General features: G+C 42.5%; 1 protein-coding gene across 1 annotated transcript; it reads left to right on the forward strand.

Annotated features, from left to right (window-relative positions):
• The first annotated feature begins 33,018 nt into the window (after window positions 1-33,018).
• LOC118933318 (putative nuclear envelope pore membrane protein POM 121B) lies at window positions 33,019-54,346 on the forward strand. The gene is given in 14 exon segments (XM_057488015.1): window positions 33,019-33,324; window positions 34,478-34,572; window positions 34,735-34,944; window positions 35,267-35,407; window positions 36,704-36,875; window positions 38,729-38,826; window positions 39,431-39,501; window positions 39,724-39,912; window positions 41,496-41,881; window positions 41,884-42,715; window positions 44,045-44,263; window positions 44,266-44,370; window positions 45,910-46,032; window positions 54,291-54,346. Coding segments are annotated over 14 exon segments (3,003 nt in total).
• Window positions 54,347-72,089: the final 17,743 nt, after the last annotated feature.

Genomic DNA, 72,089 nt, shown 5'->3' on the forward strand with positions numbered 1-72,089 from the left:
ACTATAAAAATTTCTGAACACATAAGCTCAATTTCCATGTTATTTCTTTGCAGATCAGTAATAAATAATTCAAAGACCAGCAGTGGTCTACCAACTGTACTTTGAGTAGCATTGCTCTAAACCACTGTGACATTCAGGAAACCAGAATTCTTTATTTTTATTTTCAACTCCTTTATTTTACAAAAGCTACCATATTATATTCACCCTTCTGCATTTTCTCTTCCCTTAACAGTATATACTGGAATCTCTATGAAGCTGTGGGTTTTCAGTTCTATGGGAGATGCAGGAACCCAAGGTCCCTCAAATATGCAGCCTCTGGGGCAGCAAGACCTCAGTGGGCAGGGACTGTGTGCACATCTTAGCGGCCTGAGCAGTGGGCCAATCTTGTCACAGTGAGAGATGAGCTGCCTGTTTTCAAATGGAGCAATGATGATGGTGGCCCTCATGGACCAGGGACTTTCCACATTTCCCTGGACTGTTGAGTCTGAGAAATATTGTCCACAGCAGACAAAAGGACATGGGACAATAGCAAGCAAAGAAACCAGAATTTTTAAATGTATTTGTTAATGCAATAGAAATGAGAATAGTATTTTTAAAAATTAAACAGTATACCATTAATTGCATTTGATACATGGATCTGGAAAAGAGAAGAGAAAATACCAATTAGAAAAACTTAAAATAAAATAGTCCTGCTTCTTGGGAATTTTTAAATGAAATCATAGAGAAGGGTCTTAGGATATAAGAAGACTTTTGCTTTAATAAGTAAAATAAATCAAACTTTTTGTCTTGTCCCTAATTTAGAGAAAAGTATGTTTTTTTTTTCTATATGGATTTCTATTTCTTAGTTGAATTGAATTTTTATACCTTTTAGTTCCTCCGTTAGTGTGTAGTGGCATTAGACACTTCATCCTTGGCGTAAAATCAGGCAGAGGTCACATCAATATTTTTATATATAATTTCATAAGGAAAATAACATTTTGTGTTATTTACTGATTTTACGCATTCCCCCATTCTTTAGTAATCAGAAGAAAATACAAGATGAAGCAGCACAACTTGTAAACATATTATCCTTTTCATAGTCTAACAGAGAATGTCTGGTCTATCCCCCTTTAACTCATTAATTTCAAGTGTTTGCATATTTTTTAGTAGAGAATCTGCCATAGTTTCAGAATTGTCTTACTCCAGAATCATATAACTGATATATTTGTCTGTATCTGCCTAGCTGTCATCTATCAATCCATTGATTTTTTGACTATTTTCCTATCAGTAGTGAGGAGATAATGTATACTCATTAAAAACCAAATGTGCAAAGAGAATATATTTTTGCTTCTGTAACAGACCTAATTATCCTCTCTCACCTCCAACTCCATGGAGTGTTAAGTCGGAAGCAGATCTCTAAATAAGACAATTAACGGTGTCACTGTTTTTTCTGGTTGAAACAGTATCCTATGAATGACTTACCTCCTTTTGTCAAATGCTTGGCTATTCATATTTTCTCCCCCAACAATCTGCTTCTATGCAAGATATATGGTTTAGGGTGGTAGGGGAAAAGATGGTATTCCCTGAATCCTGTCTCCACTGTGGGGGCTGGTGGTATACTCTGGCTTTTTGAGGGTTGGGTGGCCCTATAACCCAAACTTCTATTTCAGTCCATATTTCCCACATATACCAGAAGCTGTGACCCCTCCGGGAGCCTTCATGGTCCCTTACTGGGTACATGGTAACCACTAATAGTTAATATGTCCTGTGTAGGACATGAAGAATCAGGGTACTGCATAGGCTCTTTTTCCAGATAATCTTTTCTGCCGAGGTTGTACTAATATACCATAACTGACATAACAGTGAGCTTGTTGCTAAGCTTCTAGAAGCCTTCAGCCTCCCCAGATATGCTGACAGTGAGCAAACTGTTTTGTGGCTCTCCCCATACATAGTTGGATAGAAATACCATCCATGTGCAGCTTAGTCATGAGGAGTGGGAAAAAACGAGAACTCTGAAACCTACCCTTTTATCCTACTTTATTTCTCCTATCCTCCCCTATTCTCACTGAGGAAGAGGGAGGAAAATACCAGCTCTCTTTTCCCTTTTCCTTTTTAACTCAACACCCTTATGTTATATCCTACTTCCTTCCGTGAATTCAAAGGTGAAGGGGTATGACTATAGAAATCTGAAAATATTAAAAATTATTTGAAAAATATTGGAATGGATGGATGGATGGATGGTAGATAAATAGATACCCATAAGTCCATCACTATCCTTTGAAAGGGAAAAATTATAATTGAAACTGAAAGTATTTATTCAGTCCTCCTTATGTCACTACAGAACATTTAATGATCTAGGTATTGGTTATAGGTAATACCTCACAGCAAGGGAGTTTACCTGTAGGTATAACTTTAATCCTTTGGCAAAACAGTATGATCTACAGCGCTTCTCAGGTGATAAGTAGCCTTCTCATTGTGACTTCGCCAGTACTGCAGTGCAACCCTCAAATGCCTGAAGCAATTGTATTCTTTCAGCCTAAAAAATTAGATCAATGCTATTGATGTATTTTTTTCACAGATTTCTTGAACTGAGATGTTTAATAACTGAAGCAGAGTCATGCATTATTACAGTGATGAGACTAAGTTCAAACTGCTATTTCATTTATGGAATACTTGGGAATAGCCATACTGTGTGTACATCTTTTAGTTTATTTTTCCATCATCATGCATATTAAGTACGCATACATATTTTTTCCCAAGACATGAAAATAGATTGTTATAATTATTTATTTTATTTATTCAATAGACCTGTTGAATATTACTAAGGACAAAATAATCAGTTTGTTCTGTGGATACATAGATTGATAAGAAATTCCCCTGTACTTAACTTGGAACATAAGACCAAGCAAGATAATTATGCAAAGAAATAATTTAACAGGATTTTCTTTTGGTAATAGCCCTTTAATATACTTACCAGTTTTTTAAAGTCCCTGTCCAATAACTCCAGCAACTGATTTATCTCTGGTTCATTTTCTACTGACAATTTCTTCTCTTGAAAATAGGTACCATTTTCTTATGTCTTGGAATTTTTTTGTATGCTTGACATTGTGTGGTAAAAGAATAGTAGACCATGAAGTAAATAATATTTACCCCCAGAAAAAAGGAATTTTGTTTGGTTGTTAGTTTGGGGAGAGGATGAATCAATATAATATGTAGTTAAACTGTATTTAGGTTTTGTTGCAACTTTCAGTTAAATTTATTCCACTATTAGCTTCAAATATTTTTGGGGCAGAAGTGAGATTTTCTTTTAAGCAGGACTTAGAATCTGATCACCTGAATCAAGAAATCTCTTTATGCTTTATTATTAACTAGGAAGGTTTCTGCACCTTGAGGGTTCCTTCTTTGTCTTGTTGACTGACTCTAAGCCTTTTGGGATCCTCTAAAAGTTCAGAGTGCATAGCAGGTATTTCTCTCAGATCTTCTGCACAGCCCTTAGCCTTTAGATGTCTTCAGTAGTGCACTCTGCAGTGAAGGCTAAGTGCTTTGCATTGGATTTCTGTGAAGTCTCCTGCATTGCTGTCAGATTTTGGTGAGCTGTAATAAACATAAAGTGTTAAAAGAGTTACTACGACAGAGGGCTGATGGGTCAGAAAGAACTTGATGTGTCACACTTGAGCTGGATGTGGAAAGATAAAGAGGATTCAGCCTGATAGAAGTGGTAGTAGAAGGATCTCAATCCATATGCTTTAACATTTAGATTTATAAGAGTAGATCTACTTTATAACATTCCCAGGAAAACTGATCTTTATCTTCTGCTTTTACATTATGTATATTTTATACTTAAAATTTTATAATCAGGTATAGACTATTAATATATTGTTTCCTGATAAATATTTGACTGACAGCCACACACAAAATACATATTTTAATCAGTACATTCTTTTTCCTAACTACATTTTATTTTAAACTCATGGCGATTATTATTGTACCATTTAATTAATTAATTAATTGGTATCAATGTACAATTACATGAGCAACATTATGGTTACTAGGCTCCCTCCATTATCAAGTCCCCCCACATACCCCATTACAGTCACTGTCCATCAGCATAGTAAGATGCTGTAAAATCACTACTTGTCTTCTCTGTGTTATACTGCATTCCCCATGCCCTCTCCCTAAATTATGTGTGCCAATTACAATACCCCTTTGTGGGGCAGCCCTTGGGATGGCCCAGGGCACTGGCAGTGGTTGCAGGTGATCAGCGCGTGTTCACCGCCAGAACAGAGCCACTACATGCTTTCCAGACTCCACACCAGCCTCCTCTGCCTGTGTTGATCGGCTGCACGCAGTGGGCAGCTTCTGGGTTAATCCCCTGAGCTGTCGTGGTTGGGGTGGCCCTCGGGATGGCCTAGGGCACTGGCGGGGGTTGCAGGTGATCAGCATGTGTTCATCACAAGAATAAAGCTCCTTTGTGCCTTCTGGACTCTGCTGTCTGTGGTGGTCAACTGCGGGCAAGGGGCAGCCCCTGGGTCTGGCCCGGTTAGCTGCGTGCTGTGAGCAGCCTCTTTGTGGTTGCTGTGGGTGGGGCTGCTCCCGGGTTGCTCCACAGAAATGGCAGGTCAGCCGGTTCGCTGGCAGTGCTGGTTGGGGGGAATGAATGTCAGGCTGCTTATCACCGTGAGGGGCTTTGGTGCTGTGTTGCCACCCAGGGGGTTTGGGCACCTGAAGTTCCTTAAGGTTCCCAGCCTACTGGGCTGAGTGGGTCAGGACGACTTCTTCCACATGTTAAACCCTTGTCCCTTTAAGACTTTTTAAGCACCCACCATTCTTTTGTCCCAGCGCAGCCGGCTGTGGGAACCTGTTCACAGTCTTAGTCTCGGATTTTACTTTTCCATTTCTCTAATATCTAGTACACCATGCAATGTGTGTCTGCGCTCCCAGTGCAGATTAGTAGGGCTGGTTATTTAGCAGTCCTGTGCTTCCACTCCCTCCCCACTCTGATTCTTTTCCTCCCCCGGGTGAGCTGGGGTGTAGGGAGTGCTCAGTCCCGCCGGGTCACGGCTTTGTATCTTACCCTTTCCGTGAGATGTTGAGTTCGCAGATGTAGATGTAGCCTGGCTGGTGATCTGGTCACTCTTTTAGGAATAGTTGTATTCACTGTATTTTCAAAGTATATATGGTTTAGGGAGGAGATTTCTGCCACCCTTCTCAGGCTGCCATCTTGAGAATCCCCCTATTATTGTATCTTGATAGCAACAGCACAACATGGCCCAGAAATAATAATCATAGGTAACGTTTAAAAGGTTATTATTGTATTTCAAACTGTGGTCTATATACTTTTTAGGAGTAATCTTTTGATGTAGGATTTGATATTATGGCCATTTTATAGGTAAAAGAATTAAGACTTCAAGCAGTTACATACATGACTTACTGAAAGTGACATGATTAGCAATTGGTGGAGCCAGTCCTGCAATCAGAGATGTTAAACATTCGGTTCTACTCTTTTTTGCCATTAAAAAAAGATAAAACCAACAAGTCATAACCCCTGCGGAATATCTCTCCTGTGATCTAATAAGGAAAAACACTACTTCTGATAGTAGATCTGAATTGAAGTACTAGACTTCTGCTACAAAGCCTTGAATAGTATTTCATATTATTATCTCTTGCTGGTATTTACATGGTGTTTGGTAAAAACGATATTTAACTTCCCTCATTTTCTACTGTTTTTCATATATGTGTTTTGCACTTGCTAATTCATTTTATTGTCTATTTTGTACCTTTGCTTTTCCTTTAAGTATGAAAGAGCATTCAGAGTCCCATATCTGAAACTTCATTTTCAAAATTCTCAACATATTTAATTAAAAGATGTAGTTAGGAAAAATGAAAATGTTTTCTCACAATAGGATTGATAAAATATTTTTCTGTAATTTATACACATTAATTTTACTTGCTGGATATTCAGGGTAAGTTGAAGACAAGTAAAATAATAATCAATACATATTTTTATGTATTCATATATATATATGCATATAGTTTATGCTTTTTGTAGTCAACTGAGACAGTGAATTTTAGAAAAATACTAGAGGAAAATAGCCTGTTTTTTGTTTATCTTTGTTATAACAGTTAGAAACCTGTTGATTTTTATAGGATGTTGTCTGTGCCTATCTGAATGTTGCCTTTATTTGTAACATTTTGAACCCCATACATATATTTAAATCAGAGTTGTTTTTAAAAATGTAAATCAGATCTTCTCACTTTCTCATTTTCAACATTTTAATAGTTTCTTATCATGCTTAATAGGGAATCCAGTCTTTACCATCACCTACAAGGCCTTATGGTAGCTGCATTCTATGACCTTATTGCTGATTCCTTTCACCCTGATTCTGCTATAGGCAATTAGTTCATTTGTATCTCCTTAAAACATTGAAGAACTATTCAATATCAGGAAATTATATATATACATATATATATTTTCTACTTCTTTGGAATGCTTGTCTCCCAGATAAAATCACATGGTTTGGATCCTGACTTCCTTTTCATCCCCCCTCAACTACTATCTCTTCTGTGGGGCCTTTATGGTTACTCTCTGTGAAGTAGCACCCCTCTTTATTCGCTTTTCATACTGCCCCTGCAGCACTGGGACCCACCCTGTTGCTAGAGCTCTTTCTCTCTAGAACTTCCACTGGCAAGGATACTTCTTCTGCTTTGAAATCAAACTTCCCTATGTGAAAGAAGAGCCTGGTCTCTAATGGGGGAGAGTTCTCAGATTCACCTCCAGTAATTGCTCAAAGATCAGTGCTTACTAATCTGTGGAAACCCTGCTCCCTGATGACATGGGTGCTGAAGGGAGTAATACAGTATGTTGGAAACAGAGGAATTTTTCCCCTAAGGCGAATAATGATTGCATATGAATAGGGCTGAAGAGAATGTAGGAACTGAGTTCAAGAAGCCCAATCAAAGCTGAGAGACAATGGCAGCAGTTATAAAGCAGATACCAAACGAGAGAACAGCACATGAAACACATGTAAAAACTAGGTGGACAAGGGTGAGAAAAGAACATTGAAAGTTAATGGGGTGGAGTTTGGGACAAATGCCTAGAGATTCATACTGTTTTTCTCATGTAGGTAGGTGTCAGTTATGGTGTGGTGGAATCTAGAAAAAAAGTGAGAGGAATATATATTATCAGGTGCAGTACTTGAAGGGCCCGCCACCCATAAGATGGCGAACTTCCTGCTTCTCTTCCGGGTCCTCGGTTCCCACCGGCACCACCTGAAGCCCAATCACCCCTCGCCCCCCTAATCCCATCACCTAGCCAATAGCCACCAGCCCCGTAGAAGTGACACCACAATCACCCCATGCCCCTTCCTATATAACCCAGCACCTTTCCCTAATAAAGCGGAATTCTCCAGTGAATTGCTGCTGTGTGTCGTTCCTTTCCTTTCATTGGTGCTGAAACCCAGGAGACGGGACACCCCAACTGGGCCCCATCTTCCCCCCAACACCAGCAGCAGCTTGCCCTCGTCCTCTTTTTCCGGCGCTGGCTCCTCACACTCACCACTCCTCTTTGGCTTTTGGGTAAGTTTTCCCCCGGGGCGGGCCACTCTTCCCCGACAAGGAGGGAGCTCTCCCCGCCTTAGGCCTTCACGGCTGTGGTGGACCCTCAGGCCCCTCCTCCAATAGCCATAAACGAGGTGACTCCTTTGCAGATGAGAACGCTCCCTTCCCCCCCCTTCCGTTCCTTCCACCGAAAATTCCTAGTACTAGGTTCCTTGTGACTCCAGCACTCTGCCTTCTTACAGAAGTCTGGGTGACGACCCACACTTCCTAAGAAACTGACTCGTATACAAGTTTCTGCAGACCCCCAAGGATCACCGGGGACGCCCTTTGTCTCCTTGCCGTCTGCTCCCAGTCCGAGGGTCTCCGTTTGTCTTCCCCTGTTTGTCTCCTTCTCTGTCCTTTAGCCATGGGAGCCTCCTCATCCCTCCCTGGAAGCTCACCTCTTGAATGCCTGCTCAGGCATCTAGCCACCCTCTCCCTGACACCTGATATAAAACCAAAACTTCTCCGCAAATACTGCTCCCAAGATTGGCCGACATGCCCCCTAGACAATCACAACCAATGGCCCGCAGGGGGACCTCTTGATCCTAACATCACTCGCGATCTCTTTAACTACTGCCAGCGCCTGAAAAAATGGAAGGAGATTCCCTATACTGAAGCTTTCCGCCTCCTCCCCCCTGCCTCCCCCCAAGTTCCCCTAGCCTGCAAGCCGTCTCCCCCTCAGAAGCCTCCCGCCCACTCCCTTCCCCCTCCTCTCCTACAACAGCCCTTCCCCCTTCCTCCACCACCATCTCCTCCCCCACCTCACCCCCCTGCAGATCAAGCCTGAGCCTTTCAGCCCCCCTCCAACTAATTCCCAGGAGCCTCCTCTGTCTTTGCCCCCATCACCTGTTTCTCCCCCACAGACTGAGCCAGAACCCTTCAGTCCCCCGCCGCCGTGGGTCTCCACTCTCGAGATTTCTTTGCCTGCTGCTTAATAGCAGGTCTGAAAAACGCAGCTCGTAAAGTAGTCAATTTTCAAAAGCTCCAAGACATAATTCAAAGGAAAGAGGAGACACCCTCTGAGTTCTTAGACAGACTCACTCAAGCCCTATTACAGTTACCAGCCTGGACCCAGAAACGCCTGACGGGAGACATGTCCTTATGACATACTTCCTAGCTCAAAGCTACCCCGACATTAAAGCTAAACTCAAAAAGTTAGAACAGGGCCCCGCTACCCCGCAGACTGAGGTCCTAACAGTGGCCTTTAAAGTCTTCCATAACCGGGAGGAGGAGAAAGAATGCCAATTTCCAACTGATCAGGCCAATTTCCAAATGTTGGCCCAGCTGATAAAACCACAACCTGGGCTCCCTTCTACAAACAAGCCCCACCCAGGAGCTTATTTCAAGTGCGGAAAAGAAGGACATTGGTCAAGGGCGTGCCCCTCCCCCAGACCTCCTACCACCCCATGCCCCAGATGCCACAAAAAGGGCCACTGGGGGTCTGATTGCCCAGCCACCCAAAGGGGAGGCTGGACGAACAACCCCCATCCTAAGCCCACCATAGTGGGGCTGGCAGAAGAAGATTGACGGGGCCCAGGGGCTTCTCGCCCGACCATTTCCATCACCAAACAGGAGCCCAGGGTTACCTTAATAGTAGACGGTCGCCCCATCTCCTTCCTCCTAGACACAGGAGCCACCTTCTCAGTCTTGCGGGAATACCGGGGCCCTACCACACCTGCCATTACTCCTATAGTTGGGGTAGGAGGTAAACAGATTTTCCCATTAAACCCCCCCCTTTTATGCACAATCCAGGACAATCCCATACCTTTCTCCCACTCCTTCCTGGTTATGCCCCAGTGTCCCATCCCCTTACTAGGACGGGACATCCTTTCTCTCCTCCATGTGTCCATAACTATATCCACTCCCACAGCCCCCAGTACTCCCTTTCTGATGGCCCTCATAGCCGACGACCCCCCTCTACCCAATGAAAGCTGCAGTCCCGCCCTCATACACCCTGTAAATCCCAAAGTTTGGGACATTTCAAACCCCTCCATGGCTCTATGTCCTCCTGCCTCTATCAAATTACGTGACCCCTCTCAGTATGTCTGTCAGGCCCAATACCCCCCAACCACTTCAGCCCTCATAGGCCTCCAACCCATCATTCAAGATCTTTTAAACAAAAATTACCTCAGACCCACTCACTCCCCGTTTAATACCCCCATATTAGCTGTTAAAAAAACCAACGGATCTTTCCGCCTTGTCCAAGACCTTCACCTCATTAACATGGCCATCGTCCCTATCCATCTCTTAGTCCCAAATCCATACACCCTTTTATCGCAGATCCCTGCCTCGGTCTCCCACTTCTCAGCCCTAGATCTCAAGGATGCATTTTTTTCTATCCCTCTGGACACCTCCTCCCAAGATTTTTTCACCTTCACCTGGATGGATTCATACACAAGACATTCTGAACAACTCACTTGGACAGTTTTGCCACAAGGCTTCCGAGATAGTCCCCATATTTTTGGACAGGTCCTAGCTCAGGACCTCAAACGTTTCATCATGATCACTCTGAGTCCACCTTATTACAATACGTGGATGATCTTCTACTCTGCAGTCCCTCGTGGGAACAGTCTCAACTTGACACTGCCTCCCTACTTAACCTTCTAGCTTCCAGAGGTTACCGGGTATCCCCGTCAAAGCTCAAATCTCTTCCCCTTCTGTCACTAACCTCGGATTCCTTCTATCTCAACAAAGAAAGTCTATTACCTTAGACAGAAAATGGCTCCTCTCTGACCTGCCCATTCCCAAAACCAAGACAGAAATCCTTTCCTTTCTAGGCCTGGCTGGGTATTTTAGAGCATAGATCCCTAACTTCTCCCTGTTGGCAAGACCCCTATACGACCTCAGCAAGGGCCCCCCTGAAGAACCATTATCCTCCTCACCCCAACACTCCTTCATTAAGCTCCGTGGAGCCCTTGTGGAAGCCCCAGCTCTCCATCTTCCTGATTTGTCGAATTCCTTCTCATTATATATTCTTGAGAGGTCCAGCCAAGCTCTGGGAGTCCTAGGCCAATATTATGACCCATCCTTTGCCCCAGTAGCTTATCTTTTCAAGCAATTAGACCCCACAGTTTGGGGATGGGCCCCCTGCCTACGGGCATTAGCCGCTGGACAGCTCTTGCAGAAGGAAGCTCATAAACTGACATTCGGGGCGCCCCTTACCATTCTGTCCCCACATCACCTAAAGGATCTCTTAACCTACAAAAGTTTAAAGACTCTCCCTCCCTCCAGACTCCTGACCTTACTGTCCTCTTTCCTCCAAAATCCCGTTCACCCCCTTTGCCATCCATACCCAAATCATGACTTTTTCCTCCTTTACTGTTCCCTCGCTCTCTCTCGCTTTTTTTCCTCATTCCTATTGTCTTCCCCGCCACCCCAGCCTCCTTTGTATGGTGATTCAAAGTCAGACAGACTTACACACAGCATCAAACAAAAACCACTGCCCTCATTGCCACATCAGATTGCCCTCTAAAAGGCTGCTCTGAGCCTTCGTACCTTTACTTTCTTCCCTCCACCGAAGTGTTCACTAGCAGCCCCTTGTTCACTCCCTACCTCTGCTTCCTCTACGACCAAAAACAAGCCTCATGCAGGCAGTGGCCAGACACCTATGGGGGATGTCCCTACTGGTCTTGCGCCATTCACTACATGGGTAACTCATGGTACCCACAGTATTACTCCTCCAACCGTTTCATAAAATATCCCAACAGCTCATTCTCCTTATCAATCCCAGATCCCTGGAACTCTCGATGGGCCACCGGAGTCACAGCCTCAGTTTACTATGGGGGGTCCTCAACCCCCCACGGTACCCTTCATATCTCTCGAGAGTATGTTCCCTCTCACTCCCAGATCTCTCAAGTTGCATCAGATATCGGACATTCCGAAAAAGTCATTGTCCAAACTCTTGACAGCGCCTCTTCATCTTCTTACCCCCACTCCTACTCTTGGTTACAGCTCATTCAAGACACCACCATCTTTCTCAACCACACCCTCAACACCGCCAATTGTTTCTTGTGCGCATCACTACAGTGCCCACTGCTGGCAGCCGTGCCCCTTAATATTTCCAACTACTCCTTCCATGCAGAAGGACAACCCCTCCGCCCCCTGGCAGACATACCCATATGGGAACCAGAATACACAAACAATCTCACCATCCACCACTGTGTAGGCCCAACTCCACCCCCCTCCAGCGCACTTCACTGCCTCTCTATCTACACCCCTACAAGCCTTTTACGCAACCGGGACACTTTTGGTGCAATGGCAGTCTTTTCAACTCACTGCCTCCCAACTTCAGCACACCCTGCATTCTCGTCACCCTAATCCCACAGCTTACACTTTACAGCATGGCAGAATTTCTTGAGCTCCAACCTCCCTTGCCCTTGCGCACAAGAAGGGCCCCTTTCCTTCCCATCATGGTCGGTATCTCTTTGACCACCTCAGCCATTGGGGCAGGATTTTTAGGGGGAGCCTTGGGTCACTCTCTATAGGCAATTAGAGATCTCAACGCCAAACTTGAGGGAGCCCTGAAATCCACTGCCGATTCCCTGGCCTCTCTCCAAAGACAGGTCACTTTGCTAGCTAAGGTCATGCTTTAAAACCGGCGGGCCTTAGATCTGCTTACAGCCAAAAAGGGTGGCACCTGCGTCTTCCTTCGAGAAGAGTGCTGCTATTACATCAACGAACCCGGCATTGTAGAAACTGACATTACCAAACTCACCGACCTTGCCTCCAGCCTCCACTCTGCTTCCAATTCCAACCCATTGTCTTCAATACTAACAAACCCCTTCCTTACCTGGCTCTGGCCCATTGCAGGCCCTATAATAATCATTCTCCTCGCCTGTCTCTTCTTGCCTTGTATAATAAAGTTTATCAAATCCCAAGTTGGTAAAATCTCTAATCAAACTTTCAACCAGCTTTTACTCAGGAACTACCAGCTTTTAGCCACAGAAGATCCCTCACCCTCACGTAACCTCCTCACCACATACTGAGATGGACCCCTCTCTCCTCTGGAAACTGTTCCTGGAAACAATGGCCGCAGACGCCTGGCTTCTGGCACCCGTATCCTCTTGGCACCATTGGAATCAACAAGTCCTCGACCTATGGTTACAGGGAACCTTCATTGATTTCCAACCTGAAGAAGTCCACATCTACTCGTCCTTACTGTGCGGAGTCCTATCAACCCTTTCCTCCCAGTCCTCAAGCCCTCACTCCCTTCTCCGCCCCCGTTCAGCAGGAAGCAGTCAGAGAGAAAGCAACGTCCACAACCCCATAGAGGAGAAAGGGGGGAATAAAGGGCCCGCCACCCATAAGATGGCGAACTTCCTGCTTCTCTTCCAGGTCCTCGGTTCCCGCCGGCGCCACCTGAAGCCCAATCACCCCTCGCCCCCCTAATCCCAGCACCTAGCCAATAGCCACCAGCCCCGTAGAAGTGACACCACAATCATCCCATGCCCCTTCCTATATAACCCAGCACCTTTCCCTAATAAAGCGGAGTTCTCCGGTGAATTGCTGCTGTGTGTCGCTCCTTTCCTTTCAGTGCTAGTGTTTAAAACATTTTCCTCACAATGATGTACATTCACAGAGCAAGGAAGTACAACTTAGAAAATCACAACCAGTTCTGTGTGATTTCAGTGCTTATGGACAGGATGTTATACTGCATGGGAAGATGTGATTTAAGTTCGGCTTTGTATATTGGATAATTGTTGTGGGCAAAGGTGGGTGGTAAGATGGGAAAAGATGTACACAGGGCCATGAACGAATGTAATCAAAGGCTCAAAGGTAGGAATTTGGAGGACATGTTAGAGAAATCACAAAGGGCATTTCATCCTGTTTTGTATGTCAGATTAAGTTCAACATGTGTGAAATTAACAATCTTAACTATATTTTGGTCTATATCTTAGGTCATATGTAAAGTTTGACACCAGATATAAAATTTGAATATGAACTTATGTTGATCACTGAATCACTAAGAGGAACAGAAATTTTAAGGTTTTCCTGATTCTAATTGCCAATTCAATAAGCACTTGTGTGTGGTTCATTAGGACAAAAATGTATTAAACTCCTATGTGATAGGTAGTATGTTCAATGATGGGGTTATGAAGATAAGTAAGACATAGTCACCCAAGGGGCTTAGGGTAATGAAAGAGACAGACTGGTAGATAATTAAAATACAGCTTTCTACATGTACTAGTATAAATAATTTGCTCACCAATATTGATATATTCCTTATAGTTGAAATTATTCATCAAACCAATAAGGAATTGTTTGATTATTAAAGAAATGTACCTTTGAGTTCTGGATTTTCTGTTTTTGTATTTGTTTTATTTGTGTGACAAAATGTGCGTTTTTTGCTTATATTATGTGTAGCTTTAGACTTTAAAAATAGTTTACAGATATTAAAGAATATTTTACAAATTGGGCATTTAATGTATTTATTTTTTTTAGTCTAAGAGAAAGAAAGGCAATCAGAATATGGTCTCAGATATAAATAAAGATTCGTTCAGCTGAATTCATATCTCTTTTTGTGTGTGTTGTTATATTCCAAGTTTTCCCTCCACATCTCTCAGTTTTGCAGGTTGTCTTTCACATATCTGGAAGCCCAGTGGTTTACTTTTTTGGTTTTGTTCCTAGTAGATGCCAGGGTATTTGCCTGCCATCTCATGTATGTTCAAGTTGGCATAAAGTGAACAGTTGGTTCCAGACATAAGTATCCTATAGGTTGGTGTTTCTAAGTGGCATCAAAAGCAGGAAAACCAACAGTAATTCGAATCTTTGGCAGGTCTTTATAAAACATTTGAGAGAAGCCAATATCTTTAGAAAACTCTCAATTGAATGAATTTATATTTTTATGTATAGGTAGGAATTTGATCCAAGGAACAACAACAATGAAAACCAGACAACAGGATTCTATAGTGATTTTTACTTTGTGCTTGATGAATTGAATATAACAATAATAAGGATGGGAAGCCAAGTCCATTAGCTGCTTGACAAAGGCACATACGTTTTAAAGTCAATGAGGAGTAGGGTATAGGTCTATGCATGGCTAATATTCTATAGGAGAAACCACAAAATAGACTTTACAATTCCTGTCATTAAGGGTTTTATCTTCATATCTTTATAAGCCATTGATGACTATGATGCTCATACTTTTTTCCTAGGGTAAATCATACTTCCTACATTTACTGTTGTATTTTACTAAAGTCCAACTTGATGGACAATAAAAATGAGGGTGATTTGCTCCTAATATATTTGAAATGAAGCAATAATCATTGCAAGCTATGAACATGCACACACTGTTTTCCTCTGGTGAGCACACCAACTCAGCACAAGAGGGAGAAATGAAGCTGAGAGATATAGAGACACAGATGTAATAAATACTGAGTGCCTGTAGTGTTTCCATGCTGTACTGGGTACTGTATCCTGGGGAAGAAGAACTGGGCAGGGGTTTTGAAAAGTGTCAGAGAGGAGATTATAGTGCTGAAAGTTTCAGAAGAGAAGACTGAGGGCAAACCTTACAAATCTTGTCCTAGTTGTTTACAAAGATTGGGAAGACTGTGCCCAAAGGAGGAAGACACACTGCTATGGAACAGAGAAAATACTAGGTTTTAAGTCAGGTCCTAGGAGCTAATCCTGTTCTGGGATCAATTGCTCTTCCAATTTAGGCTATGAGCTGTTAAAAACTTGAACTTCAGTTTTGTCATCTGTAAATGAGCCTAGTTCATCTGTAAGATTTCTTTTAGCTTTAACTAGATGACCCATAAGACTTTCTCCCCTAGTTCCACTGAGGAAACAAGAGAAAAAGAATTTAGGTCATAATATGTAGGGTTTTAGTTAGAAATAAAGACATTTTCTGGCAGTGAAAGACTCACTATTGAGGAGTGTTTTTCCTTAAGACAAGACAGGATGCTATGGTTCAGCAAATCTGTGGTAATACTTGACTTCTGACATTGCCTAAATCACTGCCTCACACCAGAGGGGACATATAATTTTCATGGGCTTCTTTCAGCCTTCGAATCACCTCCTAGATCGTCAGCTTTGAAGTGTGAAAAAAAACAAAGATGGACGTTGATAAAGATGGCAAGACAGATTTTATCCAGACTACTCCAGGAGAGGAGAGAAACTTCAGTTGTAAACTGAGCTCAAATCCATTGAAACAAAAGGTGGGAAGTTTTCTTAAATGGAGAGAGATGCTAAAGGAAAAGCACTGAGGTATGTTAGGGGAGAGGAGGTCGGTCAGTGTGATTGGGCCACCTGTGTCTGCTGAGGGGCGCTGTTAAAGTTAAGTTCCTGCCCTCCTTCAGAGACAGGGAGCCAGGAGCCTACTTTTCTCCATGATTTCATTTCAAAGGGATGACTCCCAGGTCCTTGTGAAAGACATTTCTGCGTTGTAGAAGTGCATCGCTAAGGCACAGAGAGAGGGTTTATAATTGTATGCTTTCTACAGTAAATGCTCTAAGAAAAAGAAGGTCAGGGGTCTAGAAGCAGGTTTTGGCTGGAACAAACAGTGAATTCTTTTGGTATTGTTGAACTTTCTTCAGCAGGCATCTTAAGGGTTTGGGATGGGCCTCCTAGCAACATGGCCTGGATCTGGTAGAAGCCATGGTGCAGTTTGCTCTGGTGTCAGTGTGTGTGGGAGGGAAGGGGATGCTGTCATCTGTGCTGAGAATTTTTGTGCAGAGAGAGTCTGTAGTTCTCTGGACAAATTGCAGAATTACTTTGCTAACTTTCGTGGTGAATATACTTTCCCTCCTCTTTGTCCAGAAGTTCCCTCATCTAAACTGCAACTATCGAAGATTTTAGTCTTTATTCTTGCAACTCACTTAGTTACTAGAAAGGTGGAAAATTAGGGGACTGCCTAGTCAGAACTGCTGAAACACGTGTGGTCTAATGTACTTTCCCACTAGATGACACTCTATTCTTTCAAGAACCATTTTAGAACTAAGATACGATATGAAAAAGAACTTCCAACATCAGCACTCTCGGGAAGACTCATGACAGAAGATGATCAGCAAAAAAAAAAAAAAAAAAACTCCAACAAAGATCCACGCACTGTCACAGGTGTAGATGCACTCATCCCACCAGTTCCTGGACTTGCCATGGGAATGAGGAAGGAGATATCTAAGCTGGCCTGTGCATACAGTAAAACAACAAAATTTGACTGGATCTATACTGTTGGAACTCAACCAAGAATTTGGAGAAGTGCAAATTGTAGCGCTCCAAAGTCTTACAACTACAAACTATTTACTGTTAAAAGAACATATGGCATGTGAACAGTCCCCAGGAAAGGGTTGTTTTAATTTGTCTGATTTCTCTCAGACTGTTTAAGTTCAGTCGGACAATATCCACCATATCATAGATAAGTTTTCACAAATGCCTAAGGTGCCTAACTGGTTTTCTTGGTTTCACTGGAGATGGCTGGTAATTACAGGTATGCTTTGGTTATGTAACTATACTCCTATTATGTTAATGTATGTGCGTAATTTAAGTAGTAGCTTAAAACCTATCCATGCTGAAGTTACTCTACAAGAAGATATGTCAAAGAAATAATCAATCTTCCCAGGTTTTCTTCTGCCTGCTACTTCTATAGCTTTTCTTCTTCCTACCTAATCACAACCTTTAAATAGAACTCGTGCCACATGTCGAATTTACCGAGTATCATAATTCTTCCAAGTGGTAAAGACACCTCAAGACAAATGCTGGGCATAGAAGCCACAGGGCATAAATATGCAAAGAAGTAAAAAGCTAACCTTTTCAAACAATAAGGCTTCTCTCTCACTTACCAACTTAACATTTCCCTGTATGGCCCCGGAAGATGACTGGTTAGCCAGAGACGGGTAAGATTCCTCAAGGGAGGAACAACCTAAGACAGGCACAGTCGCAGGGGGCCATCTGGTGAGAAAATGGGGAGCAGCAGAGGTGAGGCTTAGAACCTCCCCCCTCATGTTCTGAGAGAAATCTTCTGCATACATGGATGTTTATTGCCCTCGTCTAGCTCGGATTAACACATAGTCTACAGGTACACACCTGATCATCTACATTTGCTCTCTTACAACACTAAACTCTGTTTTCTACCTTTAACTCGTATCTCCCTACCACTTCAGCATTTTATTAAAAATAATAATAATAGAGAAATGTGGTATCCACATATAAATCAAGTTTAAAAATCAAATGAATATTCATATTTGAACTGACTGTGTATAGTTCATAATGCATGAACAAAACCGAAAGCTTCTGTGATGACTGCCCTTGCACTGTTCACCATGTAACTTATTCACTATGTAAGAATTTGTTCTCCATGTAAGAATTTGTTCGTTATGCATCAGAAGATTGGAGACTGACGAAAATTAGGCTTGGGGTGGATTAATGATTGTGCATTGAGTATTGACCCCCCTATACAGAAATTTATTGTGGTTAACAACTATTTGACCAATAAATATGAGAGATGCCCTCACAAAATATATATATATATATATATATATATATATATATATACATATATATATATATATATATATAAACACACTTCCAATTGTAAAATAAATAAGTAACCGGGATGTAATGTATAGCATAAGGAATATAGTCAAAATATTGTAACAACTTGGTATGGTGATAGCTGGTACCTAGAATTATCATGTATATAAATGTTGAATCACTGTGTTGTACACCTGAAACTAATGTAATGTAATACTGTTGTCAACTACCCTTCAATAAAAAAAAAAAGAACCGTTTTATAAATCAATATCAACTTTATATATGAAAAATTCCACATAGTTTCTGTCTTAAAATTATTTCCCCCTTACCACTCAAATGAAAAGCCTAGATCGCAGGATACTTGAATTTTTATATGTAGTTTTAGAAAATTGTCAAGTTCAGTTATTTTTGAGGCATTCAATAATTGGTAAGACCTTTTCATATGTCAAATAAGAAGCAGCAAAATTCAGTGAATACATGGGTGGTGAGAAATATTAGTTTCTGTTTAGTTGGCTGTTATAAAGTGAATTGTTTACTTTTTAAACTGCACTGCAATGGGGTGATGTAAAAAGTTTTAAAGTGTTTCAAACACACAAGGGAGGTATGAAGGGAGATGAGGTGCTATTGCTGTGAAATGAGCCTCAAAAATTGACTTCTTTACATCTCCATTTCTACATCTCAGTGTATTTGTAGTAAATGGGTTTGCTTTCTATAAATATCTCTTTTAAAGGTGGTCTCTCGGGTGTTGGTTTTTACTGATGAAAATGTATTCATCCCATGTATGATTCCATCTCACCCACACAAATACACCAGACTTCTGTTGTGACAGGACACTTATATAAAGTTGGATTGTAAAGTTCCATTTCCAGAATGACCACAAAGACTAGAACCCCAAATCTGTGGTTTTGCTTAGTCAAAGTAGGAGTAAAAAATAAGATGAAAAGGTTAAAATGGATGCATTGCAACAGTGATGCCTTATTAAGGAATATAGTAAAAGAGAATAACCAACTAGTAAAGATACCAATACTTAGGGTTAGTTTCCAACAGCAACAACAGTTCAGATTAAGAACAGAATATAATAGGAAATAAAGTAAAACAATGTACATTTTCTTTTATAAAACCAATACCTGAAAAATATGACTTCTTATATATTGACAAATTACATAAGATTTGGAGAAAAATATTATATGAATGCATCCTATGAAACATTTGATTTTAAAATGGAGATTTCAAAGACAGACAATTAGGAAAAATATATGCCTTTGTAAAAGGATAATTTTCACTTTTCTTTTTAGTGAGGTATACCAAGTCATTTGCCATATGATTGTTTATTAAAGTTAAATATATATCATATATAAATGTATAAATATATAACATTTATTGGTGCCTGTACTTTTCCTACCCTCTAGAGTAATTTATTTACTCTTTCCTCTTTGTTAATATTTTAAATTCCTTATTGAAGGTTACAATCTCCCTGGCTAAGTCCACTGTGTGCTCTGGTATATATAGTAGATATCTGATAAGTCTGTGAAGAAACTGATGAATAAATATTGTATGGAGAGACATTAGTTTACACAGCTAAGAAAACTGCCAATTAAAATATATAATGCAGTTGAAAGGATAAAATTTTCTCTTCCAAGTGACCAAAATGTCCTTAATATTCTCCTCAGCTTGACTAAACTTTAGGAAGATTGCTTCCTGACTAAAGGCCCCTAACTTCCTTTATCTTAGAGCATTTACTTAAAAAAAACTTGTAAATTCTTTCCCTGTCTCTTAGACTTAAGCCTTCTCTTGGCCTCTTGCCAGTTTTACCACCCAAGAATGTCTTTCTCTTGGACCTGGAAGCCATTCATTTGAAATGTAATCATCTGAAAAGTGAGCGCCCCTGTCTCCCAGGTCTGTGGCAGGGGAGGCGCCTAAGGTCCGTGAGGGCGGGTCAGCACACTGGTGGCCGGGGGAGCTGACCGCGCTTCCCGCTCAAGTCCTCTCCCTCTAACACCCTAGAGCTTAAAAATCTCCTGCATTTGTTTCAGGGGGGCTGAGTTTGTTCTCTTTACTGTATTACAATAGTCTGGAATTGTCTTCCATGCTGTTTAACTTGTCCAGTGCAATTTTCTTTGACCCTAGTTTCATTTTAAAGAATCAAATAGATACTGGAATATAAAATACACTGTACTAGGCCACACCAGGGGTCATCTGGGCCAGTGTTAAATCTCTAATAGCAGCAATGGGGATCTTTATGTGGTTTTCTTATAGCAACCTCAAATATTTAGGCTATACTGCAGCCGTTTCTATAATTATTAATGTTTTATCTTCTCTTAGACATCACCATAATTATAATATTATGTAACTTCTCCAGTAAAAAAAAAAAATGTTAATAGAAGTGTGTGTGTGTGTGTGTGTGTGTGTGTGTGAGAGAGAGATGGGTCATAGATGGCATTCTGGAAAGTCAAGCAGAACAAATAAGCATTTGTTTAGAATCCCGTGTACCACCCTGAGGATATACACCACTCACAGTCAATATGCTTGAAATTAAGGGGGACTTGTAGACAGTGGGTCTGCAACTGACACATTAAGGACCCAGTTTTAGGAATTCCACATACTTGATAGTCATAGTTTTTATTGTAGTATATTATTGTCTAAAAATATTTCTCTAAAGCTTAAAAGGATAAGTTTAGTTCTGTGTTTCTGGTGTTTGTTAAAGGTTAATACAGGGTGATATGATTTTGATGAAATGCTCTTCAGATTCTCCCTCAATGTAACTCTGCAATTCTAAGGAGATCAGTAACTATGTTCATGGAGCAACTATGGACTTTAATCCTAGAAAGCAAGGAAACTTCTTCTCCATTCCCCAAGAGTGTAATATAGTCTTTTAAATTTTGTTTTGTTTTATTTTTAAGCTGCACTGACCTAATCGTGAAGTCCTGGCTAGAGGCTTATCACTTTTCTCTCTTGATTAGCTGAATAAGTCCACATCACGACCACTCTCTTCTTGGGCTCTTATACTCCAAGCCCACTATCCTCCCACTGTAATTGCCCCAGGGCCAGAAACTGACAATTGAGGAAAGCCCCTTTGCCCCTGAGCAGAGAAATTGAAATTATGCAAACAAGCCAGTCCACAGGAAGCCCCAGAAACCTAGATAACTAGGAACCATACCTAAACCCCCTGTAGCTCCAGGTTGCCTTTACCCTGTCCTGGGATGCAACCCTGTGTAGCCCCGACTGTCAGGCTTCTCTTCTGAAGATCTATAAACAACAAAGTGTTCTGTGTTTCATCTATTCAAATATCAGTATGTTGTGTCTTCCCATTAAAGAATTCCTATTAAAGAATCTTAAAATCTTGTACAACGAAGGTGAAGTCAGTAAATTCCACACTCTCTGCTGTTACTTCCAGACCGTTGATATACCAGCATCATTAACCAGATCCTCTTTCCTGAGGGTCCATGCCATCTGACCAGCCACTTTTCCCTTTTCTTATGACTAGTGTTTATCAACATCTATATTTTAGCCTTACCTTATTTCAATACATTAAACATATCTGATTTCCATATGACTCCAACCTTGTACATTCTTTCAGTAATTAGGAATCCCTAATATTAAGTCCTTAATACCCTGTCCTTAGAGTTCCTCAGACTCCCCAGTCAAACTCAATTTCAAAAATCCGCCATTCACTTTCATCACCATCCTTTCATTTCAATCAGTTTGTGGGGTGTCTACACTTTTAAAGATCTTGAACTGCAGAAATTCCTCTTTACCTTCAGTCTTATTTGTGTTCAGTTAAACTCAGTCAACACTGTCCTATATACATTTTTCAAAACTGAGGAGGATGCAGAGATAAATAAGAAGCTGCCTTTGTTTTTAAATTCCTTACAATTTGAAATAAGAGATAAGTACAGAAATAACATTATTACTCACCAGAATTTATGCAAACCATAATTGAGGTATAAATCAAGAACTCAGGAAATTAAATAGCTATTAGAGAAAGTATCCCATCATGTCCATACTCTTACTTACCTTCCTTATCTTGCCTTTTTTACCTACTATACCACTTACCAGTTTCTATTACTATTTTTCCTAGTCCATTAGCTTTTTACTTGCCTCACAAATAAATTGGAACCCATACATACAATAATACTCTGGCTAAGATATTTGATGCTATATTAATGGGTGGGGTAGGGGAAGTGCCCTGAAATTTCCATTTATAAAGATCTTTAATGTGTCATTGGAATGCCGTGGTACCATTGGAAATCTAAGGAGATAGAGAAAAAGTTATAGTTAATAGAAATTCTCTGAGGGAGCAGAATATATGTGGCTGAAGGAATATTGATAAACCGTTTGAGTTTGTGTGTTTTCACTTAACTGAAATAAATAGTGTTCAGGTGGCCATTCTGAAAAGGAAAATTGGTCCAGGGACTGCAGACATTTTTTCTTTTAGTGGGGATACAAGTTTGGGAGAAAGTTTAACTTAATTTTTTGAAATAATGAACAATAAGTATTTTCTTAATTCTTTCTTTTCCCAAGGTAGCAGACAGCCTTTTTTCTAAACAAAGATTGAAAAAATATTTTAAAAATAATCTGTCCAGAGTATTATAATTCCTCCAAGTGGTAAAGATACCTCAAGACAAATGCTGGGCATAGAAGGCACAGGGCATAAATCTGCAAAGAAGTAAAAACTAACCTTTTCAAACAATATTGCTTCTCTCTCACTTACCAACTTTACATTTCCCTGTATGGCCTCGGAAGATGACTGGTTAGCCAGAGACGGGTAAGATTCCTCAAGGGAGGAACAACCTAAGACAGGCACAGTTGCAGGGGGGGCATCAGGTGAGAAATTGGGGATCAACAGAGGTGAGGCTTAGAACCTCACCCCCACTGTTTTGAGAGAAATCTGTATCCGTGGATGTTTTATTGCCCTTGTCTAGCTTAGATTAACACTTAGTCTACAGGCACACACCTGATCATCTACATTTGCTCTCTTACAACACTAAACTATGTTTTCTACCTTTATCTTGCATCTACCTACCACTTCGGCATTTTATTAAAAATAATAATAATAAAGGGAGAAATGTGTGATTCACATATAAATCAAGTATAAAAATTAAACAAATATTCATATTTGACCTGATTATTTATAGTTCATAATGCGTGATCAAAACCGAAAGTTTCTGTGATGACTGTCCTTGCACTGTTCACCATGTAAGAACTTATTCACTATGTAAGAATTTGTTCACCATGTAAGAACTTGTTCGTTATGCTTCAGAAGTTTGGAGACTGACGAGAATTAGGCTTGGGGTGGATTAATGATTGTGCATTGAGCATTGACTCCCCTATACAGAATTTTGTTGTTGTTAACAACCATTTGATCAATAAATATGAGAGATGCCCTCTCAAAAAAAATAATAATCTGTCCAAAACCTTCCTTAGGTGTTTACATGCTTCATACCAGCCCTAAGCACACAAAAATTCCCCTCTTTAACCTTCAGTTATGCTTGCTATGTTATTCCCCAAAGACTGAGCAGTAGACACTAAATTATTGAATCTGAGATAAAATTAATCATCTTGACTATAATGAACTCTTTGGAAACATATTGACTTTGGGGAAGATTATAAATATGAACAAATCTGATTTTATGGAAAGTAGGTTTTTCACTAATGTGTACACATGGATACACATATCCATCTATATATCGATCTAAACTAGTTTAATTGAATTCAGGTTGTATGTCTGATTAAGCCTCCCAATTCCAAGTTAGTGATTTTTAACTCACAGCTTTCTAATTTACTATGAGCTTTATGAAAGTATTTCTGTATAAATGACATATCCTCCTTGACCAGGATTGTATTGAATTATTCCTAATATACATTTCAGTTCTAATCCTCTCTTGTTTAATATAAGAAATATTTACTTATTTATATTTTCTCTTGTTCCACATAGAATTATATCCATATATTCCTCCTGGCTATTCACATGACCTACAATGGAAATGTAAAAATATATAGGTGTATCCATATAAACAGGTAATAATTTTACAGTAATTTCAGGGATTACATTTCCTGTATCCAACCTGATCAAGAGTTCACAAAAGGATTATTGAGGGATATAATGTATTTTCTTTACTTAAAAATGAAAATAGCAAAATGTTGAAGGAAAAAGGGAAAGATTTACCTGTCAGTATTTATGGAATGTGTTTGGATGTGAGAATTTATATTTTAGGTTGTGTAGTCTTTATTGCAATTAAATTAGAGTAGACGAGCTTGCAAAGTTCCTTTCTCAAAGTTTGATCCAATCCACCTACATTGAAATTAATTTGTTACACAAATAAAAATCAAAAATTTTTGGCTAGAACTCAACAATATACATTTTAATAAGTTCCTTAGATGATTTTATATGTGTTAAAATATGTGTTTTATACGTGTTAAACTTTAAGAGCCAGTGCCCTAGAGGTAGTTAATGTTTGTAACTCAGAAAATGCAATAAGGTTGCAAATATACAAAGCACACCAAGAAATTTAAGACTCTTCAGGGATTCATTGGAGACTTTTATCAAGAGAAATATCTGTATTGAAATAATAGCATGATGTGAGAAAAGAATAAACCAGGAAATAAAATAGGAGCAAGAATAAAAAGAAACAAGTAGACACAATGTGGTGCCTACTTGCTGATTTCTACTCAAAACATTTTATTTTCCTAGGTTATATTCTGAAACCTCCTTCTTATGAAGATCAGGCTTCCCAGGATAGACGTCTAAATTGAGTTATTACGGAGGTACTTTTTGAATGCTGCTCTACTTAGCCTGAAAGTCCTTTGATGCTATATTGCTATTAATGACCTTACTCAAACTAAAATTTCTTTAAGCTGTAACTTCTAAGGGAAAAGAGATCACAATAACACTGTCATAGGCTGTTTATTTGTCAGATAATGAGGTTTATAAATGTCCTGAGAGATTAAAAATTACTCATTTTCCACTTGATTATGCTTTTTGTCTGAGAAATTCAGATACTTGTTTAAAGTCAATGGCAAGTTGACTCTTATATTGTAAAAGCTTGTTTTATTTCTAAAGATGTAGTGCTGCTACCCAATAGAAAGGGAGTATATAGTTTGAGAGCTATGCTTTTGTGTACAGAGGTGTTAAAGCTTGATGGTAAAGATGTGTTGGGAAATCATGAGCAAATTATTTAGTGTCTTTCGTCACAATTTACCCATTTTTTACTGGAGATAATAATAGTACTTGGTTTATTGGATTACTGTTGGGAGAGATAATGGATGATGAGATAATAGATTGAAAATGCTTACAACAATACTTAGCAATGGCAAGTAATCAATACATGTTGATTTATTTTTCTGTAAGAATGTTTAAATGTTTATATCATCTAGAAGTTTCCTGCCCAGAGATACTTTTAGAGATAGATTATGCTTATAGCAGTCAAAACCTTTTTCTTAAAAAGAAAAAACAGAACCCAAAACAAATGACATCATAACTTTAGAAAGCATCGTGATGCTACTGAAAGAATAAAAACATCAAAAACAAAATTTCTGCGGCTTAGTCAATGCCAAATGCCAGTGTTTCTGGTTGGTGGGCAGCCTCTGGGAGGGAGTCCACTATCATTTTCTTAAAAACTTTGGCCCCGAAGTTGCATATATCACTGCTTCTCATATTCTGTCGGTGAAATCTAGTTCTGTGGTTAAGCTCAATGTAAGGCATAACATCCATGGTTAATAGAGTCTGTGCTTAGGGTTTGCCTCCCTGTGGGAGCGGAAGCTCCTGTTTTTGATAGACAACTAACCGTCTTTCACACAATCTCCACTTACACCAAATGTTTGAACCAGTGGATCTTCTGCATTTCAAGTGACAAGGTGATTCATGATTATTACACTTTGGCTAATTCTACATGGATTAACTACTTTTTCCCCCTCAGGAATCTTTTGTATTTGGTCAAATAGTTGGCTTTTTTGAGGAAAAATTACGAATCATTGATCCTCTCTTGAAAGCAGGTCTAATGAATAGTGAAGAACATAAATGGGTGTATGTACTGAATGAAGAAGAAGAAGCATAAAGGGCAGGGGAAGGAAGGCCAAGCAGGTGAAGCCTTCCTACTGGCCTCTCAGGGTGTCTGAGGCTGTGTTAGTTCATATTTGTGATAACATCACTCCTCTCCAAATTTGTCCAACTTATGATCAGAGCTTTTCATTCAACTCATGTCCGGAGAGAGGGTGATAGTCTGTAGCTTTGATCTATGTATATGAATCGCCAATCTCTTCTGACATGCTAAATCGTCAACATTCACTATCTCTGAGTAGAAATACACAGAAAGATTCAAACTCTGCACCACGTAAGTACATTTATTTTTAGAACTTCCTCTAAAAGAAATTCGTTTGGCTTTAACAGAGAAAACAATCTCTTCTCAACAAAAGCAGCTGTTCTACTTTCAGTTCTGGTATATTCCGCCCCCCACACTCTGCCTAGCCCACTTTAATCTACATAGTTGTTTCTTGACATTCTCTTTGTCCAGCTCCTTTCTGTACTCGTGTAGCTATTTATGAAAGCCCTGTTCCTGAAGGACAGGTCACCACCACACACAGGGGAGTCTGGACATGCTCAAATCCTTCTCATCTGAAGACGCCCTCTTCCTTCATTTTCCAGGTTTACTGAGCTGCAGCCCACCTGTGCTTGACTGTATCCATCCCTTGCAGTTGTTTGGCCAATTGACACTCACATGCCTTCTCTCTCCAGCAGCATAATATACACCACAACCTGAGTGGCATATAATGATATTCCACCTGTAGTTCAGAAAGATAATAGCAACTATAAAAAGTTACCATGTAGTTTTCAGTTTTCTCATCAGTAAAATCAGAACAATAATATCTGAACAGATACTGGCTTTTGGCAGGAAGTATCTGAATCAACGTGGTTTTTGACCGAAATAAAGAGAAATGAATGTGAGGTGGTTAGCCCAGTGCCTGGCACTAAGTTCTCATTTTTAAATTATTGCGATTAATGTTATAATTAATTTTAAATTCTTGAGCGCTATTTATCCTATCTGTTGTGCCTTGTCCCCCACTCACACATTGTCTCATTGTGTGTGTGTGGCTCCCAAGTCTGTGCAGCAGCCCTGGCCGTCCTCGGGAGCGTGCGGTCTGCATTTCCATCGGCCTCAATGCAGCTAGTGAATTTCTCCAGTGAGATTGTTCTGGAGATATTTCTATACTCCAGATCAAATTTATTTTCTCATTTAATTCTTATTACAATGCTATGCTACATGCTATTTTTGTTTCCATTTTATAAAATAGATGAGGAAACACTGAAAATTGTGGAGCTGAACCTGCCAGAACACCCACTGCCCAGGCACTCAGGATCCCTCTTCCTCCTTTATGCCAAGTGATTTCACCTCCTCCCAGTGTGCTTTCCATCTTCATACTTTGCATTTTTGGGTCACAAATGCCAGCTAGAAGATTTTTCAAGCACAGGTTTGCATTTCTGTGCTTGGTTCCTGATTTTTGTGATTTTTGAGAGGAGAAGGAGGTAGATAATTTTATACTATACCATCATGAATGTGGAAGCCCATAGCTGTACTTTACAAAGTATAGTTATAGTTAGCGGGGGCAACTAGAGTGTTAGGAGATTTGAACAAGCAGCCAGAAGGGAGAAGTGAGTCAAGGTTCAAGAGGCATATTTCAATGTAAATTCAGTGGGGTCTATACAGTGGAAAGATAGGGTGGATTCTCGTATCAGACTGATCTAAATTAAAACTCCACCTATCGTAGTCATCTGTGATGTGGAGTAAGTTATTTTATCTCGAAGCCTTAGTTCAATAAAGGTTAATTTCCTTTCCCTCTATGCTCAGCTTCAAAATTACATGTATTTAATATTGTGGATGTGGCCATTTAACTGTAATAGTGTACAGTCATCTGCCCCTGCACATAATTAAGGTTCTCACTGAATGTTATTTAGCTGGTGGTAGAGGTTACTTAGTAGATTAGTTGTTCTTAAATGTTCCTCAGGCCACCTGCTGGATTTTTTGGGTTGAATGGAGTGGCGATTTGAATTTTGATGTATTTATGCACAATTTCCACACATATACCATAATTAGTTATATTCATTTAATAGGCACTTAGCAAATTCCCTTGTGAAAGTGAGAAAATATGGGCAACTCCTCAGTGTATTTCCTACTTTGTAAAAACATTGGCAATGCTGATGAATAATCAAGCCCCTGATTGTTTCCCTGCTCAGTGTTCTCCACTTGGAGGTGAGATGAGTGACTTTGCACATGGTGATAGGCACTTAAAATCCTATTTTAGTTTAGAAGTGTAGATGTGAATTGTTTTTGTTCTACTGCTTAAAGGGCCAAGATTGCTTGAGCAGAACCCCTAACCTCTAAAAATCACCTTGTCTCTTTTTTGCACAAAAGGCTAAGTTTTTAAATTACATGTACACTCTACACATTTCTTATTGTGTGTGCATCTTTACTGAATCTAGTTCCATTTACTAATTTTAAATATTGATTTTTATTTTGTTTCAAGTGTATGCACTTAACATGTTTATGTTAGCTTGTTATAATTTAGTAAATTTAATAAAACAAAATCCAATAATCTTCACTATTACTGATATTTTTATTTTGTCTAAAATCAACACACTGACAGGCTTATTCTGGTAAGCTTTTCTATCTGAAACATACTCCTTTTCCCGACTCAAGCTTTGGAGTTAATTTCTTTTTAAATTTCTACAGATTCCTTAGACATGTTCCCCTTTTTAATGAACCTGTATGGAGATTTGAGTGGGATAACATCTGCAACACAAATCTGGATCTCTCCAAGTGAAACCAATTTAAACTTATTAAATTGCTGCAGCAATCCAGGGGCCCTGATTAAGAGCTCCTCCAGTCCAAGAGTTGAATAATTTCACTGCCACTTCAGGCCATTTGATGTTTTACATTATCTCTAGTGGTGTCCTTTCAGACTAAACATAATCCCATTAAGCAATGCTGCTGGCTTTTTGGGTTATATATACTGGGCTTAGTAATGTTCTGCTGTTCCTTGGGACTGTGTTTAATTCTTCATCTTGGATAGCTGGTACATTCTGGCAATAAGCTTACATAAAGGAGATGGATGAATTCTTCTTTAGTAGGATTGATTAAGTTGTCATAAAATATCTGTGACCCAGATGTCCTCAGACCATATTATACTTACACCAAAATTTCTTTGGTTCAAATTCCAGTCTATTGAAAAAGTACATATTCTTCCACTCCTCGTAGCCACTACAAGGCTCTTGAGGGGTCAAAGGGTCTCTTACATATGCTGACAAATCAGTCCTGATCTTCATTGTCCACACTGGTGGGCTTATGGTGAGTGTAAACTCTCCTCTGCCAATCTGTAGTGTGTGTGACCATTTATGAAGTAAGTGAGATGGGACTTTTCCCACACTGTCACTGCCATTTCTGATAGGTCATTTCCTCCATAGAAATCTTGGTCACCAATGCCCTCAACTTGGCCAGAATTACCGTAACTAATACAGTGCTAGATGCTATTCTGGTAGTCTGCATATACTGACCCATTTTCACATTATGAAGATTCTCTGAAGAAGGTATTGTAATTATCTGTATTTTGCAGATGGAAAGACTTGAGGCCTAGAAACTAAGTAAGTACTTTACCTAAGGTCACATGGAGTCAGATGGATTCAGCGAATACTCAGGTCAACTGCTTGCCAACCCTAAGACCTAGAGATTTGTTTTGTAAGCTCTTTCAACCCAAGTTGTCCTTATCTATAAAACTCAGTTACTGAGAGTACTTGTCTCTCCTTTAGTTATTGTGAAGATTAAATGAGATAACTTATATCAAGTGCATACCAAGTGGTAGGTACACAAATGTTGGCTACTATTATTCTTTTGTATTAAAATAGTCTTAAATTGAGTCTCAGGAAAAATCCGTTCTTTCAAATCATTATATTTAGTAGCTGAACTTTCTTCAAAGTCATAAAAATAAATAGAAAGATCTTCCAATTTTTCTGAATTTGTTTTTAGTGGGCTAATATGTTTCACTTTGAAAAGATTTGTAAAGGTTGAAAACTCAGAACACGTAGCACAGTATTGTCAATCATCTCAACTTTTGAGTAACGAGCTGCCAAGCCAGAGAGGAGTTGAGCTGTTGTACACAACATTTCTATTGAATGCTTTTCATGTGCCTGTGGATCTGTAGTGTTTGCTTAAGGGAATAATTTCTTTGAGTTTTTATAACAGTTGTGCATAATAGGTGTCATTATTTTCCCTGTTTTATAGAAGAGAAACTGAGGCCCATGGAAATTAAGTAATTTGCCCCAAAATTGCCCAGTTATTGAATGATGGAGCCAGGATTCTAATCCAGGCACTCTGGCCCTAGGTGATCTCTTAACCACGACTAGTTTCCACATTCTGTGTTCTTGGCATTGCAAAAATGTTCCATTGGCTAGGGTTAATTTTGTGTACTGACCGTTGGGACTCCTGGGAGAATTGTATAACCACCTTTAAAGTTAGTATGGCTCATAGGGCAAGTCCACCAACGGGTATGAGCAGAAAGCAAGAGATGATGCATTGCTATTAGCGAAACATGATGGGAGGGACTTATTTGTGTCCAAGGGAAATAAAATGGAGTATATCTATTCGATTTTAGTTTTACTAAATATCTGGAGAACCCAGAGGCACTGTGCGCTTACCACATCTAAGGGAAAAAAGTACACTTTTCTCAGATAGGGGCATTTAAGTCATTTATATATTTGTAATAATGGAAGACTAAGGCATTAGGACTTAATTGAAGTACATTCTTTCCTATATAGCATATTCAGCTGCTTCCGTTTACACTACCTCTTTAAACGTTGTATTATTGACCCCGTAAAGTCGTGACAGATGTGGACACTTACTAGTGACATAGCTTTCACATCCAATGCATCAAGTGCCCCCCTCATACCCCATTAGGCCCCGAGCTGCCTGCCATTCACGCGCCGTCTCCCGGCAACTTGGGAGCGCGCGCCGCCAGCGCACAATGCCCGCCAGCGCACAATGCCCCCCTGCCTCTTGCCCAGTCGCGCTAGCGAAGGCAGGGAGTCTGGCAGAGAGAGCCGCGGAAGCCGCTCGCCCGCCAGACAGAGCTCGTTCGTCGCTCTAAATGGGAGGATTTCTGAGCAAGCTCCGCCCCCCGCAGCCCGCCCCCGGTCCGGAGGCCAGGCGCCGAGCGCGCCCGGCCTTCCTCGCAAGCCCCGCCTGCCCGACAAGCCCCGCCTCGCCGGCTCCCTCGGCCCGCCCCGATCCCATTCAGCCCTCAGTCCTCACTCGTTTTCTCGGGTCCCTTCGGAGGCCTTCCCGCCGGTAAGACACGCTGACCCTCCCCAGACCGAGGACTTGACTTTGACAGGTTTTTTTTCTGAAGTCCTAAGTGGATTCTGTGCCCTTTCACCTTTTCAAACACCTTGGTGCGCGTCCACCGTGTCCTGCCTCCCTTTAGCTTTTGCTAAGAGATGTGCTGCCAGAACTGTTCCCTTCTTTCAGTTCTTTTTTTTTTTTTGGTCATTTTTCTATTCCTTTTATTTTTACTTTTGAATTATTTTTGGTATCATTAGTGTTCAGTTACATGAGCGACATTGTGGTTACTAGACTCCCCCCATTATCAAGTCCCCCCCTCATACCCCATTACAGTCACTGTCCATCAGCGTAGGGAGATGCTATAGAGTCACTACTTGACTTCTCTGCGTGCTATACTGCCCTCCCCGTGCCCACGCCCCTACATCATGTATGCTGATCCTAATGCCCCTTATTCCCCTTCTCCCTCCCTTCCCACCCACCCTTCCCAGTCCCTTTCCCTTTGGTATCTGTTAGTCCATTCTCAGGTTCTGTGAGTGTGCTGCTGTTTTGGGCCTTCAGTTTTTTCCTTGTTCTTATGCTCCAGAGATGAGTGAAATCATGTGATACTTGTCTTTGTCTGCCTGGCTTATTTCACTGAGCATAATACCCTCTAGCTCCATCCATGTTGTTGCAAATCCTTCTTTCAGTTCTTAAAGCTCTGAACTTTAATACAGTATGGGTTTAGCAGAATACTTGGTAAATCACCTAAAATATACGTGCTTCAGGTGAGGATACCATCTGTCTGTTTATTGCAGCACTATTTACAAAAGCCAAGATATGGAAGCATCCTAAGTGTCCATCAGTAGATGAATGGATAGGGAAGAGGTGGCACATATACAAAATGTTACACTATTCAGTCATAAGAAGGAAACAAATCCTACCATTTGCAACAACATGGATGGAGCTAGAGGGTATTATGCTCAGTGAAATAAGCCAGGTGGAGAAACACAAGTACCAAATGATTTCCCTCATTTGTGGAGTATGAATACAAAGCAAATCTGAAGGAACAAAACAGCAGCCGACTCACAGACTCCAAGAAGCGATCAGTGGTTTCCAAAGGGGAGGGGCGTGGGAGGGAGAAGAGGATTCAGGGGTATTATGATTGGTGCACATGGTGTGTGTGGGGTCACGGGGAAGACAGTGTAGCTCAGAGAAGACAAGTAGGGACTCCATGGCATCGTGCTACGCTCATGGACAGCGACGGCAATGGGGTATGGGGGGGACTCGATGATATGGGTGAATGTAGTACGCACATGGTTTCTCTTGTGAAACCTTCAGAGCAGTGTAATATATTAATGATACCTTAATGAAAAAGGAAAAAAGAAAAAAAAAGTTCACATTATACCAATTGACTTTCATGAAAGACTTCAATGCTTTTCTTTTCCTTTTCCTTTTTCTTTTTTGCTGTCTCACCAACGCGAATCATGCTGAGTACCTGGTGCCCGCGGGGGCCGCGCTGGCCAAACTGGCTGAGAGGTCACCGCGGCCTGGGGGAGCCTGAGCCGCGAGCCCCGAGCTGCCTGCCATTCACGCGCCGTCTCCCGGCAACTTGGGAGCGCGCGCCGCCAGCGCACAATGCCCGCCAGCGCACAAGGCCCGCCAGCGCACAATGCCCCCCTGCCTCTTGCCCAGTCGCGCTAGCGAAGGCAGGCAGTCTGGCAGAGAGAGCCGCGGAAGCCGCTCGCCCGCCAGACAGAGCTCGTTCGTCGCTCTAAATGGGAGGATTTCTGAGCAAGTTCCGCCCCCCGCAGCCCGCCCCCGGTCCGGAGGCCAGGCGCCGAGCGCGCCCGGCCTTCCTCGCAAGCCCCGCCTGCCCGACAAGCCCCGCCCCGCCGTCTCCCTCGGCCCGCCCCGATCCCATTCAGCCCTCAGTCCTCACTCGTTTTCTCGGGTCCCTTCGGAGGCCTTCCCGCCGGTAAGACACGCTGACCCTCCCCAGACCGAGGACTTGACTTTGACAGGTTTTTTTTCTGAAGTCCTAAGTGGGTTCTGTGCCCTTTTCACCTTTTCAAACACCTTGGTGCGCGTCCACCGTGTCCTGCCTCCCTTTAGCTTTTGCTAAGAGATGTGCTGCCAGAACTGTTCCCTTCTTTCAGTTTTTTTTTTTTTTTTGGTCATTTTTCTATTTCTTTTATTTTTACTTTTGAATTATTTTTGGTATCATTAGTGTTCAGTTACATGAGCGACATTGTGGTTACTAGACTCCCCCCATTATCAAGTCCCCCCCTCATACCCCATTACAGTCACTGTCCATCAGCATAGGGAGATGCTATAGAGTCACTACTTGACTTCTCTGTGTGCTATACTGCCCTCCCCGTGCCCACGCCCCTACATCATGTATGCTGATCCTTATGCCCCTTACTCCCCTTTTCCCTCCCTTCCCACCCACCCTTCCCAGTCCCTTTCCCTTTGGTATCTGTTAGTCCATTCTCAGGTTCTGTGAGTGTGCTGCTGTTTTGGGCCTTCAGTTTTTTCTTTGTTCTTATGCTCCACAGATGAGTGGAATGATTTGATACTTGTCTTTGTCTGCCTGGCTTATTTCACTGAGCATAATACCCTCTAACCCAATCCACGTTGTTGCAAATCCTTCTTTCAGTTCTTAAAGCTCTGAACTTTAATACAGTATGGGTTTAGCAGAATACTTGGTAAATCACTTAAAATATCCCTGCTTCAGGTGAGAATATTATCTATCTGTAAGGTATAGTTCTATACTAGGTTTTGTTACTTTTTTATCTTTGGACGAATACATTGTATCAGTCAAGCTCAAAGAGGAAACTTCCTGGATGGATATAACTTGGCTGATAAAGATGATTAGATTAAAAAGACTTGTGTTCTCCTTTAGTCCCAGTAGCTGAGTGATAACAACAAAATTCAAAACATTGGTGACAATCCTAGATCCTTGATAAGTACATTTATTTGAAAAGGTGAACATTGAGGTTTTTGAAATGTTTGACTTTTTAAAGTCAAACCTTTTAAAGTGTATTTCTGATGACTTAGCATAAGAGATTGAAGGATTCTTGTAAACTTTGACCCTGCACGTCCTTATGCACACTTTTCTTCCACTGTAGTTTTACTTGTATGAGCAGTTTTTCAATTTCCCCCTCAACGTTGTTGAATCCATTGCAGGGATAGCTGTTAAGTACCTGCCACTTTCTGCCCTCAGGTGAAATAGGGAAAGTTGCCATAAAAATGCTGTGTTCTGTGTTACTTAGAGGCTTAATCTCTCTGGAAAATAACTGAACCCACATGATTCTTAAGTAATTTAAATTTTCTGTCATTCTTCTAAGCTGCTTTGATTCCATAATGTGTCTCCCATTCTCCACAGGAACTGCAGGACTTCACCACACCACTTTGGCATAACACCTCCAAGACGATACCGAATCCAGCAGGCCCGGTATTCCCACGTGCTTCCCAAGCTGCGCTGGAATGGCGGTCATGGGAAGCGTGTACTGTCTCCTGGTAATTCCAGAGTGGTGTGCAGGCCTTCGACAGTGAGGATTGCTCCTCCTGGGAGCAACCTGGCTCGTTTGCCAATGTGAGTATTGCAGGAGGAAAAGACTCCCAGTGTGTCCACTTTATTCTCTTGCAGTTGTTCATCTGACAGAATAACTGTAACTCAAAGGAAAGGAAGAAGCTCCTTATGTGAAGGAGAAATCTCAAGTTTTAGTTATTGAGCGGTTTTTTATTTTCTGGGTTTTTCCCAAGACTGTAGCTTTAACAGCTAAGGGCCGTTTGTGTGAGTGTATAAATAATCCTTTTGCTTGTTGGATAGCTTCTGATTTCCAGCGCCTGAAGTTTATGCTATGGAGCATGATAATGAGAATATCTTAATGCTAGAATCCTGTTTTCTGTTACAGAGCAGCGCAGTTCCCTAAGGCCCCAGACCCGTGGTCAAAGGAGGCTGTTCTGCTTGACCTCCAACGTTGGAAGAGGAGGAGAAGGACAGTGGAGGAGGAGAAAGACCAAACATCTGCTGCTGGTCAGGAGGATAAAACAAGGTAACACGCCCTGCAGAGTACTCAACATGCCTCCCACATGGGCTCCTGGGATTTATTGAAAGAGAGATCACTCCCAAAAAGAATCAGAGGCCACCTCTTGTGAACAGCAGGTCCCCTTCTTTGGCTTTCATGGAAGAGCTTGGTAACAAGAGCTTTAATGCTATGCCTTTCATTAGGCACAGGTTACATGCATTTTGTAATATGCCTTTTCTGTAAGTACTAGAGAAAAGCCGACAGTCAGTGGTAGTCCTGAATGCCTTAGTCCTGTTGTCCACGGAGTGCTGTTGGTTGGCTGTGCTGCCCTGCAAGAGGAGGCAGACACCAACGGAAATTCACTGTGAAAGAGTGAAGCAACTCAAGATGTCATGGGGTGGTGGTGGGTGAGGGGGTTCTAAAGGTACATAAGCACTAGCCCAGAGGAGGAAAACCTCAGGGGCATAAGGAAATGAGGGAGGGAAGGATAATGGCCTACGAAAATCTGAAGTACTATCACATGAAAGGAGGACTATTGGCTTGGCTTGGCTCCAGGTGGGATCCATAGATGAAGTAAGTGAAAGAGGAAGTATGATTGCATCTAGTGTACGGATAAACTGGTCTGTGGTTGACATTCATCAGCCAGGAGACAGTGAGCCGTCTGTGCTGTCACAACGGTTGGATGACTATTTCACAGGAAAGATGTTTAGGGAATTTGTTTCAGTTTGAATCTTAGAAAAAGTGGTTGGTTCCTCCTAAAATTTTTTTAACACCTTTACTGAGGTATAATTGACATAAATCGTGCCTCTTTGAAGTGTACAATTTGACCAATTTTGGCATGTATCCTTATCAGAATTATTGTCCTATAAATTTTCCTCTTTGAAATCAGAGAGGAACATTTTGAGTAACTTGCCATAATAACTATTTTGTGTAAATTTCACACCCACGAAACCATTACCACAGTCAAGTTAATGAACATCACCATCACTGCCAGAAGTTTCCCCGTGCCCCTTAGTGAAACCTTAAAACCTCCTTCTTCTCATCCTGCCCCTGTTGCCAGGCATCTGTTGGTCCCCATTCTGTCACTATAGATTTGTGTGCGTTTCCTAGAGTATACATAAGTAGTATCATACGTTTAATTTTTAAAATACTGAGCTTTTCCTTTCTGACTTTGTGACACATGTTTAGCTGAATTAACAGTAAAATGAACATTATCCTTTTCCATTACATTAGAACGATTTTGTGACTGTGGATGAAGCCTTAAAACAATGTTGGTGCCTTTCAGTAGCACATCTGTGTTTTCCCGTTTTGTTTCCCTGTTAGGCCTGAGCCTCTGAAGAGTGGCCTCAGTTCCCAGAGCTCAGACAGCGAGTTGCATGAGAGACCCTCCACCTCTGCTGTGAGCTGCTTGAAGGGCACGTGCACACATGGCATCCGTATGTCCAGCCGCAATGCCATTACCAGTTCATACAGCTCCACTGGAGGCATCTCTCAGGTACACGCTCACTCCAATTTGCCCTTCATACCCTCCCTGTCTATTACAGTTACTTTGAATCAGGGACCAAAAATCAACTCATTGCATTTGGTTCACATGTCTCTTAGACTCTTTTTTTTTTGAGCATTAAAGGTATTTAATTAATATATGTAACAAAAAATCTGAAGGTAAGGTTGTACACTTATGGAAATAATGATTTTGACCTACTTCATAAGATAGTTGTGAGGCAGTACATGTAAAGTGTTCAAGAGTCTACCCTGTCCATAGTAAACATTCCAGAAGTGACACCAATTACTATTATTTGAAATAAGTACCGTCATTTACATTTCAGGGGACTTAATTCACACTCAGAGCTTCGGACGTAGCATTATACAAGGCTGTATCTGACGGCCTAACAAGCAGGCAGGGTAAAAATAACCTTCACTTTTTTAACAGGCCTGGGCAGAGCGAGTATGCTCCGAGGCTCAGCGCCTGGGGCGGGGCGGGGCGGCGGGGGAGGGGCGAGCGTCGCGCCCCGCCGCTGCCCGCCAGTCCCCCGGGGGCGAGGTCCGCGTTCCCTGGACCGCCGCGCAGCTGCGCGGGAAGCCGCCTCCGCGTCGCGGGCAGCTGCGGGGAGGGCCGCGGGAGGCGCGCGTGCCCCGGGGCCTCCGCCTCCCGGGGCGCGCTGCTCAGGCCGGCCGGCGGGCCTGACGTGCTCCCTGCGATTGCAGAACCCCTCGCTGTCCTGGGGGCGCGCAAGACACACCCCCGGGGCGCGCGGGCCCCGCCAGGACGCCGGCTTCCCTGCGTGCCGGGCGCCGGCTCCCAGCGCCTCGGCCCGCCGGAGGAGCCGCAGGCGGCATGTCGCCGTCCTGACAGCGCCGCCTCCCCGGGCTCTCCGAGCCCCGCGCAGCCGGCGCCCCCTGGCGGCCTCCAGCTGTCAGGCTCCCTCCATGGGGAACCGAGGGCGTGTTGTCCCCGCGGCCGCCGCTGTCGCCACAGGAGCGGAGCACAGGGGCTGGGGCGGCGGCCGCGCGCCCTCCCCCGCGGCGAGGACTTCGGGCCTCTCTTAGACTCTTAATCTAGGTACTACCACTACGCTTTTTCTTACTTTTGAAAAGTCTGTCATTATGTTCTATAGAATTTACTACATTTTGGATTTGGTTTTCGACGTCATGGTGCCATTTTGACATGTACTCTCTCCCTATTTTCCCCGTAAATGGGCAGTTGGCTCCTGAGGTTTGATGAGTTTCAAGTTCAATGATTCGGGCAGAGGTGCTGCTGTGCACTTCTGATCGCATCACATAGGGAGCACGTGCTGTGCGGTTGCCTCCCACTGGGCTCAGGGGTCAGTCTGATCCTTCCATTTATAGTTCCTATGAGCTTTTCACCTGCTGATTTTAGCGGCCATTTATCACCTTTGTCTATGTCCATTGTGGCAAAATGGTGATGTTCTAATTCTGTCCTTCCCTCTGCATTAGGTCTCTGTAATTCTAAATAGAAGAACAAGCCCTACCTATAGGAGTGGCAGGATAATAAGGCAATGATGCCGTAGCTAATCCAAAGGTGACCAGTGAGGTTCTTGCTGTGTTATCTTTATAAACTGATGATATTTTATAAATATTTCATGATCCCCAGTATAGTGTAGCTACTCTTTCTGATGCAACTTGTCCAACTTTGGCCAATGATGGCCCTTTTAAATACTGGCAATTGACTCACTTTTCAGAAGCCCCACTTAACAAAGAAATGTTTTTTTAGTCACTTGAGAAGGAGACTTTATATACAGTGATGGATTAGAGCCACAGAATTATGTTGAAGGTCAGATCCTACGTTATTCCTTAGGGTCAGTCACGTGACTTGTGTTTGCCTTTTAGCTCTGGAAGAGGCGGCGTCCCAGTCCCAGTGCCTCAACCTTCTCCAGCCCAGCCTCCTCCCACTCACCGACACCAGAGAGGCCAGCAAAGAAAATAAGGTAATCCGTGATTTGCTGTGTGGATTAATCAGAGGGTGGGAAAGGAGGGAAATTTACTTGGCTCTTAGGCTTTCTGAGACTCCAATTTGGAGAATCAAAACGGTTCACATCTAAAGGGCAGAGACGGTGCCACCCTGAATCGCTCTCGTCTTTTGCAGTCATCACACAGTGACCACACCAGCCCCTGCTCCCCCTCATGCTGCAGCGTGAGGGGCTGGGGCTTGCATGGGACAAAGTGAACAGAGTGACTGATGGGAGTGGGCAGCAGGCTTCACATTCTAGACCCCAGCTGACCCTCTAGGTGCCCGACTAGAATGCCGCTTTCTGAGAGAGAGAGGTGTGACTAGGACTCTCAGAAACTTGGCAGGTTGTATGTAAGGTTCTAAAGATTGTTTTCTGCTTGTTTTAAGACAAAGGTGTCTCTGTGGCTACTGTGAACTGCCTCCCTTCATTTCTTTAGGAATTTTCTTTGCTTCTTTTTGTTGTCTTGACACACTGAGATCTTAGTCAAGGTTGTTCTAGACTTTGGTCAGTTGGTAGTTAGGAGGGTGTAAGAAGTTATCCAGTGCTTTTCTAAACTTAATTGTGCCTCTTCCTCCTACAGAGAAGAGGACATTTCTCAGGAAGCTGGCTCTTCCGCTCCGCCGGTAGACAAGGAGTCCCAGGGAGAACAGGGTAAGTTGATGAACGCGTGGCATGTGTTCCTTTGGTTTTCTTTTGGTCTTTCTCCTCTGAGAAATCCACCTCTTGGGTTCTCAGTGGACTCTGAGCACAGTGAGCACTGAGATTGAGAGGAAGCATTTCCACATGAGTCCCAGAGCCTCCCCGTGCTCTGTGATGCCCCTGGAAAGAATTCTCCTACCAGGGAGGACAATCCTTTCTTTCTTTTTTCCTTAGAAACGGCCTCGAGCTCCATCACGGAGAGCCCCCCTGCCACTCCACCGGCTTCTACTCTCGCCGTGCCTGCTGCTGGGACTGCTGCTTCCTCGGCCTCCCCCCCAGCCCCACTGACTATCCCGCAGTTTCTCCCCAAGTACATCATCTTCCTGAAGAACCCAAACCCTCTGGGCCTACCATCTTTCCCAGGTGAGCGGGAGAGCTTTCTGTGGAGCACACAGGGCCATCAGCCTCTGCTTAGGCTAACGTGAAAGCAGCATGCCAGTCAGTTGCTAAAAAGGTTGAACTTGCTCTGGCTTAGCACACCTGAGCTGGTGCAGGCCTAACGGCTTCAGAACCGTCTCATCAGGAGCAGATTGTAGGGAAGGGCCTCCCGCCCTTAAAGCTGGAGAAGGCAGCCTCCTTTTGGTAGTCAGATGGCTGTTGCTTTGCAGCCCCATTCCTTAGCTGCTCCGAGCCACGCTTGGGTTCAGATGATTAGATTTTCCTTGGTGTCTGTCTACACATTTAACTCCTGCTAGGCCAAGTTTTATCCCCTGCTGACTGTCTGATGATCTGTGTAGGGTAGAAATAAGGAGCACTTCCTTGATTTTGAGGAATGATTATGTTAAGAACAGGTGGTATCGATTAGTAATATTTGTTGACTCCTGAATCCCTGGCCCAGCAAGGCTTCTAGAGCACCAAATACCATCACGTTTGAGATACCATAGTTGACATTTTCTGTTCTTCCTAGAATCTGCTGCAGTGGCAATGTTGGGGGGGAGGCATTGTGTATTTTCCTCTGTTCTTGTCCCCGCCATGACAAAGAATTGAAGGCAGAGACACAGTAGTAGTGAAGCAGAGTAAAAGTTTTATTTAAAGTTACTTAGCGAGAAAGAAGTGCAGGTGACCTCAGTGAGGGAAAAGCGCCCTGAAAGGTTGGAGAGAAAGAGTTTAAGAGTAAAAGGTCACACACTTAGAAAGTGTGGGTGACTTCAGATAGAGGAGCACCCTGAAAGGTTGGGAAGAGTTGAAGTTATGCACTTAGGAAGTGCAGGCAACCTCAGAGAGAAGAGCGCAGCACCCTGAAAGGTTAAAAAGAGGGAGTTTAAAGTTAAAAGGTTACACACTTAGAAAGTGTGGGTGACCTCACATATGAGCGCACTGAAAGGTTGGGGTTTCCCCCTTTTAAGGATTTTTCAGGAATGTGACAGAGGGCTCGGGTGTGGGCTTGTTAAGTGGTCTCAGGTATCTTTGATGAGACATTAAGTTACTCATCAGTTCTCTAAGTAATTCTGCAAAATTAGCTTATCAAGATGGTCTGCCTTTCCTCCAAGGTGGACAGAGTTATTTGTTTGCTAAAGAGTATGTTAAGAATCTTTCTTCTGAAACTTCCTGGTGTTTTTTCAAAATACAATTTTGGCTTTAAGGTGGGATCTCCCTGTCTTTACTTTGCTGTTTATAGGTGGGCCTTTTAGCAGGCTAGAGTAAATCTTACAAGGATCTAATGGACACAATGAAGACATCAGCTGTGCTCAGATACTTTTATCTGGGGAACACTCAAACCTTCCAGGCCAAGTTTCTCTTGACCTTCTGAGCTTTAACGGATTAACTCACTAACTCTGAGTCTTTTCTGGATTTCTAGTTCTAACTGGTTAACCTTTCTAGGGGGCTTTACTGACCCTGTTCTCTTTCCACCCCGCTCATATGTATTTTCCTGCCTGACAGCCACCCCCAATGCCCGTTCGCCCCTGACGACACCAGGCCTTCTGGGCCCTCTTGGCTCTTCACAGCCAGGGTCCCTCCCCGGCCCTCCTCAGACTCCAGGTCCACAGAAACTTTCTCAGGGCTGACCCCTGCCTCTCCCGCAATACCAGCCTGTGATGCCACCAAGTCACCTCTGGCCTCTCAGGCTGAGACATCTGCCAAACCCCAGGCCCCGCCTGCCCCAGGCCCCACCCTGAAGCCCAGTGCCCCACTTAGAACACCGAGCAGCCCACCCGCTAACCCTTCTGCCTGGGCAGCTCCTGCTGTGTCTTCAGCACATCCCATGTTCAAGCCCATCTTTGTGGCTCCACCTAGAAGTGGGAATGAGGGTCCTGTGCCATTCAGCCGTTCCCATGTCGCAACGGTGGCATCTTCCAGCTCTGTCCCCACCCCGACTACCAGCAGCCTCCCCTCACTTTCAGTCCTGTTTTTAGCAGCACAGGGCTACCTACATCTTTGCCCTTGTCAACTCCTTTCTCCTTCAGTCAGAATACTTCAGGCACTAGCACGAATGCCCCTCTGTTTCCTGGCCAGGCCAGTGTCAGTGTCCCCTCAGCAGCGGCTTGGGGGACCACCACCGGCACAGCCGCGGACTCCACCCAGAAGCCTGTCTTTGGCTTTGGTGCGAGCAGTGTGACCAGCACTGCGAGCAGCATGACCAGCTCCACTGCTTCCACTGCCCAGCCTGCTCTCTTTGGTGCCCCTCTTGCCCCTGGGGCCAGCTCTACCCCAGCCATGGGCTCCATACTCCAGTTTGGCAAGATGCCGGCCACATCTGCTCCAACAACAGCCATGACATTCGACCAGTCCCTGCCTGGCGCCGTCCAGACAGCCGCTGGCAGCAGCACCGCCAGTTTCGGTGGCTTCAGTGGCACCCTCACGACCTCCACCCCTGTCGCCCCGCGCCAGCCGGCACTGATATTCAGCAGCACTGCCACCCCAGCCTTCAACATTCCCTTTTGTTCTGGCACCAGGCCCCCCATTTCTTCCTATCCCGGAGTCACCCCACAGCCCATGTTCGGGGCCACTGATGGACAGCAGTTGGGAGCCGCCAAACCAGCCCTGGCCCCCAGCTTCGGCAGCTCCTTTCCTTTTGGAAGATCAGCAGCCCTGGCTCCACCGTAGCCAGACTTTGGCAGTGCTGTGTGGTCAGGTTTTCATGGGTTGAAACCGCAGCCTCTCTTTGGCACCCCCTCCAGCACAAAGCCAGCCTTTGGCAGCACCACAGCTCTTTCCTCCTTTTTTTAAATTTTGTTATCATTAATCTTCAATTGCATGAAGAACTATGTTTACTAGACTGCCCCCTTCACGAAGTCTCCCCCACATACCCCATTTGTCACTGTCCATCAGTGTAGTAAGATGTTGCAAAATCACTACTTGTGTTCTCTGTGATGCACAGGCCTCCCCATGCCCAACCCTCCATTAGACATGTTAATCGTAAGGCCCGCTCTCTTCTTCCACCCTTCTCCCTCCCTTCCCACCCATCCTCCCCAGTCCCTTTCCCTTTGGTAACTGTTAGTCCTTTGTTGGGTTCTGTGATTCTGCTGCTGTTTTGTTCCTTCCATTTTTCTTTGTTCTTATACTCCACATATGAGTGAAATCATTTGTTACTTGTCTTTCTCCACCTGGCTTATTTCACTGAGCATAATACCCTCTAGCTCCATCCATGCTGTTGCAAATGGTAGGATTTGTTTTCTTCTTATGGCTGAATAATATTCCATTGTGTATATGTACCACATCTTCTTCATCCATTCATCTACTGATGGACGCTTAGGTTGCTTCTGTTTCTTGGCTGTTGTAAAATAGTGCAAAAATAAACATAGGGGTGCATCTGTCTTTTTCAAACTGGGCTGCTGTATTCTTAGGGTAAATTTCTAGGAGTGGTATTCCTGGGTCAAATGGTATTTCTATTTTGAGCTTTTAGAGGAACCTCCATATTGCTTTCCATAATGGTTGAACTAATGAACATTCCCACCAACAGCGTAGGAGGGTTCCCCTTTCTCCACAACCTCACCAACATTTGTTGTTGTTTTTCCTTTGGATGGTGGCGATCGTTACTGGTGTGAGGTGATATCTGATTGTGGTTTTAATTTGCATTTCGCTCATGACAAGCGATGTGGAGCATCTTTTCATGTGTCTGTTGGCCGTCTGAGTTCCTTCTTTGGAGAACTGTTCAGCTCCTCTACCCATTTTTTAATGGGATTATTTGCTTTTTGTTTGTTGAGGTGTGAGAGCTCCTTATGTATTTTGGATGTCAACACTTTATCAGATCCGTCATTTATGAATATATTCTCCCATACTGTAGGATGCCTTTTTGTTCTATTGATGGTGTCCTTTGCTGTACAGAAGCTTTTCAGCTTGATATAGTCTCATTTGTTCATTTTTGCTTTTGTTTCCCTTGCCTGGGGAGATAATGTTCATGAAGAAGTTGCTCATGTTTATGTCCAAGACATTATTGCCTATGTTTTTTTCTCAGAGTTTTATGTTTTCATGGCTTACATTCAGGTCTTTGATCCATTTTGAATTTACTTTTGTGTATGGGGTTAGACAATCATCCATGTTTCCTACTTTTTTGCAGCCACCACCTCGGGCGTTGGAACTACAACCCAGACCACCAGCAACGGGACCAGTAGCTAAGTGTTTGACAGCACCATCTCATCGCCCTTCACGTCTGGTGTGTCAGCAGGCCCCACTGGCAGTGAGGGCTTTGGGATGAGCATGGCTGCCTCCCACAGCAGCTCCAACACTGGGGTGTTCAGCTTTGGCGCAGGATAGAGTGGGAGCACTGGCGGCATGGCTCCTTGGGAGGCTTGAGTCAGAATTCCCTGGGTGCAGCTGGCCAGAGCACACCCTTTCCCTTCCACGTGGCCAGTACGCCTCAGAACACGTCTGTGTTTGCAGGTGAGATTTGGAATGGGCTCGGTCTGCAGTGTCAGGTTCTGTTTTAAGTGCCGACATGGTCTCTGCTCTCAGAGCTGTACAGTGTGGTGATGAGACAGATGTTATCAAAGATGTTATCTGTAAACAGCATCAGGTAGCCATGTAACTCATGACCAGAGGAGCTATTTAGGTAGTCAGGGGCAGCCTTTCTGAGGCAATAGCAAACTGAGGCCATGGCCATAGTTCCAGAGTTGGGAGCAGGGACAGCGACTGGGGGTGAGGGTGTTGCCGGCACAGGGCAAAGGCACAAAGGCAGACACGAGCCTAATGTTTTCATGAGCAGAGAAGAGCCAGGTGTGGCTAGAGGTTTAAAAAGGAAAGTGGGATAAAATGACATTAAGAGACAGGCAGAAAGAAGTTCATTCATGGCCTTTTAAAATGTTTTTGCTAAAGTACTAAGGGAAGTCACCATAGAATTTCAGGCAGAAGGAAGTGATTTTATTTGCCATGTGGAAGATGCATGATAAGGAGTTTGGGCCCAGGTAGCTTCCGTTTTCTTCACTGTATATAAGAGCTCCTTGGAGCGCTTTATGGGGAGATGTGTACCAAGGAGAGCTTCTCTCAGTAGTCATTTTGGAGAGGGGGAGAAAACGACATGTGAGAGCTGTGCCAGGCAGTTCTGAAGTCTGGGAAATTGTGGTTAGGAATTTGAAGCAAGGCTGGTCAGCAAAGTTGTGTGTGTCTGCCCGGCAACAGTCAGGCTTGAGGTATGGATCTAAAATAAGTGGATAGAGAGTGAACCCAACCTGGTTAAATGGCACAGGGAGCAGGAGGTGCAGGGGACTGACTACAGGCCCTGATGAGGCAGAGGATCTGGAGTGGGTGTGATTGGCATGGGAGCAGGGACAGCACTGTGCTCACATCCGAGATCTGGGGGAGGATCAGTTCCTGGTTGCAGTAAGGTGTAACCCCCAGAGGCCAGGTGGGGGGTGAAGATTACATGCAAGGTCAGCACCTTGGTGGGCACCCACCCCACCTCAGGTCTAGACAGATACAGATACATGTGAGAGGATCTTCCCAGAGAGCCACTGTGGAGGGTAGCCCAGCACTGGGCGGGAGGCACCATGAGGGAGGATGGGGGCTGACTGTGGTGTGGGACTGCGGTGAATTAGAGGAGAGGGAGCAGGCAAACAGGGAAGAGACATAACATTCGTCATGAGAGAAAGGAGGTCCACTCAGTGTCCCCCTCAGCCATGCTGTGGTGGCCAAGGGAGTGCAAAGGTTCTCCTCCTCAGGTGGCCAAAGGGCAGCTAAGGGGCTTGTGCTCTGCTGCAGCTGGTGGGGAGTGGGGTGAGCTCCAGCTCATGTGGAGCACAGGGGTTAGGACCCAGTCACCCCATGTGCTTCCTTACTGAGGGGTGAGCCGGACAGCGGTGCGGGCTAAGGGATCCTGTGGGGATGGATTTGCAAGCAGACTTCCCCCAGTTCATTACTGCCTGCTTTGACACCTTCTTCTTGTGGGGCTAGTTGTCACAGTTCTTTGCAGTCTCTCCATTCCAGGCACATCCACACCCACTTTTGGTCAGAACACCCCTGCCCCTGTGGTGGGTGCATCAGGCATCAGCCTCTCCACTGGGGCATCCTCAGCAGATGCCCAGGGCTTTGCTGGACCTGGAACCTTTGGTAAGTCGCAAGTCTCTCTAGTCAGGGTGACCTGCGTATTCCTTGAAGATGGGGTGGGGTTATTTGGGGAGTGTTGTGTATTTTCCTTGGTCCTTGTCCCCACTGCCAAAAAGAATTGAAAGGCAGAGACACAGTAGTGAAGCAGAGGAAAAGTTTTATTTAAAGTTACTTACAGAAAAAGTGCAGTCAACCTCAGAGAGCAGCACCCTGAAAGGTTGAAAAGAGAGAGTTTAAAGTGTAAAGTTTACACACTTAGAAAGTTCAGGTGACCTCAGGGAGAGGAGCGCCCCGAGAGTTTGGGGGTTCCCTCTTTTAAGGATTCTTCAGGAATGTGACTAAGGTCTGGGGCTGCAGACCTGTTAGGTGGTCTTTGAATAATACTTAGAACTAACTTAACACAAGCAACTTCCTGCTGTGATTTCTCCCTGGGAGCCCAGCCTTTTTGGTCTGGGAGCATATCAAACAAGATTGCCTGCCTGGCCCCCAAGGTGGGCTGAGTTATTGTCTGTTTGCTAGAGAGTAAGTTAAGAATCTTACTTCTTAACATCCAGGGTATTAAAATGCAATCTTATTTTTAAGATGGAATCCTTCCTGCCTGTGACTATGTTGTTTTTGCTGGGCTTGCTTGCCATTATTAATTGTCCAGATTGTAAACTACTTGATTAGTGCCAAAGGTGAAAAAAAAAAAAGCATGTAGGTAAAGTTAAAAAAATAAGCTGGGCATGCTTGATTAACACAATAAAACCATGGGCTATGCTGAGGTACCCTCCTTTCTCTGGGGAATATTCGAACATTCCAGGTTAAGTTGCTCCTGGCTTTTTGAACTTTAACTGATTCACTTTGGGTCATTTTTAGTGGGCTTTTTCCTGGCTTTATTCTCTTTCCATCCCACTCATATCTATTTTCCTGCCTAACAGGGCACAGTCCCTCAAAGAAGAGGCTAGGAGAGATGTGACCTCACTGGAAGTCAGGCGCCACTGAGGAGCAGGGAGGGAGTGGAGGCCTGGGACTGCTGAATGCCTAACTCTGGAGATCTGATCTGGGAGCACAAACATACATTACATGGTGTTTTCATGGTACTCTCATGATTAGGGGGTTGGAGAGCTAAGACAGGCAGATACCTTGAGAGACTGAGATTCCAGCTGCTTGTGGAAAGTAGGGATCCATATCTGGCTACTCTGGGACAAAAGAAAGCCAGGCAGTCTGAGAGACTTCCAAAACAGCAAGGGGTCTGCTAAAGGGCAAAGGATTGCAGAGAGCTTATTGCTGAGGAGAAAGGAGAGGCAGACAAAATTGTCCAGGTGCACTCTGTCCAGGAGGTTGGGAACTTTCATGATCTTCAGGAACTCCAGCTCCCTGGCTGGCAACACAGCTCCAAGGACCACCTCCGTGATAAGCAGCCTGCTGCGCCTTTCTCCCAGCCAGCCCCACCTGGCTTGCAAACCAGCAAACCCAACCCTGGCATTCAGCCGGCCAGAGGGAAGCCCTGTCTACAGCAACTACAAATGCAAAGCATAGAGCCTTATACCTGTGTGTTCGGCTCACTGGTTCTGGCAGTGGAAACAGGCACAGCAGCTGGGAAGCAGGAAACAGCTCTTTCCTCCCCCCAGGCACCAGTACCACTCCCCTATGACCCCCAACATTGCTTCAGGGGCTGAGCAGCTCCAGAGAGTAAAGCTGCTGAGCACTAGAGGGCACCATATACAAATATGAAATGCCAAAGGAACCTGGTTCAGAGTATGAATACAACCCCTGAGAAAGATTCAACTGAAATCGGCTTCATGAATCTGCCTGAAAGGGATTTCAAAATAAAAATCATTAACATCCTCATGGCGGTGCAGAAAAATATTCAAGAACTCAGAGAGGAATTCTGGTTAGAGATCCAATCATTACAGAACACAGTATCAGAAATGAAACATACAATGGAAAGTTTTAAAAGCAGATTAGATATGGTGGAGGAGATGATAAATGAAATACAAATTAGAGAAGAGGAATGCAAAGAAGCTGAAGCATAGAGAGAAAAAAAGAATGACAGAATATTGAGAGAACTGTGTGACCAATCCAAATGGAACAATATTTGCATTATAGGGGTACCAGAAGAAGAACAGAGAGAAAAATGGATAGAAAGTGTCTTTGAGGAGGTAATTGTTGAAAAGTTCCCCAATCTAGGGGAGGAGATAGTCCCTCAGGCCATGAAGGTGCACAGATCTCCTAACACAAGGGACCCAAGGAAGACAACACCAAGACATATAGGAATTAAAATGGCAAAGATCAAGGATAAGGACAGACTATTAAAAGTAGCCAGAGAGAGAAATAAGATGACTTACAAAGGAAAGCCCATCAGGCTATCATCAGAATTCTCAGCAGAAACTTTACAGGCCAGAAAGGAGTGGCATGATGTATTTAATGCAATGAAGCAAAAGGGCCTTGAACCAAGAATACTTTATCCAGCAAGGTTATCATTTAAATTTGAAGGAGGGATTAAACAATTTCCAGATAAGCAATAGCTGAGAGAATTTATCTCCCACAAACTGTCTCTACAGTGTATTTTGGAGGTACTGCTATAGATAGAAGGATTCGTAACGTGTAATAGCTGTTGTCAGAGGTGGTTAAACTGCAGTAAAGAAAGTAGAACAGTTAATGACTAGGCAAGATTAAGTGAACTATCCCCAAAGTCAATCAAGGGATAGACAAAGAGTACAGAATATGATACCTAATATATAAATGGAGGAGGAAGAAAAAGGAGAAGAAAAAGAACCTTTAGACTGTGTTTGTAATAGCATATTAAGTGAGTTAAGTTAGACTTTCAGATAGTAAGGAAGTTACTCTTGAACCTCTGGTGACCACGAATCTAAAGCCTGCAATGGCAATAAGCACATACCTAGGGACAATAAATGGTCTGAATGCACCCATCAAAAGACATAGAGTCACTGAATGGATAAAAAAACAAGACCTATCTATATGCTGCCTACAAGATACTCACTTTAAACCCAAAGACATACACAGACTAAAAGTGAAGGGATGGAAAAAGATATTTCATACAACTAATAGACAGAAAAAAGCAGGAGTTGCAGTACTTGTATCAGACAAAGTAGACTTCAAAACAAAGAAAGTCACAAGAGACAAAGAAGGACATTATGTAATGATAAAGGGATCAATCCAACAAGAAAATATAACCATTATAAATATCTATGCACTCAACACAGGAGAACCTACATATGTGAAACAAATACTAACAGAATTAAAAGGGGAAATAGAATGCAATGCATTCATTCCAAGGGACTTCAACACTCCACTCACTGTGAAGGACAGATCAACCAGACAGAAAATAAGGCAAAAGAAGCACTGAACAACACATTAGAACAGATGGACCTAACAGACATCTACAGAACTCTACACCCAAAAGCAGCAGAATACACATTCTTCTCAAGTGCACATGGAACATTTTCAAGAATGGACCATATCCTAGGCCACAAAAGAGCCTCGCTTAATTAAAAAAGATTGAAATTGTACCAACCAGTTTGTTCAACCAGAAAGGTATGAAACCAGAAATAAATTAGGCAAAGAAAATGAAAAATCCCACAAACACATGGAGGCTTCACAACATGCATCCTAAATAACCAATGGATCAATAACCAAATAAAAACAGAGATCAAGCAATATAGGGAGACAAAGGATGACAATGATTCAACACTGCAAAATCTGTGGGATGCAGCCAAGGCTGTGCTAAGAGGAAAGTATATTGCAATACAGGCCTACCTCAGGAAAGAAGAATCCCATATGAACAGTCTAAACTCACAATTAATGAAACTAAAAAAAGAAGAACAAATGAAGCTCAAAGTCAGTAGAAGGAGGTATATAATAAAGATTAGAGCAGAAGTAAATAAAATTGAGAAGAATAAAACAAAAGAAAGAATTGATGAAAGCAGGAGCTGGTTATTTTAAAGGAAAAATCACTATGGACACCACAGAAATACAAAGCATTATTAGAGAATACTATGAAAAATTATATACTAACAAACATGATAAGCTAGAGGAAATGGACAGCTTTCTAGCAAAACACAACCTTCCAAGGCTGACCCAGAAAGAAACAGAAAATCTGAACAGACCAATTACCAGCAATGAAATTGAATTGGTAATCAAAAAACTACCTAAGAACAAAACCCCTGTACCAGATGGCTTTACCGCTGAACGTTATCAAACATTTAGTGAAGATCTAATACCTAACCTCCTTAGTTTTCCAAAAAGTAGAAGAAGAGGGAATACTCCCAAACTCATTCTAGGAGGCCAACATCACTCTTAATACCAAAGCCAGGCAAAGACACCACAAAAAAAGAAAATTACAGACCAATATCTCTGATGAACATAGATGCAAAAATACTCATCAAAATATTAGCAAACTGAACTCAAAAATACATCAAAAAGATCATCAGGATCAAGTGGAATTCATCCCAGGGATGCAAGGATGGTACAACATTTGAAAACTTCATCAACATCATCCACTACATCAACAAACAGGACAAAAACCACATGATCATCTCCACAGATGGTGAAAAAGCATTCGACAAAATTCAACGTCCATTCATGATAAAAACTCAACAAAATGGGTATAGAGGGCAAGTACCTCAACATAATAAAGGCCATATATGACAAACCCACAGCCAACATTATACTTAACATCGAGAAGCTGAAAGCTTTTCCTTTAAGATCGGGAACAAGACAAGCACATCCACTCTCCCCACTTTTATTCAACATAGTTCTGGAGGTCCTAGCCATGGCAATCAGACAATACAAAGAAATAAAAGGTATCCAGATTACTTCAAGCTCTACTACAAAGCCACGGTAATCAAGACAATTTGGTACTGGCACAAGAACAGACCCACAGACCAGTGGAACAGAATAGAGAGTCCATATATTAACCCAAACATATATGGTCAATTAATATATGATAAAGGAGCCATGGACATACAATGGGGAAATGACAGCCTCTACAACAGCTGGAGTTGGCAAAATTGGACAGCTACATGTAAGAGAATGAAACTGGATCATTGTCTAACCCCATACACTTCAAAATGGGTCAAAGACCTGAATGTAAGTCTTGAAACCATAAAACACTTAGGAAAAAAACATAGGCAAAAATCTCTTGGATATAAACATGATCAACTTCTTCATGAACATATCTCCATGGGCAAGGGAAACAAAAGCAAAAATGAACAAGTGGAACTATATCAAGCTGTAAAGCTCCTGTACAGCAAAGGGCACCACCAATAGAACAAAAAGGCATCCTACAGTATGGGAGAATATATTCATAAATGACAGACCCGATAAGGGGTTGACATCCAAAATATATAAAGAGCTCACACACCTCAACAAACAAAGAGCAAATAATCCAATTTAAAAATGGGCACATGATCTGAACAGACAGTTCTCCAAAGAAGAAATTCAGATGGCCAACAGAAACATGAAAAGATGCTGCACATCCCTAATCATCAGAGAAATGCTAATTAAAACCACAATGAGATATCACCTCACACCACTAAGGATGGCCACCATCCAAAAGACAAACAACAACAAATGTTGGTGAGGTTGTGGAGAAAGTGGAACCCTACTACACTGCTGGTGTGAATGTAAATTAGTTCAGCCATTGTGGAAAGCAGTAGGAGGTTCCTCAAAAAACTCAAAATAGAAATGCCACTTGACCCAGGAATTCCACTCCTAGGAATTTACCCTAAGAATGCAGCAGCCCAGTTTGAGAAAGACAAATGCACCTCTATGTTTATCGCAGCACTATTTACAATAGCCAAGAAATGAAAGCAATCTAAGTGTCCATGAGTAGATGAATGGATAAAGAAGATGTGGTACATATATACAATGGGATATTATTCAGCCATAAGAAGAAAACAAATCCTACCATTTGCAACAACATGGATTGAGCTAAAGGGTATTATGCTCAGTGAAATAAGCCAGGCGGAGAAAGACAAGTACCAAATGATTTCACTCATCTGTGGAGTATAAGAACAAAGAAAAAAACTGAAGGAACAAAACAGCAGCAGACTTATAGAACCCAGTAATGGACTGACAGCTACCAAAGGGAAAGGGACTGCAGAGTATGGACTGTGACTGTAATGCCGTATGTGGGGGGGACTTGATAATGGAGAGTGTCTACTGACTATAGTGTTGTTCAAGTGACTGTATATTAACCATACCAATATATGATTAAACATAATAATAATAATAAAATAAAATAAAGAAAGAACTTCAGCTGTTTCATGGGCACAGGGCTTGCGTTTGGGTTGATGGAAATGTTCTGGAGCCAGAGAGGGGTGATGGTCACGCAATCCTATGAATGCACTAAATGTCACTAATGGTAAAATTTACCTGTCTTTTACTGTAATAGTTTTTAAGAAACAACATACAGATGAGAAAAAATGTTAACATCAATACCCACAATTATTTCCGTATTTTTACTCCATTTCTGCCCTTGGACATAATTCATATTTGTGAAACACAAACCAGAAAATACCACCCTTCAAGAGGAAATAAACTATCTCATGATGGTAGGTAAACAATGGAGAATCCAGAATGACACTCCCCTCCAGAATTCTAGTCACTTGCTAAGCTCTAGAGCATTCTCTCTCTCTGCCCCTACAGAATTTTTTTCTTTCCCAAAGGCAGTTTATACCTGATGGATACCTGACCCTTGAAATTCATTCCTAGTACTGAAATACAACCATGTTTGTTAACTAAATTATTTACAGTAACAGGATGAAAGGGTAGAAACTAGCAGTTCCACCATCTACTTAACAAGTTTACTTGTTTATTAGTTTTTGCCCAAATAATCCAGTGTAACAATCCCTCTCCACAAATATGGTCATTTATAGCTAAACAAAATACAGCTAGTCTAATCTTTAATCCATAGTCACAAAAAATTAAGATTGAGACCAGTAAATTCTCTTAGTTTATGAAAGGTATTAATGATTTTACCTGCTCTAAGTACCTCATAGAAGTTGAACCATATGTTATTTATCTTTTTGTGACTAGCTTATTTCACTTAGCATAATGCCTTCAAGGTTCATCCTTGTTGTCGTGTATCAGAATTTCTTTCCCCTTTAAGATGAATAATCCCACTGTTAGGTGTACATGACATTTTGTTCATCCACTCATCCATCAATGGACATGACAGGTTGCTTCCATGTCTTAGCTACGGAGAATAATGCTGGTGTGAACCAAGGTTCCTGAAGCTCAGTATTCAATGATTTGGGGTATATATGCAGAAGTGGAAATTCTGGATCATAGGATTTTATTCTTTGTTTGAGGAAATACCATTGCATATTCCTTATCAGCTGCACAATTTTACATTCCCACTGAGAGAGCACAAGCGTTCCAATTTCTCCACATCCTTGACAACATTTGTTATTTTCTGTTTTTTGATCATAGCTATCCTGATGGCTGTGAGGTGATATCTTACCGTGGTCCTGATCTGCATTTCCCCAATGATGAGTGATGTTGAATGTCTTTTCTTGTGCTTATTGGCCATTTGTACATCCTCTTTGGAGAAATCATGCCCTTTGCTCATTTTCCAGTCAGGTTATTTTTTTGTTTTGCTTTTGAGTTGCAGGACTTTTTGACGTATTTTGGATATTAACCTCTTATCAGATTTATAGTATGTAATTGTATTTTGCCATTCCATAGGTTGCCTACCCATTAGCTGTTTTTAATATAAAATAGTCTGGCATCTGTGTCTTTTAAAATATTTAACTTTATTTTCCACTGAGAGTCAAGATGACTAAAGTGCAGTGAGTTTTTAGGGTTTGCCTAGCAACTCTGGGATATGTTACATGGATCTGCCCAGTAATTAGCATAAGGTGATCACTTCCACAGAGAATCTGTAACTCATATATTAAGGCCCCTCTCCTAGAGCAATAGCCCGGCACTAAGTTCACTAGCACACAGTGAATTGTACTTTTCATTCTGTTGTATATACTTATATACAATTTACTTTTTAAATCCATTTTACATTGTACACTTCAGCGGCATCTATTCCATTCACAATGTTGTACACCTATACCTGGTACCCAGCTCCCAAACATCACCACCCCACAACCCTATGTCCATTAAGCAGTTCCTTCCCATTCTTCCTCCCCCAGCCCCTGGCAACCACCAGTCCACCTTCTATCTCCATGAGCAAACTCTACTTCTGTGACTGGTCTACAGACAAAATTGAGCAAGGATTTTACCTGACTGTTGTTTTCTTTCAGTTGTCACTGATCTTCAAGTTGCAGAGATAATTGCCTCAGAAAGTAAGAGACTATGATAGGAGGCTCCATCCTCCAATGTATAAGGCATCAAGAAACCTAAAAAGTATAATCTGCAAGCTGCTCATTACACCTAAGCCTTACATTGACAATGGATACCTTTTTTAATTCACTGTGCCTGGAATGAGCATGGTAAGAGATTCTCTCAAGTCTAACAAATTCTCTGTTTGCAGACTCTGATGATTCAGGTCTGTCTTCCTACCTAAACATCTTGGACTTGTTAGAGAAGCCCTCTTTGGAAAAAAGTAACAGTTTCTTGGTAACATGTCAGCTGCAATCATCACTGATGGAGCAGTTAGAAATAATACAAAACATTGGTGGGGATCTGGGTGTTTTAATGAAACCCTCTCCAATAATGAAGGAATTACAATAAGACAGAAAGAGTTAAGAAAAGACCCACTCATGATATAGGCAAATCCTCTTCTCAAAACAAATTAGGAGCATTACTTGAACACATTAGTACCCAGCATAGCTACATACTCAAAATAAATATATAAAATAAAAGCCAATTATATCATGATTAAACCTGAGTTTTCAGCCCTGGCTCACTTAGTCCTGTGTTAACAGAAGCAAGTCACTTAACCACTCCAGGTCTCTACTTACTTCCTGTAAGAGAATGGAGCTAAAACTCTCCTGATGAGGCTTCTCAGCTTTAAAGTGTTGCCAATACTGACCCTTCCCCATTTGTCACTGAATAACTATACCATCACATATATTCTGTATTAAATGCTATACTTAACTGTTAAAATCCAGGATTACATTTTATTAATGTCAAGTTTTTAATGGAAATCCCTAAGCTCTTGAAAAGCTCTGGCTCCTTGCTAATATTTTGAAGAGAAAATCTAAATGAGAAATAATATTATTTACTCTTACCTTGTTTGGCATCATCACAAGTTGTTGGCCTTTACAAATAGATCCTGATTCCAGCTTCCCAGGACCACAGTGCCCATATCCTGTTTCATTTAAAATAAAAAATCAAGTTTCAGACTTTTATTATATAAAAACCCAACGTGAAATCTTGCAGAGCTTATTCACAATGAGAATCGTTAGCTCAAGTGGTAGAATGTTTAGGATTAATCTTAAACACAGAATACGCAGCAAATATTCCATAATATTTGTATCATAAGCATATGTAAAATTATAATTCTAATAAGTAGTTATGCCTAAGATTTTAAAAGAAAAGGTGCAAGAGACAGCACAAATTTTTATATCTGATCTGAGTTGCTCAAATTCAGATTCTCTCAGTCTCTCTTCCGGGGCCGTCTCCTTCTCATCCAGATCTCAGCTCAAAAGTCGTGTCCTCCGAGTCGCCCTGCGGGGCTGCCCGCCTCCTTGTCCCCACGCTTTGGCCCACGACTCGGTTTCCCCTCTCGGCCTCCGGCGCCCTGGAGCGATGTGGTCTCCTTCCTCGAGGCCCGGCTCGCGGTGTCCGACGGCTGTGGGAGCCCGCCCGGCGGGGAGGCGCCCTGTGTGGCCGGCCGCCTCCTGACGCTGCGGGGGCTCCCACGGGGGGGCCCACCGGCCAGGGCCCCGCGGCTTCGCTGAACGCCCAGAACCGCAGCCCCGGGGCCCCCACGGCTCCCCGGGTGTACGTTTCGGTTCGGGGGGCGGAGCTGGGCGGCCGGCGGGGCGGGGCGCGCTGTCTCCCGGCCTGTCTGGAGCTCCGCTGAGGCAGTGGCGGCAGTGGCGGCGCGCGGCGCAGGCACCGGCCAGGGCAGCGGCACCATGAACGGTGAGTGGCGGCGACGCCGCTGTGACCCGCCTCCGGCTTCGGGGTCCCCGCGTCCCGCTCTCCGCAGACCCCCATTGCAAAGCTCCCGGTTCCCTGATGCCAGGCACGCCCAGTTCCTGGCCCCGGACACCCGCAGTTCTCAGGCGTCTCTCTAGTCCCTGACTCTTGTCCATCGCTTACAACCCGCTCCTAGACATCTGCCCCCCGTTTTCCTGCCTCTGCCCGTGCTCCGACCTCCCTGCCCGGTTACCAGGCCCCCAGTCCTCAGACCTCCAGGACCTCAGTCCCTCTTAACTGCTCAGCCTACTGAGACCCAGTTCCGGCCCCCCTGCTCCCCAGTCATTCCCACCACCAAGGCCTCTTGTCCCCATTCGCTCCACACAGACGGAGTGTCATCCCTGGAGACTTAGACCTCCTGGCTCTCAGTCCCCAGAGGTCTCTGAGCTGTCCAGCCGCTTCGTCTCCCCTGTCCCTTCTATTCTCTTGTCTCCTGTCCCCCAGCGCTTTGCTGTTCCAGTCACCAGTTGTTCCCAGTCAGCCTGAGTTTCCCTTTCTGGTCCTTGCTTCTTAAGTTTTGGTTATTTTTTCATTCTCCAGCTCCTTCCAGTTCTTTTCCTAGCTTATTTGAGGTCTCCCTTGTCCATGCCTGCAAACGTTCCCTTCTTGTCCAATGCTGAGCCCATCTGGGGACCATCCATTGGTTTTCCCAGTCCGCCCCTCTCCTTCCCATCAGTCAGGGATGTAGTTTTGGTGGGGAGGTTGGGAGGGACAGGGAAGCGCGTCTGAACAGCTTGTCCTCAGTGTATTTGAAGTTTAGTCCCTGGACTTGATGGTACTCTCAGCCCTTTCCTCTGAAGAGATCTCTTGGTGGTGTGGTGCTAAGTCATTCCTGGGTGTTGCATGTGGAGGTAGGAGTGACTCAGGGAAGCCTCTCGGGTTGCCCAACTGGGATCTGGATTTACTTAAGAGCACCCACCTACCCTCACCGTCTGTTTTCCCTTCTCTGTGGAATTGCCTCTGAAGAGTCCTTGTGTCCAGCCCCCTTGGCCCTAGCCTTTAACCCAGGAGTTTCTGGAGGTGAGAGGGATCTGTCTCTTCATTTTTCACTTTTGGGTTATCTCTGTGGATCATTTTTTACAAGTTGTGTGCCTTTTGTTTTGCTAGTCAAGAGCAAGATTTGTGAAATTGATGGTCCTAATGAGGAAGCTACCAAGGGGGTTTCCTGAGAGGTACTCCAGCTTCTGTTGCCAGAGTGAATGATTTTTGGCCTAATTAAAGTTTTTGGTCCTTGAGCATTATTGATACCACAACAAAGATGTGATAAGTTGGTTACCACCCAAGAGCTCATACAGCTTGGTTTAAGTGCAGGCCCTGGAGCCAGACAGCCTGAGTTCACAGCCTGCCTGTGACCCATAAAGCTGTGGATTTAGAGCAAGTTACTTGACTTGAAAGTGACTTTCTGGAAGTCCCAGCAAAATAGGGATAAATAATAGTACCTGTCACCTAGGCTTGTTGCAATGACTGAATAACTACAGGTAAAGTGATTGGTACTGTGCCTCTCACATGGTTTGTAGTCAGGAACTTAGAGTTATTGTTTCCCTAAGGACCCATGTGGGGTTTAGGTGGGGTGGTTTTCTAGCCTAGCTCTGGAACAAGGGCTGAGGCTAGGCACTCCCTGAAAATCTCTTCCTTTTAATATGACAGGGAGTCTCTATCTCAAGCTCAGCGTGCTGGGCCATTCTCTCTTCTGCCTTCTTATCAGGAACAAGTGAAATTGACAAGCCAAGTGAAATTGACAAGCCAAGGAAAATTGATCACTATATTCTTCAAGGAGCAATTTTCAATCAAAGATAAAAATGTGTTAAAATTTAATAGAAAAATATCATTAGGTCTAAGGCCAAACAAATTACAAAGGAAATCAACAAATGGCTATTTCAGGAAAAGGCTTTAAGGATGAAAGCCTTCTTTCGGAAAGATTCTAATTAAGGCAGAAGAATGGCTGAGGATGGAAGGGGGGATGTTCTAGGTATTTTCAATCATTTTCTCTTTTTTCCTGTTTAATGGAGAAATAATTGACATACATCATAAGTTTAAGGCAAACGGCATGATAACTTGAATTACATATGTTGTGAAATGATTACCACAATGGATTTAACTAACATCTATGTTCTCACATACATACAATACAAAGAAACGATAGAAGAAAAAGGAAGATTTTCTCCTTGTGTTGAGAACTCAGGATTTACTCTCTTAGCAGCTTTCCTATATATCATACAGCGGTGTTAGCAATAGGCATCATTTTGCTCATTATATTTCTAGTACTTATTTATCTTGAACGTGCAGTTTGTACCTTTTGACCAGTTTGTACTTCTAATTCCCCCTCCTTGTTTCTTGAAAATACAGTTGAAATGGGATTTTCTACCTGCGGGATTGATAGTTGGCACACAGTAAAGTACTGTGGCATAGAAATATCTCCTCTCTTTTTTCCTTTTTTAATAGAAAAATTTGAAAATCGCAAAAGTGGAGAGAATAGTCTAGTGAACAATTACCAACTCATGACCACTTCATCTGTATACCTGTCTACCTATTGCACTTCTCTCCAGTTTATTTTGAAGCAAATCTCAAGACACTGTAACATTTCATCTGTGAATATTTTGATAAGTATCTCAAAAGTGTAGGGACACCATTTTAAAAATGTGACTCATTTCCAGTATCATACCTATAAGAAATTAGTAATAATTCATTAATATCATCATATTGTTCACATTTCCATTGCCTTATAATTTTATAGTGTATTTTTAAGACTTGGGACCTAAATGAGGTTTAAGCAGTGCAGATCGGCTTGTCTTTGAAGTTTTTTAGATCTCATTGTGTTTTTTAGTTGGTTATTTTTTTAGTGTTTGTTCAGAGTTGTGCAAACATTACCATAATCAATTTTAGAACATTTTCATTACTCCATAAAGAATCCCATACCCATTTGCACCCATTCCTCATTCTGCCTCCCCTCAGTCACAGGTAACCACAATTTTTCTTTCTTTCAGTATGGATTTGGCTATTCTGGATATTTCATATAAGTTAATCATACAATATGCGGCCTTTTGTGTCTGGCTCTTTTACTAAGTATCATGTTTCCAAGGCTCATCATTTGGCCTGTATCTTTTTTCGGTCCTTTTTGTGGCTGAATGCTGTTTCGTTGTATGGATATTAAATATTTTGTTTATGCATTCTTCAGTTGATGGACAGTTGACTTGTTTCCACCTTTTGGCCACTGTGAATAATGCTGCTGTGAACATTCATGTGCACATTTTCATTTCTCTTGCATAGATACCTGAGAGTAGAATTGCTGGGTCCATTTGAGGAACTGTCGGACTGTTTTCCAAGGAGGCTGCTCCATGTTCCTTTCCTACCAGCCCTGTGCAAAGGTTCTGATTTATTCACATCCTTGTCAACAGTCATTTTGGTAATAGCTGTTCTAGTGAGTGCGAAGTAGTATCTCTTTGAGGCTTTGATTTCCATTTCTCTAATGATTAATGATGTTGAGCATCTTTCCATATGCTTATCGGCCATTTGTATGTTTTCTTTGGAGAAATGTGTACTCAGATCCTTTGTCCCTTTTTTAATTGAGTTTTTCTTATTGTTGAGCTATAAGAATTCTATATAATTTCTGAATACAAGTACCTTATCAGATAAATTATTTACAAAAATTTTCCTCCATTCAGTTTTCTCACTGTCTTGATGGTGTTCTTTTTTTAAATTATATGTCTCCTTTCATCTCTTTCTTTTTTCCTCTTGGAATTTTTGTTGAAGGAAGCCATTTATCCTATAAGATTTCTTTGTGGGATTTTGCTGACTACACCCTTTTGGGGAGGTTTGACGTGTTTCTCAGTTTCTTGTATATCCTATACATTGGAAGTTAGAGTCTGCTATATATTTAGTTGAAAATATTTGAGCAGAGCCAGAAGTTAGATGGGTTAAAGGCTGAATACATTAAGTGCAAATAACCAGGAAGTGGAATGTCCAGGTAGTTCATACACAAGACAAATGAGCACCATGAGGCCAGAAACAGCTAAGATGACCATTAAGAGAAGCGGAGTTGATAAATATATGTGGCAGGGTCACATGACAGAAAACCTCAAAGATGTTAAAAGGAATAAAAAGCATTTATAAACATCACCATGGCTATATCACAACAGTAACATTCTCTAAAAAAATATTGTGGTGCAGAATTATACCTAAAATGTATATACCTCGATGCACATTAAAACATGCATATGAAACAATGTTTATAAATTCATGAAATATGTAGATGTAAACAAATTGGCAGCGGCAGGGACACCTGCCACATGTGGTGGCTGGATTAGGGGGATAGTGGCCAAGATTTATTTTCGTTCTCTTAAAGAATCCAGTAGGTAGGAATCCTTGATTACCAGTGTCTGCAAGATAAGGAATTCTGATTTTCAGATAATGATTTTGCCTTACTGGAAAAGTAAACCTTGTAAGGCCAGAAAGTCCTTGTGATTCTTAACACTGTCTTTTGTAAGGTCCTCAGCGCTCACTTCCATTAGCAATTATTCTGTCAAGAATCCTTCTCAAGTTAGAAAGACACTGAAATCCCCATTTCAAGGATGGGGAAACCAGGCCCTGAGAAGTCAGATAATTTGTGGAAAAGACAAGCTCTAAGGGTCTGATACACCAGAGTTTGGGGCTCAGTGGGAAATTTGCTGCTGTTTCTTGCTTGATGTTTATGTACATTTTGGCAGGTTTTTTCTTATTTTTCTGGAATGTTGAAGTCACGCTTTTCTCTTTGGCATTGACTGGGTCATCTCCAGCAGTGGTCTGTAGTTGGCACAAAGAAGTGGCTGCAGCAAGTGAATGGAAAAAAGAGTATTTGTGGTTTTTCATTCAAAGCAGAAAAAGTGATGGTATCAACTTTTCTCCCCCTAATGAAGGCACTGGGTTGATCTACTGTGGCAGACTGTACGAAGTAAGTGTTCCACTGTCAGCAAATATTTGACCACCTCCTGTGCAAGCAAGTGGCAATGGACTAAATCTCATTGACACTGACTCTCCTGCTTCCCTGTTGCGTGGCTCTGCCTGGGTAAGCAATGGGAGTCAAGTTCTTAGAGCTCTTAAAATGTACAACTAAAATCTAAAATTTTATGAATTGTCCAAATTCTGACAATGTGAGCATAATTTCAGATAAACCACCTTCCATTCTGCCACCATCTTGTCTATACATAGGCCATGCATTCTCAGTGGGGGTGATACCACACCCTTGGGGGCCAAAAATTGGTTCTCAAGGGAGACAAAAATTTTACTGTTAGGCACAAAGCACAGATATGCATGTACTGCATAAACAGATGTACAATATATCTGTGGTATTAAAATTTCATGGAGGGGGTAATTTTAAGAAAAAAATGTCTAAAAAGGATCCTAAGGGGGAAGTAATGAAAGAAAGGTCAATAAACACTGATACAGGCTTAAGTGATTTTACCATTATCATATACATTGTCATTTTACTTTTACCCTTAACATTTCAGGATAAAACTTTGCCACATTGCCATATAGTCTTCATATTGACCACTTTTTTAAAAATTGAAGTATCATTGATAGACAATCTCACATTGGTTGCAATGTACAACACAGTGGTTCAACAGTTACCCATATTACTAAATCCTTACTACCTCTAGTGTGGTTACTATCACTGTAGAAAGATGTTACAGAATCATTGACTATATTCTCCATGTTGTACAGCCATCCCTGTGACTAGCTTACATTGTGATGGTGAATTATTGTGCCCCTTTACCCCTCTCACCCTCCCCCCTGCACCCACCCCAGCCACTCCCCCTTGGTAACCACTACTCACTTCTCAATGTCTATGAGTGTATTGACCCCTTTTATGGACTTCATAATCCGTCACTAGTCCATCATTTTGCGTGGAGCAGAATTTGTAAAGTCTTTGACTCTACTCATAGAAACAGCTTATTTTCCTCCCTTCAGTTTTTTTCTGTTTGTCGTTCTTACTATAAATAATGATGCAGTTAACACTTTTGTTCAAGGGAGTTTTCCTTCCTTGAAATTGATAGTGTGTAAGCTCACATCTTTAGGATGATTTCCCTGAAGGAGCATTAACATGTGTTGGTCCTTCTTAGTTGCCCTGTCTTTCAAAGTTGTAGTGATTTAAAATACTTCCGGGAAGAATGAGGACTCTCGTGGCAGCAGAGCCTGGCCAGAGACTCAGGGTTCAACAGTGAGCAGACATTTATTGGCTGACAGTTTGGTGCACCTTCTATCACTTAGAAGAGGGCTGTATTGTTGGTCTCTGTCAAAGTGAATTAAGCAAACCTACCAAAAAATGTCTTGTCGGGGTCATGGGTGTGTCAGCCAAGATTCTTTCCAATTGCGTGTTTCAGAAGCTGATTTCAGCACAACGGGAACTTAAAGTGTCTTGTAGTGGAAAAGCCTAGAGATAAGGCTGTCTTTCGGCTCAGTCGTATTCAAGTGCTAGAGTATCGGGACTACCTTTCTGTCCCACTCACAACTCTTCTTTCCTTTCTTAGCTTCATGAGGGTGCCTCGTCCATGGAGGCGAGGTGGTTCCTACCGGCTCCTGGTCACATCCTGCAGTGTAGCGATGCCCGAAGGAAGAGCGGGCTTCAGAAGTCCTCGGGCTGACTCACCGTCCTGGAACCCATCACTGTGACTCTGGTTGACCAGGCCTGGGTCATATGCCCAGTCCAGAGCCCGAGGGCAGTGTCTGACCTACTTGTTGTCCGGGTAGAGGCTGGACTAAAGGTGAAGGGCTGTTGTGATTTTGAATGGGGTGGTCAGGGAAGACCTCACAGAGAAGGTGGTACCTGAGCAGAGACCTGAGGGAGGGGAGAGTGACTCCTGGGTTTTGGTCCTGAGCATCTGGAAGGGTAAGGGTAAGAATGACCTTTTACTGAGGTGGGAAGGCAGTGGAGGAGCAGGTTTGGGTGTGGGGTGAAGAAGTTTGAAGCCTCCAGGGAGAGTGAGGACTGTCCAGGGAAGCACCCCGTGGGGCCTGTGCTCCTGGACTCCCTAAAAGGAGGGAACCTTGCGCACTCACATCTCATTTTTCCTTGCCTGAGTCTACACATCTTGTAATCTGCTCTTTCCTCCCCCATCGTAAAAAAGAAAAAAAAAAAACGAGAGCCCACAATGACATTAAAGACTATTGTGAAAACATAGAATATACCTATAAATATTGCCTCTTTAGCACATTAAACATTTGGACTTTTAGGTGTTCCCCTTCTGTTCCTTGTTGAAAGCATATGTATTTCATATAATTGCATGAGTTTCATATATATGCATTTCATATAATTGCATGAGTCTACTCTGAACTAGTGTTTCCACTTACAGTCGAGCACCTATCCATGTTCCTTCTCATCACTGTTATTGAAAAAGACTGAGTGACATTCCACCAAATGGATGTACCAGTTATTTAACCATTCTCCCATTGTAGGAAAAGAAAGTAAATTCATTTATAGTGTTCTAGGGTGGAACTGGCACTTGGTTTCTGCAAAGGGCCAGGTAGTAAATAGTTTCTCCTTTGCGGGCCATCTGGTCTCCGTCCCAACTACTCAGCACTGTTGCTGTACTACAAAAGCCATGAAGGCTGTAAGTAGGTGGAAGGATGTGCTGTGCTCCCATTAAACTTATTTAAACTTTTAATTCCTTCATCAGAAGATGGAAATTAAAGCAAGTGATGAATGTACAGTCCCTTACTCAGCACCTGGAAGATAGAGACACTGGTGAAATAGGTATTTGGGACCTTTCTCAGTTCCGCCATTCCTCCTCCTTAGCTTAGTTTCTGAGGTGTCAAGTGAGTATTGTGATATTTCTGTAGATTTTGGTGTGCACTGCCACATGACTTCCCAGAATTCAATGCACCAAGGTGTGGTGTCCAGTGGCACATCTGTGGCTCCCAGTTGTTTTACCAGCATTGGGGAACTTCATTTTAAGTGTTTCTTGGTGAATTTGGTGGTTATATAATGTAGTAAGTTTATAATTTGTATTTTCTTCAGCCGTGGGGGAAGATACATTCTCTCTTCAAAGTGCTGCCACAGTGCCTTTTTAGTGTTTTTTGTTTTTTGTTTTTCTAAAGCAGGGATTGTCAAACTGGGCTGGCCACCTGTTTTGTGAATAAAGTTTTATTGGAACACAGACCCATCTATTCACTGACAATTTTTTTTATTAAGGTCTGATTGATATACACTCTTATGAAGGTTTCACATGAAAAAACAATGTGGTTACTACATTTACCCATAGTATCAAGTCCCCACCCATACTCCAATGCAGTCACTGTCCATCAGTGCAACAAGATGCTACAGATCCACTATGTGCCTTCTCTGGGCTACACTGTTCTCCCCGTGATCCCCCACACCATGCGTACTAAACATAATACCCCTCAATCCCCTTCTCCCTCCCTCCCCACCCGCCCTCCCACAACCCTCTCCTTTGGTAACCACTAGTTAATTCTTGGAGTCTCTGAGTCTGCTGCTATTTTGTTCCTTCAGTTTTGCTTCATTGTTATACTGCACACATGAGAGAAATCATTTGGCATTTGTCTTTCTCCTCCTGGCTTATTTCACTGAGCATAATGTCATTCAGCTCCATCCATGTTGCTGCGAATGGTAGAATTTGTGTCTTTCTTGTGGCCGAATAATATTCCATTGTGTATATGTACCACATCTTCTTTATCCATTCATCTACTGATGGACATTTAGGTTGCTTCCATATCTTGGCTATTGTAAAAAGTGCAGTGATAAACATAGGGGTGCATATGTCTTTTTGAATCTGAGAACTTGTATTCTTTGGGTAAATTCCAAGGAGTAGGATTCCAGGGTCAAATGGTATTTCTATTTTTAGTTTTTTGAGGAACCTCCATATTGCTTTCCACAATGGTTGAACTATCTTACATCCCCACCAGCAGTGTAGGAGGGTTCTCCTTTCTCCGCATCCTCACCAGCATTTGTTGTTCTTAGACTTTTCAATGCTGGCCATCCTTACTCGTGTGAGGTGATATCTCATTGTGGTTTTAATTTGCATTTCCCTAATGATTAGTGATGTGGAGCATCTTTTCATGTGTCTGTTGGCCATCTGAATTTCTTCTTTGGAGAACTGTCTCTTCATATCCTCTGCCTATTTTTTGATCGGGTCATTTGCTTTTTGGGTGTTGAGATGTGTAAGTTCTTTATATATATTGGATGTTAACCCCTTGTTGGATATGTCATTTACAAATATATTCTCCCATACTGTAGGATGCCTTTTTGTTCTGTTGATGATGCCCTTTTCCATACAAAAATTTTTTTGCTTGATGTAGTCCCATGAGTTCATTTTTTATTTTGTTACCCTTTCTCAAGGAGATGCATTCAGGAAGAAGTTGCTCATGCTTATATTCAGGAGATGTTTGCCTATGTTGTCTTCTAAGAGTTTTATGGTTTCATGACTTACATTCAAGTCTTTAATCCATTTTGAGTTTACTTTTATGTATGGGGTTAAACAATAATCCAGTTTCATTCTCTTATATGTAGCTGTCCAGTTTTGCCAACACTAGCTATTGAAGAGGCTGTCATTTCCCCATTGTATGTTCATGGCTCCTTTATCATATATTAATTGACCATATATGGTTGGGTTTATACCAGGGCTCTCTATTCTGTTCCATTGGTCTATGGGTCTGTTCTTGTGTCAGTACCAAATTGTCCTGAGTACCATGGCTTTGCAGTAGAGCTTAGAGTTGGGGAGTGCAATTTCCCCTGCTTTATTCTTCCTTCTCAGGATTGCTTTGGCTATTCTGGGTCTTTTGTGGTTCCATATGAATTTTAGGACGATTTTCTCTAGTTTGTTGAAGAATGTTGTTGGTATTTTCATAGGAATTGCATTGAATCTATAGATTGCTTTAGACAGGATGGCCAATTTGACAATATTAATTCTTTCTATCCATGAGCATGGGATGTGTTTCCATTTACTGTTATCTTCTTTAATTTCTCTCATGAGTGTCTTGTAGTTTTCAGAGTATGGGTCTTTCACTTCCTTGGTTAGGTTTATTCCTAAGTATTTTATTGTTTTTGATGCACTTGTGAATGGAATTGTTTTCCTGATTTCTCTCTTTGCTAGTTCATTGTTAATGTATAGGAATGCCACAGATTTCTGTGTATTGATTTTGTATCCTCCAACTTTGCTGAATTCAGATATTAGTTCTAGTAGTTTTGGAGTGGATTCTTTAGGGTTTTTAATGTACACTATCATGTCATCTGCAAACAGGGATAGTTTAACATCTTCCTTGCCAATCTGGATGCCTTTTATTTCTTTGCATTGTCTGATTGCCATGGCTAGGACCTCCAGTACTATGTTGAATAGAAGTGGGGAGAGTGGGCATGCTTGTCTTGTTCCCAATCTTAAAGGAAAAGCTTTCAGCTTCTCACTGTTAAGTCTAATGTTGCCTGTGGGTTTGTCATATATGGCCTTTATTATGTTGAGGTACTTGTCCTCTATTCCCATTTTGTTGAGAGTTTTTATCATGAATGGATGTTGAATTTTGTCAAATGCTTTTTCAGCATCTATGGAGATGATCATGTGGTTTTGTTCTTTTTGTTGATGTGGTGGATGAAGTTGATGGATTTTCGAATGTTGTACTATCCTTGCATCCCGGGAATAAATCCTACTTGATGATGATGGATAATTTTTTGATGTAATTTTGAATTCAGTTTGCTAATATTTTGTTGAGTATTTTTGCATCTATGTTCATCAGGGACATTGGTCTCTAATTTCCTTTTTTTGTGGTGTCTTTGCCTGGTTTTGGTATTAGAGTGATGTTGGCCTCATAGAATGAGTTGGAAGTATTCCCTCCTCTTCTATTTTTTGGAAAACTTTAAGACGAATGGGTATTAGGTCTTCACTAAATGTTTGATAAAATTCAGCCGTGAAGCCATCTGGTCCAACAGTTTTGTTCTTAGGTAGTTTTTTGACTACCAGTTCAATTTTGTTGCTGGTAATTGGTCTGTTCAGATTTTCTGTTTCTTCCTTGGTTAGCCTTGGAAGGGTGTGTTTTTCTGGAAAGTTATCCATTTCTTCTAGGTTATCCAGTTTGTTAGCATATAATTTTTCACACTATTCTCTAATAATTCTTTGTATTTCTGTGGTGTCTGTCGTGATTTTTCCTTCCTTATTTGTGATTCTGTCTATGTGTGTAGACCCTGTTATTTTCTTGATAAGTCTGGCTAGGGGTTTATCTATTTTGTTTATTTTCTCAAAGAATCAGCTCTTGCTTTCACTGATTCTTTCTATTGTTTGATTCTTCTCAATTTTATTTATTTCTGCTCTAATCTTTATTATGTCCCTCCTTCTACTTACTTTGGGCCTCATTCATTCTTCTTTTTCTAGTTTTATTAATTGTGAGTTTCAATTGCTTATATGGGATTGTTCTTCTTTCCTGAGGTAGGCCTGTATTGCAATATACTTTCCTCTTAGCACAGCCTTGGCTACATCCCACAGATTTTGCGGTGTTGAATTATTGTTGTCATTTGTCTCCATATATTGCTTGATCTCTGTTTTTTTTTGGTCATTTATCCATTGGTTATTTAGGGCATGTTGTGATGCCTTCATGTGTTTGTGGGATTTTTCCTTTTCTTTGGGTTATTTTTTTCTAGTTTCATACCTTTGTGGTCTGAGAAACTGGTTGGTACAATTTCTATCTTTTTGGATTTACTGAGGCTCTTTATGTGGCCTAGTGTATGATCTATTCTTGAAAATGTTCCATGTGCACTTGAGAAGAATGTGTATTCTGCTGCTTTGGGGTGTAGAGTTCTGTAGATGTCTGTTAGGTCCATCTGTTCTATTGTGTTTTTCAGTGCCTCTGTCTCCTTTCTTCTCTTCTGTCTGGTTGATCTGTCCTTCAGAGTGAGTGGAGTGTTGAAGTCTCCTAGAATGAATGCATTGCATTCTATTTCCCCTTTTAACTCTGTTAGTATTTGTTTCACATTTGTAGGTTCTCCTGTGTTGGGAGCATAGATATTTATAATGGTTATATCTTCTTGTTGGATTGACCCCTTTATCATTATGTAATGTCTTTCTGTGTCTCTTGTGACTTTCTTTGTTTTGAAGTCTATTTTGTCTGATACTACTGCAACTCCTGCTTTTTTCTCTCTATTAGTTTCATGAAATATCTTTTCCATCCCTTCACTTTTAGTCTGTGTATATCTTTGGGTTTAAAGTGAGTCTCTTGTAGGCAGCATATAGATGGATCTTGTTTTTTTATCATTCAGTGACTCTATGTCTTTTGATGGGTGCATTTCATCCATTTACATTTAGGGTGATTATGGATAGGTATGTACTTATTGCCATCACAGACTTTAGACTCGTGGTTACCAAACCTTGAAGGTTAACTTCCTTACTAAGAGTCTAACATAACTGACTTAATATGCTATTACAGATACAATCTAAGGGTACTTTTTTCCCCCTCCTTTTGTTCCTTCTCCATTCTTTATATATTAGGTATCATATTCTGTACTCTTTATCTATCCCTTGATTGACTTTGGGGATAGTTAGTTTAATTTTGCTTTTGCATAGTAATTAGGCATTCTACTTTCTTTACTGTGGTTTATTGCCTCTGGTTCATGGCTATTAAACCTTAGGAATACTTTCATCTATAGCAGTCCCTCCAAAATAGTCTGTAGAGGTGGTTTGTGGGAGGTACATTCTCTTGGCTGTTGCTTATCTGGAAATTGTTTTATCCCTCCTTCAAATTTAAATGATAATCTTGCCAGATAAAGTATTCTTGGTCAAGGCCCTTCTGCTTCATTGCATTAAATACATCATGTGACTCCCTTCTGGCCTGATAGGTTTCTGCTGAGAAGTCTGATGTTAGCCTGATGGGCTTTCCTTTGTATGTCATTTTATTTCTCTCTCTGGCTGCTTTTAATAGTCTGCCGTAATCCTTGATCTTTGCTATTTTAATTACTATATGTCTTGGTGTTGTCTTCCTTGGGTCCCTTGTGTTGGGAGATCTGTGGATCTCCATGGCCTGAGAGCCTATCTCCTTCCCCTGATTGGGGAAGTTTTCAGCAATTACCTCCTAAAAGACAATTTCCCTTTCTCTCTGTCTTCATCTTCTGGTAGCCCTATAATGTGAATATTGTACCGTTTGGATTGGTCACACAGTTTTCTCAATATTCTTTCATTCTTAGAGATCCTTTTTTCTATTTGTGCCTCAGCTTCTTTGTATTCTTCTTCTCTAGTTTCTATTTCATTTATCATCTCCTCCAACATATCCAATCTGCTTTTAATACCCTCTGTTCTGCTCTTCAATGATTGGATCTCTGACCGAAATTCATTCCTGTGTACTTGAATATCTTTCTGTACCTCCATTAGCATGTTAATGATTTTCATTTTGAACTCCCTTTCGGGAAGAGTCATGAGGTCTATGTCATCTTTCTCAGGGGTTATATTAATTTTACTCTGAACCGGATTCCGTTGGCATTTCATATTTGTATATGGTGCCCTCTTGTGTCCAGAAGCTCTACTCTCTGGAGCTGCTCAGCCCCTGAAGCCATGTTGGGGCTCACAGCGGGGTCGTGTTGGTGCCTGGGGGGAGAAAAGAGCTGTTTCCTTCTTCCAGGCTGCTCTGCCTGTCTCCACTTCCAGAACCAGTGGGCCGAGCACACAGTTAGGTATAAGCCTCTATGCTTTGCGTTTGTAGTTGCTGTAGACAGGGCTTCCCTCTGGCTGGCCTAATGCCAGGTTAGGGTTTGCCGGTTTGTGAGCCAGGTGGGGCTGGCCAGGAGAAAGGCGCAGTAGGCTGCCTATCATGGAGGTGGTCCTTGGAGCTGTGTAGCCAGTCAGGGAGCTGGAGTACCTGGAAATTGTGAAAGTTCCCAGCCTGCTGGGCAGAATGCACCCAGACAATTTTGTCTACCTGTTCTTTCTCCTGAGCAGTAAGCTCTGTGCAATCCTTGCCCCTTTAGCAACCCTCTTGCTAAGGGCTTCCCTGTTAGGAAGTCTCTCAGACTGCCTGCCTTTCTTTTGTCCCAGAGCAGCCGGATATGGATCCCTGCTTTCCACAAGCAGTTGGAATCTCAGTCTCTCCAGGAATTCTGCCTGTCTTAGCTTTCCAATCCCCTAGTTATGAGAGTATCATGAAAGCACCTTGAGATGTAGGTTTGTGCTCCCAGAGCAGATCTGTGGAGTTAGGTAGTCAGCAGTCCCAGGCTTCCACTCCCTCCCCGCTCCATTTTTCTTCCTCTGGCCCATGAGCTGGGGTGGGGGAAGGGCTTGGGTCCCACCAGGCCACAGCTTTGGTACGTTACCCTGTTCTGTGAGGTCTGCTCTTTTCTCCAGGTGTATGCAGTCTGGCGCAGTCCTCTTTCCTGCTGCTCTATCAGGATCAGTTGTATTAATTGTATTTTCATATTATATGTGGTTTTAGGAGGAAGCCTCTGTTTCACCTCTCACTCCGCCGTCATTAATCCCGACAACGCACTTCTATTCCCGGCCCAGGTCTCCTGTTTTTAGCCCTGTCATGGCCTGGTAATTTCCCAAGAGGCAACCTGTGGGAGGCCAGCAGATGCTTATGGTTGTCTGATCCCTCAGGGGCTGTCCACCCTGACACACAGCTGTCTTCTTTCACCTTAGGCCACTGGATGGGACCACCTGCCTCTCCCAGATGCATACCTGGGCTTCACAGCAGGTGCTCCATGGTGACACCAATGTCCTCTTTCCGTTCAGCGCAGTGGGCTCCTGTGGCCCTGCAGGTGGTGTTTCCTGCTTACTCTTTTCCTCCCATATGAGCCTTGGCTCTGAGAGCCTCAGGAGTGTCTGGGTTACCTGTGCAGGTAGGAGTGGGAGCAGGGAGGCTGGTTGAGATTAGAAGTGACAGAGGATCTGGCTTCTCTTCCTGCTGAACCTGGGTGTTGTTAGGTACTCTTGCAAGTGAGTGCTGGGCTGAATTGGCTTCTAAGTCACCCAGGAGAACCAAGCCTAGTTTTTTCTCTCTCCAGTGATTTGTTGAGCTCGGTCATTCATGTACAAGATGACCGCAAATGATGACCATTGTTCTTGCTTCTTAGGAGAAGGGAGGTCACAGAACCCATAGCTGTGAAGGTCCTGGCACTCTCTGCAGCATAGGGCTTGGGATCAGTGCTAAGCTTGCTTGAAACCTGCCTTTGGATTGGGTAAGCATTTCTGTCTCATTCCATGGGATTGAGTATGATTTGTGTGGTGCCTTACTGTTTTCTTTAGCTAGAGAAGGTCACAGGGGCAGTGAGGTTTGGGGTGGGGAGTGGTGGTGGGGATGTGGATGAGCCTGGCTCGCCCACAGGGGTGGGTGCCAGCGTAGCCTGCATGGTGCCTGTCACTGTGGAGTGGCCCATCACACTGCACAGCATGCTGTCCCACAGCACCACCGGCTGAGTGAGGCCTTGGTGCTGAGACCCCTGTATGTGAGCCCAAGGGCAGTTTTAGGAAGTGGTGATGGGGGCCCACCAACTGCTCAGGAAGATGTTGACATTCTGAACTGGATGATGGACTGTTGTTCTCACTGCCTTGTGGGGAACAGAAACCCACCCAACCCAGCTCATGCGCAGCTGCAGGGCAGGGACAAGGAGAGGCAGCAGTCTGCAGTGGCGGTCAGGTCAGCACCCCCTCTGGCACTTGCAGGAGTTGGGCTGGAAGACCTCTCAGAGCAGTGAGTATTCCTGGTGGAACCTGAGGCTGATGGGAAGGGTGGCTGAGTGGCGTTATCTAACAGGCTCGTCTCTTCTGGAAGGGGCAGTTGGTGGTGAGAGTGGCAGCCAACACTCATCAAACCCTTGAAGTGGGTCCAGGGCTGTAAGGTGGCCCACGTGCATACACCCACCCTGACCACAGCCCATGGGGCAGGGGTGGTTATCACTGTGTCCCCTTCCTCCCAGATTTGTGGTCACTGTTCCCCAGGTTAATGTGGGAAGAGATGGGGCACAGTGCAACATGACAGGGTATCTTGTGGGCACCCGT

This window comes from Manis pentadactyla, chromosome 10 (assembly GCF_030020395.1).
Source record: "Manis pentadactyla isolate mManPen7 chromosome 10, mManPen7.hap1, whole genome shotgun sequence".
Lineage (NCBI taxonomy): Eukaryota > Metazoa > Chordata > Mammalia > Pholidota > Manidae > Manis > Manis pentadactyla.